The sequence below is a fragment of the Anomaloglossus baeobatrachus genome, chromosome 11, assembly GCF_048569485.1.
Source record: "Anomaloglossus baeobatrachus isolate aAnoBae1 chromosome 11, aAnoBae1.hap1, whole genome shotgun sequence".
Lineage (NCBI taxonomy): Eukaryota > Metazoa > Chordata > Amphibia > Anura > Aromobatidae > Anomaloglossus > Anomaloglossus baeobatrachus.
In genome coordinates, this window is record NC_134363.1 from 109750960 (window position 1) to 109823048 (window position 72089).

The following is a 72089-nucleotide window of genomic DNA, read 5'->3' on the forward strand; positions in this document are numbered from 1 at the left end:
TTTTGGATCTATACGGGCTCCATTGTCTCCTGCAGTATTTGCAGTGGCTATGGTGTAATTCAACTGACGATTCATCGGAGAAATCCACCTTCTGCCACTTTTCCAGCATCTATCTGTTTAGCAGGCTGTGGACATGGCAAATGCCACATGGTTTTTTAATTGCCTTTTGCTTAGTTCTGGCTTCTGGGCACTGATTTGACCATGGAGGCTATTTCGAGACAGAATCCTACAAACTGTCCTAGTTGACACAGGGACTTGAGGTGACCAGGCCTGTTGGAGCTCTGCTACAGTGGAAGAGGGGCTGGCTTTGGATTTTCTAACCAACAAACGCTCCTCCTCAACAGTTGTCTTGCGGGGTCTGCCAGACCTGGGCTTGTCAGAAACATCTCCAGTCTCTTCAAATCTTTTTTTAATTCTTTCTACTTGACGCTGAGACATATTAAAGGTGCCAGCCACCTCTGTGGTGGATCTAGTCTTCAGCCTCTTGATAATCAAGGCTTTGGTCACAGGGTGGATTTTTGGCATGTTGTCAGAGGTCAAGTTACAGTTAAAGTGAAGGTCTTGGGTGCTGGGTTTCTTTTTATACACACCCACTAATTAAGCAATCATTTAGTGAGCACAGGTGAGGATTGGGTGCATTATATGACAAGGCGACAAAACTTTTGTCTTGCCAAAATGTGACCTTTCTGTATTCATTAAATGGTCAATATTTCAGCTTTGCAGCAACTTTATTTTCCTAACCTAAACCAAATTTGGGAGGGTTTCAGCTTTCAAAAGAGTAATTTATAAAACCAATGGATGAATTTAAAGTCAGGTGATAAGCAACAGAACTTCTTTCAGGGAGTGTAGGTGACCGATCTTCTGTGGCATATGCATCACATCCAGGCTACCTGAGGTAAATGATCTTACTGGCCCCTTCCTCCCCAATGCACGCCTCCTGACAAAGTGAGACAAAACGCACGATGGGGAAGCAGGAACCCAGCTGATACCACATTTTACTGTAAGTTACTTACTTTCGTCATTTGATCTGCTTTTTTGCTGATACCACATTTTACTTAATTTGCCCGCAAACCTTGCTTGTAACCGTTTTCATGAATTTTTGTTAAATATTTTAACCTATGAATTAATAAACGTTTGAGCTTTTTAATTACTTGTGTGATTAAATCTTTTAGTAGATTTTGTGTACTAGTATATCTATGAGTTTAGCTCGCTAGTATAAATCTGGTGCTTTTTGAATAACTTTGCTACATACATTATTAGTGTGCCTATCCTTGTCCCTGCTTTGTTAGCCGTTCCCACATTCTTTAGAAAAAGAAATTTAGAAACAGAAGTTTTTGTTAGGAAATTAGAAGAGTTAAAAGGTTGTCAGCAATTTCTAATTTTTCTAACAAAATTGACTAAACCAAAATACCCCAAATTGATGTCATTTTAAAAACTGCACTCCTCAAAGTGCATAAAACCACATTGAATATGCTTATTAAGCCTTTAGGTGTTTCACAGGGATTAAAGAATGTAGAAGGCAAAAATGAAAATTTTACTTTTTCGCCCCAAAATATTCATTTACCACCTAATTTTCCATTTCCACAAAAGTAACAAGAGAAAATGAACCAATTTGCTTGACAATTTTTCCTGAGCACACTGATACCTGATAGTATGCTTGAAAACTACTGTTTGGCTGTATGGCAGGGCTCAGAAGGGAAAGAGCGCCATTTTACTTTTGGAGCATGAACTTGGCCTAAATATGGACGCCATGTAGCGTTTGCATAGCGCCTGATGTTATAAACTGTGGAAATCCCCAACAAGTGACCCCATTTTGGAAACCACACTACTCACAGAATTTATCTAGAGGTGTGGTGAGCACTTTTATTCCCCAGATGCTTCACAGAATTTTCTAACATTGAGTAGTTAATTCAAGAATTCATATTTTTTCCTCATAAATGTTGCTTAAGCGCATATTTTTTTATTTTCACAAAGGTAACATGAGAAAATGCACCAGAGAAATTGTTGTGCAATTTTTCCTCAGTATGCTGACACCCCATACTGATTGGGCGCACAGCAGGGGTTGGAAGAGAAGAAGCGCCATTTTGACTGCAATAGATTGTGGTCGCCATATCACATTTGGAGAGCCCCTGCCATCCCAAAACAGCAGAAACCAACACAAGTGACCCAATTTTGCGGACTATATCTCTCAAGGAATTTATTTGGAGGTGTGATAAACACCTTGAACCCCCAGGTGAGTCACAAAATTTTATAACATTGAACCATGAAAATGATAAAATATATTTTTTCTCACAAACATGTTTCTTTTGCCCCAAGTTTTTTTTAATATTCACAAGGGTAAAAGGAGAAAATGGACCATACAATTTGTTGTGCAATTTCTTCTGATTACGCAAGTACCCCATATGTGGTGGAAAACCACTCTGCGTGCACACCACGGCTCAGAAGAGAAGGAGCATCATTTGACTTTTTGTGCACAAAATTGGCTGGAATAAATTGTGGATGCCATGTCACATTTGAAGAGCCTCTGGCATGCCAAAACAACACAAAACTCCACAAGTGGTGCCTTTTTTGGAAACTACCCCGCTCCCCTCAAGAAATTTATTTAAAGATGTGGTGAGCAGCTTAAACCCACAGGTGCTTCTCAGAATTTTACAATTTTCTAATAATGTGCAGTGAAAATGAAAAAATACATTTTTCCCCACAAACATGTTTCTTTTGCCCCAAAGTTTTAATTTTCAAAAGGCTAAAAGGACAAAATGGACCAAACAATTAGGCAAGCAATTTCTCCTGATTACGCCAATACAGTGGAATAGTACTGTTTTGGCACACAGCAGGGCTCGGAAGGAAAGTTGCACCATTTGACTTTTGGTGCCCAAAATTAGCCAGGGAACCACATTTCTAGGCATTGGTACTTATTAGTGCCTGCTGAAAATTAGCCAATGAACCACATTTCTAGGTATTGGTACTTATTAGTGCCTGCTCAAAATTTGCCAGTGATCTATCTAAATAGGTCTTGGCACTTTTTAGTGCCTGCTTAAAATTAGCCAGTGAACCACTTTTATAGGTATTGATTCTTATTAGTGCCTCCTGAAAATCTGCCAGTGAACTATCTAAATAGGTCTTGGCACTTTTTAATGCGTGCTCAAAATTACCCAGTAATCCACATTTCTAGGTATTGGTACTTATTAGTGCCTCCTCAAAATTAGCCAGTGAACCACATTTCTAGGTATTGGTACTTATTAGTAAGTTGTGATCCTGCACCCGTAGTCCAGTCTTCAGTGAAAATTAAGGCATTCTTTATTTACAAAACATGTTAAAAACATACATATTTAAAATCAAACTGCCTTACACGTTTCAGGTCATAAAGACCCTTACTCATAGGTCTTTATGACCTGAAACTCGTAAGGCAGTTTGATTTTAAACATGTATGTTTTTAACTTGTTTTGTAAATAAAGAATGTCATCATTTTTACTAAGGACTGGACTACGGGTTGTGGATTACAACTTACTTTTACTCGGATTACCTTCTGCAAGGGTGAACTGCCCCTTTCCTTCATCCCTACACCCTAGGTGGTTTGGATCACTTGGCTATGGGAGGCTGAAATTTACTCTCATTTACTTGTTACTTATTAGTACCTGCTCAAAATTTGCCAGTGAACTAGCTAAATAGGTAGCTAGTGAACCACACTTCTAGTTATTGGCATTTTTAGTGCCTGCTCAAAATTAGCTAGTAAACCACATTTCTAGGTATTGGTACTTATTAATGCCTGCTGAAAATTAGCCAGTGAACCACATTTCTAAGTATTGGTACATTTTAGTGCCTCCCCAACATTGCCATCTTAGGCAAGAAATAAAGATTTTTTTTTTTCTTTTGTGTTAGGTTTCTAACAGGTGTGGGAAATATCTGTTTCAAAGGGGAAGGGTACATCAACCATGCATGGCAAATCACAACAAGGTTGAGGTAGATGGGTGAATAGGCAGAGGTGTACGTGTGGGACATTCTAATGTTAGTCAAAGCTCTAGTGAGGAAACACTGTCTCATTCTATTCCAAGAGAAATGAGAACAATTTCTGTTACTGAACAGCTTACGCCACTAGATTTCATTGGCAGCTGCACATCGCTTCAATTTTGAAATGAGGGTGAGAAAAAGCATGTGCTAGAGTGGCTAGCAAGTGCTGTATTAAGTGGCCTCTCCTCCTCTTCCTGCATCTCAACATTACACACAGTTCATTCTTCAGAGGTTCCACACCAATTACACTTGTTTCCCCCCGCATAACAAATCTCCAACCACCAAACTGACTGTGGGAAACCACACATTGGCGAGTCTGCAGAGCTGTTCACACATTCTATCCCATGGACATCAGAGATTTGCTCCAAAAATTCCCAGACTCAAGAGGAGGAAAGCATCTTCATCGATGCCCAAAGTCTTTGTGAGTTGGATCCTGGCCCGGATGAATTCAACTGACGTCAACCCTCGGGGTTGGAGGTAATGATGATGAGACTGAGATACCTGAAGCGCATGCGTACTGTTCTGTGATGTCAGGTCAGAAAGAGGAGGAGTTTGACAACATAGAGAATGACAATGAAGTTGTAGCTCCCACTTGGTGTAAACCTAAAGGTACGCAGCAAGTAGCTCAGCAGATGATGATGAGGAAGATGGAGGTTACATTTGCGATTCTTGGTAAAACATGTAGTAATGCAACCCTGAGAAGCACTGTATACTCAGCCACAGCTCTGGCTGGCCAGCAGCGGTCGTGGGTCTGCAGTTCGCAGGAAGGATTGCCTAGCCTGGGCCTTTTTGAGACCGCAAAGGATGATCCAACTTTCATTATCTGCCAACGCTGTAAACAATGACTCAGTAGAGGCAAAAATTAAAATAACTTGACTACTACATGCATGAATCAGCACATGTGCAACCAATATTCATTACTGTGGGAATCTTACTGCACTAAAATGCGGACTATGGGGCCTACCCAACTACCGGCCGCCAAATCAGCCACGTCTGCTGCTTCTTCCTCCTCCTGCGTCACCCTCAAAACTATTCTCACGCTGGTCTCCACTGCAGAACCTTCTCTTGTGTACCCGCTACAGTTGGGGTGAGTGAGAGTCTGTCAGCTGGGATGGAAGTGACCATGCCTGAGGTTTTTGACTTATACGAGACACCAAGCACACCACATGTTTCTCAATCTACCGTTACATCTCCGCCTACATCTCCCTCACAGTCCACCGGTTGGTCATGTACACTCTACTCAACCCTCTCTCAGCACAGTAGCCAGCCCTCGGTCCTGCAGTTTTGGTCACATAAAAGATCATTTCCTCCCACACATGCCAAAGCAAAGAGCTTGAACGTCACCATATCTAAACGGTTGGCCACGGAAATGCTGTCTTTCTGTCACTTCCTGAGCGCAAAATGCCGCAACATGGGACTTCCTGTTCCTGTGCTGGCTGAAGAGGGGTGAAAGTGAGGAGCTCTGCAGTACCCTGACCGAAAATCACCCCTCACACAGCAAATACAGAGAATCCCCCACATAGATAGGGCACTGGAACAGTTGATCAGCTTACTGGCCAAGCGATGGAGCGGTATGTCCTCCGGAGCGGCATGGGAGCGCAGAGAGAGATAACAGAGCCGGCGGTGTGGGAAATTTCAAAGATGGCAGAGGGCTGTCGGCGGTTAGGCGTGCAAGCAGCTCCTGATGCACACCGCAGTAGACAGGTGATAAGGGAAGCTGCAGTGAGAGATCCCACTCTGCATGACAAAGAGGTGAGCTGCACCGATGTAATGGAGGGCCAAAAAGGAGGCATGGGAGATGAAGGAGACCTGGAGCACGGCACAGCACAAATCCTGGGGCAGAAAGAACCACATGATAAAAATGCAGATCCACGCATGGAAAGGAGTGTAGAGACAGAATAGGAGGCTGCAGACCATGACAATCACGGTGCTGCAGCTCCTGACACACTGCCTATGCAGGACTGTGAAAACGAAAGTAAAAGTGGAGAGAGTGAAGCACATGGAGTAGCACATGGCATACAAAAACAAACAAGAGTTTCTTCAACTGGACCTGTAGTAATAAATTATAAAGACATGGCCCAGGAGGTTGCAAAATATTTAAAAGCAGAAATAGCCCCGATCATAGCCTCAGCAATTCAAGATTCCCTGAAAGGGTTAAAAGATGAGGTTGGGCAGCAAGGTGCCAGACTGGATGAAGCAGAATGCCGTGTGAGCAGACTGGAGGATGAGGTTGAGCAAAGGAGTAGGGATGTGGATGTCTTTGAAAAAAATGTGCACATCCTGCTGGATTGGATAGAAGACCTGGAAAATAGATCCCGCAGGAACAATTTGCAGTTAGTGGGTCTCCCAGAAACAATACAGCAAAGGCAGCTGCAAAGAATCTTTGAGGATGACCTTCCGTCCGCCCTGGGTCTGGAACCTAAGAGAAGAGTGGAAAGAGCACATAGAGTGGGACCGCCAAGAAAAAACGCAGATAAAGCTGGGCCCCAGAAGCCGAGACAAGCTATTGAAAAATACCTAGACTTTAATGATAAAGAGGACAATAAGAGCCTTTCGGAAGCGTAAACAACCCCTGATGTTCCAGGATTACAAAATTGTCCTTTTTAATGACTTCTCAGTGGAGGTTACTAAGCGACGCAGAATGTTCAGTGCGAGCTGCACCAAATTATATAGGAACCAGGTGCAATTTCAACTGATCTACCCGGCCATTTTGAAAATATGGTGCACGTATGGCACAACAAAAAACTTCCAGGACCCTAAAGCTGCGGAGCTCTACATAGACTCTCTCTTAGAGAAGGAAAGTGTGAAACGACAGGCAAAAAGATCATTGCCAGACCAATCCAGAGGGAAAGAACAAGCTTTGGAGGATGGAGACTGACCAAGCCTTAACAGTTTATCGCCAAAGACGCAAATGCAAAGACCTCCTAAGATATTCCATAAGGGTGACACCAGACAAAAAGAGAGCAAGCAGGTGGAGAAGTCCAAACCAATGAGATGAGATCGCCTAACATGGACTTGGTGGATAGAAGCGGTGGAGAAGAAAAACGCAAGGACACGTGAGAGGAGGTTCACATTTTTGGACTTTTTGATAGGAGGGAGGAGGAGAGAAGAGTGGTGGAGGGATTTCCCTCCCCTTTTTTTTTTTTTTGTCTCTCCTTCGCCTTGCCTAACCACGTTACACAAGGTCAGGGGGTGAGTGTAGAGAGGTGGGATGCAAAGCCAGAAAAAAGGGAGTACTAAGACACATTGGTATTTGTTTGCAATGTTAAGGTTTGTGATATTATTGATAGTTGTAGTAGCATTTGGGGTATATTTTCAATGGGAGGGGTTAAAAGGGGGAATCACACAGCAGCACAAATATAGACAAATAAGAAACCGCAGGGGACGTTCACCCACCAAAGGGAATACCAGATGCATAAGTAGCCCAGAAATACCAATCACATAATATGAAGGTCATCTCATGGAATGATAAAGGGTTGAAAGCGCCAGGAAAGAGTATGATGGTATTAAGACATCTCAAAAAGTTAAAGGCAGACATAGCGCTACTACAGGAAACGCACTTGAGGAAGGAGGACTTTTTCAGGATGAAGAAAATGTGGGTGGGAGAGGTAGTGGGGTCACTATCAGAAGGGAGGAAAGCAGGGGTACTCATATTGATGCACAAAAATTTAGCATACAAGGTGAAGGGAGTGGAGCGGGACTCGGAGGGCAGGTGGATGGCGCTCACATTAGAGGGGGTGGAGGGCACACTGACAATTCATAATGTATATGAACCAAACACTGAACAGAGGCCCTTCTATGCTAAATTGAGGGTAAGATTGCTCCAGGGAGAAGGACAAAAGACAGTTGTGGGAGGAGACTTTAATTCAGTGTCTTCACTGGTAGAGGATAGAAAAGAAACAAAAGATGGCCATACAGAGCGTAGGAACAGACCAAAACCTCTGTCGAAGCTGGTGGCAGATCTAAATCTGGTAGACGTATGGAAAAAAGAGTTCCCGAGCGAAAGAGAGTATTCTTTCTATTCGAACCCGCATCAAACATGGTCTAGAATTGACTATCTGTTGACGAGTAGTGATTTGATGGATAGATGCAGGGGGGCCAAGATAGAAGACATGGTAATATCTGACCACGCGCCGATATCATTAGACTTAGCTGACCATTATCCTAGGGGTACTGACTTTATTTGGAGGTTCCCCTCCTTCTTGCTTAGGGATCAGCAGTTTGTAACAGTAATGCAGGGGTGGTGGAGTGACTTTGAAAACCACAATGCATCAGAGGAAAAGATGAAGCCGCAGCTATATTGGGAGGCTGGAAAGGTGGTAATGAGAGGGCACTTGATGTCACGAGTGTTTGGGCTTAAAAAGCAAGTGAATGCAAAGTTTAATACCACAAGTGCCCAATTACGTGCTGCATATACAGAATTCTTGAGTGATGCTTCAATAAAAAATAGAGAAAAATGGAAACAAGCCAAAAAGAACTTTGATATGTGGGCAGAAAAATGAGAACTCATGAGGAAAACACAACTAGACATAGATTTGCAGCGCTTTGGGGATAAGGCAGGTAAACTTTTAGCTAATTTAGCTAAGAGGCAGCAAACTAGGGGCACTATCCTAAAGCTAAAAATGAAAGATGGGAATATTGTTACTGACCCAGTAGAGATAATTAGTGAATTACAAAGCTTTTATTCAAAACTTTACACACAAGAGGAGGCTGGGGAGCGAGACGGTAATGCCTTTCTTGAGAGAATAAATCTTCCTAGACTAACAGCGGACCAACTGAGTGATTTAAATAGACTTGTCACAGAAGGAGAGGTCCAGGTGGCCATTAAGTCTTTGCCGTCGGCGAAATCTCCGGGTCCGGACGGGTATACAGGGGACTTTTATAAAGCCATGGCCCAGCAGATAACCCCAATACTAACAAAATGGTATAATGATTTATTACAGGGTGGTAATCTAATAGAGGGGTCAAGTCTAGCACATATTAACCTCATACCGAAAGACGGGAAAAATCCAGAAAACCCAGCATCATATAGGCCAATTTCCCTCATCAACCAAGATATAAAAATAATTTCCAAAATTATGGCAAATAGACTAGCAGAAGTCCTGCAGGCAATAGTAGCTCCGGCGCAGGTTGGTTTCATTAAAGGAAGAAGCGCAGTTACAAATATCAGGCGGACGCTGTTGGCGATCGACGCCGTAGGCAAGGATGTGGAGGAGAGAGGGAAGCCGGCGCTGGTGACTCTGGATGCGGAGAAGGCGTTCGACAATGTGCAGTGGGTCTGGATGGAAAAAGTATTGGACAAGGTGGGCTTGGAAGGTCAGTTCAGAGCCTATATAAGAGCGATTTACACCAACCCGCTGGCGAGAGTGCAAATACCGGGCCACTTGTCGAGCGTTTTCTCGTGGCAAAAGGGGACACGCCAAGGGTGCCCATTATCTCCTCTACTCTTTGACCTTGCGTTGGAACCATTGGCACGGTTACTAGAACAACATGGACCATACAAAGGAATTAAGATAAGTAGCAAAATTCTAAAAGCTGCATACTTTGCAGATGACATTATACTTTTTATGGCCAAAGTGGAGAGAGACTTGCCGAGGGTACTAGACTTGTTGGATGAGTTTGGTACTTTTTCTGGGTTTGTGTTAAATAAAGCGAAGTGCGAGGTACTTTATCTTAGGGAAAGAGATGAACAGGAAAATAGTAGTGAAAAAGTGTGCGATATCCCCTTAGCCAAAAAAAGCATAAAATACTCGGATATAAAAATGGGGCGGAAAATAGATTGGGTGTATAATTTGAATTTCCCCCCCGGTAATAACTAAAATAATCACAGAGCTGGAGTGATGGCAGAACCTACCTCTTAGTCTCCTGGGGAGGATACACCTATTGAAGATGATGAGAATCTCAAAACTACTATATCCCTTACAAACCATCCCAATGTTGCTAAAGCATAACGACATACGGAAAATAGAAGTAGCAATTAGAAAATTCATATGGAAAGGTCGTCGCCCCCGAATAAAACTGTAAACCCTTATGATGGCCAAGGAGGAGGGAGGCACAAATTTACCAAATATACGGGGATACAATCTAGTTTGTATGGCCAGACATATAGTGGATTGGTTGAATGATAGTAATTGGCATTCGGATGTGGAATTGGAAAAAGCGTATACTCACCCGTGGAACATAGTAGCACTCTTACATACACCACCTCCTTCCCACTAAAATCAAGCAAACAGTGATCTTCCGAGATACAATTGCAGCATGGAAAGAAATAAGGAGGAAGTTAAAACTATCATGGCGAATTTCCAAGCATTTGCCATTATGGGGGAACCCCACCTTCACGACTTTGAGGGAAAACAGCTTGTTACAGGAGTGGAGGGAAAAAGGGATACAAAAGGTGGCACATTTGCTTCATAAGGAAGAAAACAATTGGATGAGGCAAAAGGAGATAGACTAGTTTCACACTTGAGCTGGATGGCTTCCGTAGCATTGCGTTGTGTTACGGATGCAACGGATGCGTTGCATATAGTGGCACAACCGATGCTACGGATCGTACAAAACAACGGAAAGCTTTTTTTTTTATTTATTTATTTTTTTTTTTCTCCTTTACAGTTTTACCGGCAGCAGACTATTGTGAACGATCAGCTGATCGCTCTCAATAGCCGGCGGCCGGTTGCTCAGCTGAGCGCTGTCACTTGCTAGCGGCCGGGCATGCCGGTGGGCGGGCGCTCAGCTGAGCGCTCTCACTTGCCGGCGACCGGGCATGGGGCGGGCGGGTGGGCGCTCAGCTGAGCGCTGTCACTTGCCAGCGGCCGGGCATGCCGGTGGGCGGGCGCTCAGTTGACCACTGTCACTTGCCCGGCGGCCGGGCATGCCGGCGGGCGAGCGCTCAGCTGAGCGCTGTCACTTGCCGGCGGCCGGGCATGCCGGCGGGTGGGCGCTCAGCTGAGCGCTCTCACTTGCCGGCGACCGGGCATGCCGGCGGGCAGGTGGGCGCTCAGCTGAGCGCTGTCACTTGCCGGCGGCCGGGCATGCTGGCGGGCGCTCAGCTGAACGTTCGGCCACCGCGAGACAAAATAAAGTTTGTGATTTAAAAAAAAAAAAAAAAAAAAGAGCATGCGCAGTGAAATCCTGAGGATTTCGCTGCTCAAAACAACGTTACATGCTGCGTTCCTCCCGCTGGGCGGAAGCAACGGAGCGTCGCCCAGCGGAAGCAGCGCAGGTCCTTTTGGCACAATCTGTCATCCATACAAGTCTATGGAAAACACCGGAATCCGTTAACGGATTCTGCTGTTTTCCAAAAGGGCGGATTGTAACAGAAGGAAAACAACGCAAGTGTGAAAGTACCCATAGTAGATAAATTTGGGCTCAGGGCACACCAGGCGTTACAATACGGGCAAATAAAGGGTTTGGTAATGTCCCTACTGGTGCTAGGTCGTGGAAGAAATGCGTAATAATGTCATGGATGACTTTCTTCTTCCCATGGGAGAAAAAACAACCATAACAGCATTATATAGACGGTTCAAAGAGATTTTTATCCAGAAAGAGCCAGGTCAAATTTTTAAAAGTTGGGTGCAGCAATTGGGAGGGACAGGTATGGAGATAGGACAACAAATTTTAGATGGATGGAGAATCTTGAGGAAAAGTGTACTGAGCGAGGTGTGGAGGGATACGCAGTTCCGAATTATGCACAGGGGAATCATAGCATTCAACATCCCGGCGTCAGCTGCAATGAGGGAACGCAAAATACACTGCCCAAAATGTAAGCTCATGACCAGCTGAGGGAGGATTCTCCGGTCGTGATGTCTGTGTAACCAAACCCCCTTATCCTCTAAGAATAAACACACGGACTGCATGCGACTTGGTTCAAAATGGTCACAGCAGCCTTTTATTGCCTATTGTTTAACAAACTAGCACCTTAGGGACGCCGTCCAACGGGCGACCCAAAACAACCACATAACAGTAACAATAGACAATAACATTTACAATACCCCCCGGGGTAGGCCCAGTCCACTAACTACTACTCCCCCTGTCCCCGGCCGCAACACACCGACCCAGAGACGAGGTGCCAATCACCCACGGATTGACCCCCACACTTTGGCAGAACCCCGTGCCTGCCACATCCCGGAAACCGAGAGCCACCATACCAAGACAATGACTCCCGGTCCAGCCACCAATCACTTCCAAACCTCTGGACCAGACCTACCCCCACCGCCACAGGACAGGCCACGTGACACCTTACGTGGCCTGGACCCGCCACACACCAAAAGCACGCTCCACACCATCCTGCAGACCCAACGCCCATAAATCCAGACCAACCTCGTTGAGGTGCACACCATCACCCCTCCGAAATCGCCAATCTGCCGGCTCCAAATCCCTGTGCCTTACCACAATCCCACCATTCCTGGTCACAAACCTAGCCACCACACTATTCACCTGGGCCCTGGCCTTATTAACCTTCTCCACCGACCGAGCCCCTCTCCATGCCAACCTGGTCACTATGTCGGACCATACGACCAGCAAACCAGGATACCGCTTCCACAACTGCAGTAAGTCAATCTTTATATCTCGGATCAAATCCCGCGACGCCCTGGCACCAAGATCATTACCCTCCACATGCAATACCAGCACATCCGGGGGCCGCTCAACTTTACAATGGAAACGAAATTCCGGGACCACCCTGCCCCACTCCATGCCCCGAACTCCGATCCATCGAACAGTCGCCTGCGCCCGATCCAAACCCAGCTGTCGACCATTCGGGCGGACCTCAGCCCGACGGGCACCCCAAAATACGAAGGAGTGCCCCAAGATCCAGATCAGGCACTTCCCTATAACAAATGAAACAAAACGAAAATATCAAAACCAATAACAGCACAACCACCAACACAGCTAGGAACACCCCTTTCCTCAAACCTTCCGCACGTAACCAAAGTACCATAATGCTACAACAACTGCGGTCTCACATACCGCCGAAAACAAGAAGATTCCCATCTACCAATACGCTTCACCACCTCATCTCCAAGCCCCCAACGAGCTGCCTCCGTCGCTGCACCAATTCGGAATGAATGCAACCGGAATTCCTCCAGGCGCTCCCCCGCGTTACGTAGACTTAGCCGCAGCACCGCCACAAACTGGAACCTTGACAAAAACGACCCATTCAAATGCCGCAACAACGGGCCAGGTAAGCCTCCCCTCACGGCCATAAATCTCTTGACTAAACGCACAGGGCACAATTCCTCTCCTGGAACCGCATATAACACCACCAATCTACCACGGCCCAGCTGATCCATTTTTGACCGGCGAATCCGGCACTCCACCTGACTACCGCTCACTCGCACGTCCTCAAGCATCAAACCACCACCCGTCACCCTGGACGGGCTCACCAGCTCGCCTATCCGAAAAGCCCCATAAAAAGCGAGACCGAAAGCCGTTGTGAACAGAACCGTCTCGTACACAGACTCACAAATGCCGCTCAGGCCCCCCACCATCCGTCTCAACAAACCGAACGATACAGGACGCCTCTTGTCCCTCTCCTGTACGCCGCGGCGAAAACCCCGCAAAGCCTGACGAACCCGAAAATCCTGGGAGACATCACGCTCCCCTCTCATTTTTAACCAAAACGCCACTGCCGACACCCGATGTGCCACAGCCGATGCCGATCGCCCGGCTGAAAAATCCATACTCACCAATGACAACAAAGCCACCAAGTAATCCACGCTCTCCCCACCAAACATCAGACACAACAACTCCTCCCATTCAGCCCACACCTTAGCATACCGGCACCAAGTCACCTCGGTCACCGAGTTCCGAATCAAGTCTGAGATCACCGCCTCACCAGATGCCACAAATCCTCGGGACACTCCACTCCAACTTCGTCCGCCCACGGCAACAGCGCCCGAAACCTGCTGAACTGAAAACGAGACAAAGCATCAGCCACCTCGTTGTCAACACCCGGAACGTGCCTTGCCACTACCTGCACATTCAGCTGCAGACATCTCAACACTAAATGCCGCAAATACACCACCACCGGCTCCGACTTAGCAGACAAGTTGTTAATCGCGTGCACCACCGCCTGGTTATCACAATGAAAACACACTTTCCTTCTGGCAAAGTGCGACCCCCAGAGCTCCACTGCCACTACAATGGGGAATAGCTCTAACAGAGCCAAATTCCTAACCAAGCCGCTCTCCCGCCACGCCTGTGGCCACTGCCCGACACACCAATGACCTCTGAAGACAGCCCCAAACCCGGCCGACCCCGCCGCATCCGTAAACAGCTGCAACGCCCCGTTAGACGCCACCCTCTCCATCACCAGCGTCCGGCCGTTAAAATGCTGCAAAAATTGATCCCATACTTCCAAATCGTCCCTGATCGCCTTTGTGATCCGCACAAAATGCGCCGGCAACCTTACCCCGGCCGTCGCCAAACGCCTCGCAAACACTCTCCCCATCGGCACAATTCTGCAAGCAAAATTCAATTTTCCAAGCAAGGACTGCACTGCCTTAAGCCGCACCTTCTTCGCCGCTTTCACCCCCGTCACTGCGGTCCTCAAATCACGGACCTTCTCCGCCGGCAACCTACATTCCATAGCAATGGAGTCAATTTCAATTTCCAGAAAACACATCACCGGCGCCGGGCCTTCCGTCTTATCCGGCGCCAAAGGAATCCCGAAGCTGGCCGCAACTTTTTGCAACGCAAATAGCAAACCCGCACAAACCATCGAACCCGCCGGCCCGACACACAGGAAATCGTCCAAGTAATGAATGATGGACGTAAGCCCGGACACGTCCCGAACCACCCACTCAACAAACGAACTAAATGCCTCAAAGTACGAACACGAAATGGAACAGCCCATTGGCAAACAACGATCAACATAATAACTGCCATCCCACCAGCAACCCAACAAATGCTGACTATCTGGATGAACCGGTAACAACCGAAACGCCGCTTCCACATCCGCCTTTGCCATCAATGCACCCCGCCCCGCCGCCCTAACCAGGTCCAACGCCTTATCGAACGACACATAATATACCGCCGACAACTCCGGTGCAATGCCATCATTCACCGAGAACCCTTCCGGGTAAGACAAATGATGAATCAGCCGAAATTTATTCCGCTCTTTCTTTGGTACCACCCCCAACGGCGAAACCACCAAATTCCCGCACGGCGGGGTGACATAAGGACCGCCCATCCTGCCCAAAGCCACCTCCTTTTCCAGCTTCTCATCCACCACCTCCGGATGATCCCGAGCGGAACGCAAATTACGATACGGCGGGCCCGACGCATTAACAACCGACGGGATATGAAAACCATCGGAAAAACCAGAACATAACAACGCCGCAGCCTCCTCGTCCAGATACCTATTTAAAAACGGAACCATCACTTCTACCTTCACCGGCGTCATCCCTCTTACCAGCCCCATCACCAGCCTTTCCTTTTCCTTTTTTAAAACATTTGGACAAGCTATGTCCCCCCCCACATCCGGAGCATTCATGCTTAAAACGGCACGCCGCTCCAAACCTACACTGCCCTTCATTGTACTGCCAACACAAACCTTTTTTGAAACTTGCCGGGGACCCGGCCCCCGAACACCCGGCGCCCCCCCGAAAGGGCTGAGCCGGTGCCGACATCAGTCGCATCCATAAGGAAATATCCTTATGGTCCCAACGCATATCTGGCCGCAATGCCTTCCGCTGCCTAAATTGCTCGTCGTAACGCAGCCACGCCAGCCCGCCATAAACTCGATAAGCCTCCCCTATCGCATCCATGTAGCCGAACAAAGCCGAACAATGCTCCGACTCCTTCTCCCCGACCACGCTCGCCAAAATCGCAAATGCCTGTAGCCAGTTGGCAAAAGTCCGAGGAATAAGCCTATAATGGCGCTTTTCCTCCTCGTCCTTCTCCTTTTTGGAGTCACTCGGCTTAACCCTATCCAGATTAAATTTCTCCAGGGGAAGCAGAGAAAATATCTCTACATATTCCCCTTTCCAAATTTTCTCCCGCACCTCCTTCTTTAAATGGGCCCCCAGCGGGCCTTCAAAACAAACATAAACTTCGCTTTTAGCCCTATCATCTAAGCGCACCACCTCATCCTCCTTCTCCTTTTCCTTCTCCTTTTCTCCCCCCGTCTCACTCCCCCCTTCGCCCCCCCCTTTACTCGCACCCGCTCCGTCACCCCCCGTCACCGACGAGGCCCCTAAACCGGCTGCACCCACCCACGCCGCCACCAGCGCCTGGACCCCCTCCCCCACCGCTCCCGAAGCCGCCGCCAGCCCCTGCAACAGCCCCAACAATTGACTCCACACAGCTAATCCAGCGGGCGCTGCCGTAGCCGCAGCCGCCGCCCCCCCCCCGAAGCCCCCCGCCAGCGCAGCCCCTGCCGCCTCCACGGCCGTCTCACCCGACCGCCGCTCAGCGTCCCCCGAGACCGCCGCCTCGCCGTCCTCCGTCTGTCGTCCATCCGACTCCTCCGAAACGAAAGCCTCTTCCTCCTCCTCGCCGCTGGCCTCATCTTCCATCCGACATCCGGGGGGCGCCGCCACAGCACCCCCCCACCACGGCTACCAGACAGGGCCGCCGCGTGGGCAGAGTCATCCCCGCTCCATCTCTTGCCCCGGGGTGACAACCCAGGAGACCGTCCTGTCCCCCGCGCCGGCACCCCGGGCCTCGATCTCTTGCGCCCGCCCCCCTGCCGACTGCAGGGGGCCTCTGGGCGCGGACGAACAGACGCCCGGCTCCGGGTCTCAGCCGTCGTCGCCTCTGGCCCTCCTGGGCTATTGCAGGCCTCCGTCCGCCGAGTCCTCCCGCTCCCACGGGAGACTGCCACATCCGGGGGCTGCACAGCAGTACTGAGTGACCCGGCGGTCGCCGCAGGGCTCCCGCCATCACTCCTTCTCTCAGCCGCACCGGGGTCAGGCACCGCAGACCTCCCCCCGGCGCTGGACCTACCGCCACGTGCAGCCCCGCGGTACCCCCGCCGACTGCAGGGGGATCTGCTTGCCTCTCTCCTGCGCCGAGCGCGCTCCCGGCCTGGAGCCGCTGCACTCCCAGTAAATCCAGCCCGGAGGCCGGGACCGGAAGTAGGCCCCGTGCTGGCCGCTCCCACCTCCCGACCGCCGCGGCTGGAGCGAAGATTCCTCCCGCCGGCCTCTGCAGCAGCCAGACGCTGCTGCTGCGCTGCACTCTGCGGAGGGTCCCCGGAGGGGCTCTTACATCTCCTCCTCGCCCCCCCCGCGCCCGGGGAATACCTGCGGGGGGGCCGCGACTGGCGCCCGCCGCTGCTGGGGGGACGAGGGGCAAGCGCCGACGGGTTAACCCTGGCAGCCCTGATGTGGGACTGCACTGCCAGGGGCCCGTGCGCTGCAACCGCTGCCTGGATCAAACGCTGCAGGTCCTGGAGGTCCGCCATGGAGGTGATTGTTCGGCGTCCGGAAAAAGAAGAGGAGGTAACTCTTTACTCTCCCAGACTAACCCTTTCCCTGCTCCTCCTCTTCCTCCCAGGCTAAGACCATCCCCCAATGCCATATTAGGCATACACACAACTGTCCCTGTTAACCCCATCACTCCCTACCTCCCCCTTGGTCATGTCGCCCCTCCCCCCCAAGTGGGTCCGTGGCTTTCTGAGATGCAGATCTTTTCCATGGTCTTTGGGACTGCCCAACAGTAAGAGCTTTATGGGAACACATAAGAAATATGGCGGAGAGGTTGTGGAAGAAAAACATACCTCTGAGTCCACTGAGATACCTATTCCACTGTGAGTCAGGCGAGGGTGAGAAATCTATGGAGGGAGGGGGGGCTAGTCCGATTTTGTTTCACTCTATATGCCTAATGTTTAAACGATTAATCCTAAAGCACTGGCTAGATGACCAGCTACCTGAATTTGGCAAGATTATCGGGCAGCTTAAAACCTTACTCAATCTAGACTGGCGGGAGGCAGAACGAACTAAGGAGCAAGGAATTAAAACATTTATAACAAAATGGAGAGCATTTTTGCTGCGCTATCACACTGAAACAGAAATAATTAACTACATGACACCATTTAGATCAACGACATGGTATTTACTGGAGGACATAAGTGGCTGTTTGGGAAAATTGAAAGTACCCATAGATAATTAGAAGGAAGAAGAACCTATGCTGTTAGACAGAAAGAATTGGAGTTGGTATTTCCGGGGTGGAGTGGACCACCTCTATAAAGTCAGAAAAGAAGCTAGCTGCGGGGGTTGGGGGGAAGGCTAGGGAAGTTCAAGGTTCTTGATTTATAGTTTAAAGAGAGATAACGCAAAAGAACACAATGTTATTATGACCCAATTGTGATTAATAGCAACCTATAAAGAATCCAGGAATCGTACTTTATATTTATCAAATCAAGTTTTATTTATACAAAGTGCTCGTGCAAAATTCATATAAAAATTTCATCATATATAGGATAACATTTTTGGAATGTAGGGAGGGATGTCAAGCCGCACTTATAAGGAGTGGCACAGTATTACAATAGCTGCATCTGCCCGTATCGTAACGGCCAGTATAAATGGATATATCATATATTGACAGGAGTGGACCAAAGGGGATATATTCTACAGTTGCACAGTATAGAATACCAGTGTTGTAAGTTTTATACTGGTGTGAAATTATGAACACCCTATGTAAAACTGGGTAAATTACCAAACGCTGTGTAGACTGATTGGAGGACACTATAATAAGCATGCCTTAGTAGTTTGTGGTAGCAGGCATGTGACCATAGCGTTGCCTCCATCTATCTGCTTAGCCCCATAGTTCAGTCCAAATACCTGTTGTCATTTTGTATCCAATATGCGTCCACAGCAGCACCGTAACTTGCACCTACTCCAACCTCGACGCGCGTTTCACCGCACTGCCGGTTTCATCAGGAGGTATGTGCAGTCTATAGCATATCCCCTTTATGAAGGGTCCATGATTGAGTTCAGGTGCACGTCTCCGGTCGGGTGTATGGACGCATGCGCCTGCGTGATGCGCATCCTGGGCGCCAGTCGCCTATCGAGCACGTCACGCGCCACGTGACCGCAACTCTGCAGTCAGCGGCCACGTGACACGGAGCGGGCATGGAGACCGGATGTGTATTCCGGTCTCCATGCCAACCCACTCTGTCGGCGAGTCACGCGCAGGAACTGCACAGCGCACACAGACGCTGCGTCCCCCAGCGTCAGACGGCAGCCAAGCTCAATCATGTAAGAAAGTTATATTAATTAGTCTTAAAACTCAAACTTGAGCATATATCTGAAAACATTCACATATAGATATATGGATAATCATAATGTGTTACCAGCATACAGTTATATAATGACACTGACATAGTGTCTCCCATATCTTATTGTATATATGCAAGCATACACATTGTACTTAGTGTTGAATCACTACGTCCATCAGCAGTTCACATATTCTCCAGCTTTTCAGTATTCGGTTCTATTCATCCATGTGGCTAACATTATAGCCTTGGACTTTTTTATCATCAAAGAGAGGGAGAGGGTCCATAGAATTCAACAGAGTGGATGTTTTCTGTAGCGTATGATATTGCTATATGCTAGAGACAGAGGCATAGAAAAAAGAACAGGAAATTATATTAAAATCTTATATAATGAAATGTAGTGTATTAAAATTCGCGCTACACATGCAAAAAGGACCTGAAGCTCAAGGATTCGTTTAGCCCTCTTGGGGCCATGGTGTCAAGTACTACAATCCATTTTGTTTCTTTTTTTAAAAGTTCATTTTTGTAGTTTCCCCCTCTGGCTCCCAGGCTGACATGGTCGATACCTTTTACTTTAAGACTGGTGGGGTTGCACTTATGGTAAAGGAAAAAGTGTTTTGGTATTGTTTTTAGCTCACTGATATCCTTACACCCCTTAGCGTTGATAATATCGCGAATGTGCTCCAGAGTTCTCACTCTTAGCTGTCTGGTGGTCATACCGATATATATCATGTTGCATGAACAGCTAGCATGATATATCACCATCTCAGTCCTACATGTGATATTAAATGTAATGGAGTAGTTTTTTGTTCCCCCACTGTTCTCAAATGTTGTACATCTCTGCACATATTTACATGCGGAGCAAGTCCCGCATTTGTAACAGCCCCATTTGGGTCCTTTTTGACTGAATGGATTATTATTCAAAGGGACATAGTGACTACGGGTTAGTAGATCTTTGAGATTTTTGGATCTGCGCCAAGTCATTGACGGATATGAAGTCAGATGTCTGGCTAGATCTTTGTCTGCCAGCAATATCTGCCAATGTCTCTGAAAAATGGTTTTAATTTCATGCCATCTATTATTAAACGCTGTGATAAATCTCACAGGTTGTAGATCTTTACTGTTATTTCTGTTTTTAGTTGTTAAAAGAGACTCACGATTACTTTTGGCTGCTCTAATATATCCTGATCTTATATTTTTTGGTTTATAGCCTCTCTCAGCTAAGTTGTCACTCAGGAGTCTAGCTTGATTTTCAAACTTTCCCGCACTGGAGCAGATTCTCCGCATACGTAGAAATTGCCCTGTTGGTACTGCTTTAATGGTCTGGGGGTGGTGGGAAGAGGACGCGTGCAAAAGTGTATTTGTAGCCGTAGATTTTTTAAACACATCCGTGCTCAACTGACCATCTTCATTTCTCATGATCAGAACGTCCAGGAACTCCACCTTCCAATAGTCATATTTTGATGTTAATTTAATATTTAGATCATTTCTATTCAAATTTTGCAGGAATATCTCCAGGGATGCCTCAGACCCCTGCCATACAAATAGGACATCGTCGATGTACCTGTACCATGAGACCACTGCATCAAACCCCTCTACGGACTGGACAACATCCCGCTCCCACAACCCCAGGAAGAGGTTGGCATATGAGGGCGCACAAGTCGCCCCCATTGCCACTCCCTGGAGCTGTAGGTAATAGCGGTCCTTAAAAACGAAGTAGTTATGAGTTAGAACAAAGTCCAATAACTCCATAACGAATTGAATTAGTTCTCTGTCCATATTGGTCATCCGCAGAAAGGTCCTGCATGCAGTGGTCCCATGGTCATGAGAAATAGATGTATATAGCGCCTCTACATCGCATGTGACCAGAATCATATCTGGTTCTAGCTGAATACTGTCGAGGCGCTTGAGTATGTCTGTAGTGTCTCTAATATGTGAAGGCAGGGTTCCGACGCATTCCTGGAGATAAAAGTCAACAAATCTGCATATTTTCTCATTTAAGCCTCCAATCCCAGATATTATTGGGCGTCCTGGGGGATTATTTTTATCTTTATGGACTTTTGGTGTTATATAGAAGGTTGGAGTTCTTGGAGATTCTGTCATGAGCCCGTCCCTCATTTTGGCTGAGATGATTCCCCTATCAAAGCCTGTTTCAATGATCTCATCTAGTATCTTTTTATATGATGTAGTAGGATTACTATCCAATTTCTTATAACACACTGATGATCTTAGCTGGCGTAGAGCTTCACGCTCATACATATCTGTAGGCCAAATCACAAGGTTACCCCCTTTATCTGCTGGTTTTATTACTATATTCTTCATATTTTTTAATTCTTTAATAGCTTCTCTTTCCTTAAATGTCAAGTTATAGTTTGTCACTTTTTCAGGAATAGAGGATAGATCTTTTCTTACCAGCTCAACAAAGATGTCCACATTTGGACTCAGTCCATGGGGGGGAAACACTTGTGATCGGCTGTGCAGATATGTGGGAAAACGTGCTCGAGTGTGGTCATCAGGTTCTTGTTGTTCATCAAGTAGACTTTCCAAATCTGAGAGGGCTTGCTGTTCCCTAAACGTGGAGAAATGTTTATCATCATTAGAGGAGAAAAATTTCTTAAATCTCAGCTTCCTAGCAAATAATTCTAGGTCTTTTACAAGCGTAAAGTGGTCACATTTGGCTGTGGGGGCAAATGTTAGCCCTTTTTCCAAGACATTAATTTGATTTGTTGTAAGTTTTATATTTGACAAATTGATTACCTTTAGTTTATCTTGGGTTTGTGTCCCCACTTTTTCTGGTTCCTTAGTACCCTTCCGGAACTTCCTGAGGCTATGGCATCGAGTAGGGGGCCATGTTCCGAAACTTCTCCCCTCCCTTGCCGCCTGGCTAAAAAATGCTCGCCACATGTTTCTTCAGAGATACTTGATGTTATCGATGAAGATCGTGAATTTCGTCCAGTTTTATTCTTGTTTCTCTGATTATTATTGTACCACCTATAGACCTTGTGGTTACGGTAGTCTAATTGATCTCGCTGATATTTTTTAATCTTTCTCTCTTGTACCTCTTTCTCACACTTATTAATCTCAAGATCTATTTCTTTATCAAATTTAGAATGTTCATCAGTGGTAAGTTTTTCTTCAATTTGTATTTTATAATTATCAATCTCTTTCTCCACTGCTTCAATAGATTTTTTATCTAACCCAATTAATAACTCAATCAGTGTACTTGAGCATTTGGTTAGTGCTTCCTCCCATCTTTCTATGAAAAGGGAATCCGTAATTTCTGTAGTGGGGAAAACTTGTATTCTCAACCCGCGTGGAATAATATTTTTCTGAAGGTAATTTTCTAATGACACCTTGTTCCACCATAGGCGGGTACGCTTTTTAAGCGAATCTTTTACCTTGAGCTTCAGGTCCCTAATATTACATGTATCCTGTTCTACGGCACCTCCTTCACCAAAAAGAGATCCTATCTGGTTAATCCATGTTTTATCACGCTTTTTATAATCCATAAAATTGTGATTAATGTCTATCTCATGTTTATGTTATGATATGTAAAAAAAAATAATTATTGGTTAAAAAAATAAATTAAAAAAAATGCTGCAACATGGACAGCAGGGATGTATTAAACTCATGTCGCTTCCAGTGCATTAGAGATGCGCTGTGGACCGCACTGTGGAATGCATGCAAGTCAACACTTAGTGGTTTTAGTACATACACTCCCCCCCAAATCCATGTCTAAATACAATAATAAATAAATACAATATGGCTCAAGTACCGAAACAGCCATATCTTAGAAATCCTAGGTGCATGTAACTGTGATAAATATTTATTTCTATGTCTGGGAAAACAGGCTATGTCATAAGGCCATTTTTCACTCTTCTTAATAAGTCCAAAACAGACACATGCGCACTCAGGGACATGGATATACAATATAAATGGTTTAGACTTCATATTCTAATTTAATTAAAGGGAACCTGTCACCAGATTTCGCCCTTGTAAACTAAAGCTAGCACCTTAAGCAGCGCCTGTGCTGTGTGCTATAGAGGTGCACGTTACCCTCTGACCCCCCTGTACACCCCAACAATACCTTTATAAAATCTCCCGCCCTGTATGTAAATTGTCTGGTCTGATGGGCGTCCTAATCTGCACCTCCTGCCCCTGCCTCTACTATTCTCCTGGATTTAGAGGATACATGAAAGACAAGTAATTGATACTCTCCAGTTTGTGACCTCAGCAGTCAGAAATGTATGATGGATATTATTGTTATTCCATAAATGTTAGTAATATGCTATTAGATGCAAAGAAACATTCAATTTGGAATCGGATTTTTTTTTTTAATAAGCATTGTATGAAAGAATAAATAGATGTTCTTGGAGGGGCCTTTGTCTTCTGCCGTTGGTACAAGTCCTTCCACACAGGTACAGCTTTGATGGTGGACTTGCTGTACGGTCTTCAGGGCGCTAGATGTAGCAGTTTTATTCTATGAAAAGTCTCTGGAGCCACAGCAGCAGCATCCAAACATGGTGCGAGCAGCCCTGGATAATCCACGCCGGCAGGATGATATGAACCGGCGGAAGATGGAACCTATGAGTAGAGATATAAAATAACATAAGTAATGAGACTCTATATTAGAGGATACTTGTCTGGAGTCATTGGGGCCGGACAGTAGAGGGATCTTCTCATACACAGATATGGGATCATTGTCAGCCATCATACATGTGACAATCCCACCACTGACACACAACATCTGCTCCACATGACGTCTTCTCACTGACGTCACACCACATGGAGCCTATTGTCACACTCACCTCTTCTAGTTTCCACCTCTTCTACTTTCTCAGATTTTTGTTTTTTTCGGAGTTGTAATATAGACTTTTTGCTCTTCTTAACTTGATATTCTGTTAAGAAAGTAAGAAAAACATATTAATTATGACCTCCTAATACATTAGTTTTGTATCTTTATAGAGCAGAACTGTTTAATTCTTATTGGTACTTTGCACGTTGCGACATCGCTACTTGCGATATCGTCGGGGTCAAATCGAAAGTGACGCACATCCGGCGCCGTTAATGATGTCACAACGTGTAAAGCTTAGATGCTCTGATAAACGATCGCAAAAGCGTCGAAAATCGGTGATCTGTGTAGCGTCGGTCCTTTTCATAATGTCGCACCAATAGGAGATACAATGTTGTTCCTCGTTCCTGTGGCACCACACATCGCTGTGTGTGAAGCCGCAGGAGCGAAGAACATCTCCGTGACATCGCTGTGACGCCACACGACCCGCCCCCTTAGTAAGGGGGCGGGTCGCCGGCCAGAGCGACGTCGCAGGGCAGGTAAGTTCATGTGAAGCTGCCGTAGCGATAATGTTCGCTACGGCAACTATCACAAGATATCGCATGTGCGACGGGGGCGGGTACTATCGCGCTCGGCATCGCTAGCCGATGCTAGCGATGTCGCAACGTGCAAAGTGCCCCATACACCCTATAGTCCTGTTATTCTAGGATTTCATCAGAGCAGAATATGTCATATGTACATGATATCACCTGAGGGTCTGAGCATTAGATTGCCCTGTGACCTGATTAGTATGAGCTGGTAAGCTTTCTGTGTGCCGACATGTGGTGTCTCCCAAGGAGCAATGTTCCTTATTAATATACAAATAGCCCTTCAGAGAGGAAGAGAACTAGAACTTTAGCAGCACCGACTGGAAGTGGCAATCCTAAAAGTCATTATTGACCCTTTAATGGTTATCCATATTCAGGCTTTTGCGATGTTTTCTGAGAGCACCATGATTTAGAGGAAGACACTCTGATTCTGACATGTGTCACTTACTGGAATGTGGTTTGCTGTTTCAATACTATCAGTGTTTTATCAAGTGGAAATTATCACTAAAGAACAATTGCCTCATGTCTATTAGTCCAGCTGCAGCCCCAGCACTGATTAGCAGCTCTCTGTCACTATACAATGTACACAGGGAGCTGTGGTGGGGTCAGGGTAATACAAACTCAACAACTGAGCTCACCTAAATCTTCAGTAAGGAAAACTGTGACTATCATACTGTCTGATTCCAGTAAATTAAGTGGTACATAGATGTAATCAGGGTCTCTGTCCCTACCTCATGCTGCTGTTAGATTACATAGCAAAAACCTGCTGACAGAATCCCTTTAATGAGCTTTTCCACATTAATTGAGATAAAAGCCAAACCAGACGCTCAATCTGCAGAAATGTGACTCGGGGTATTTTTTAAAGCAAGAGCTATGATTTGGATGGATGAGCGGCCTCTGATGGGGATCTGGGTGGAAAGTCTCTCCTTGTGGGGAGCGACATGCCTAATATATCAAGAAGGAAAGTGAAAAATATCCCAGATCTTGAGGATAAAATCATCCAATTTATTCCAACATTAAAGTAAATCTCCATCATTAGAACAAGTATACAGACTGAATACAAACCAACAGGTGCATGGACGTCTCGCAATAAATATTATGTTGGTTGCACAAGAAAGATTACAATTAGGAGATGTGAACATCTCAGTGATATTTTAAAGAACAGCACAAAGCGGCACATCTCATCTGCTGATTGCTTCATCACTGTGTAACGTGGCGCTAGTTGTGGGCGAGGGATTGCTATACGTTGAACTGCAGCTTACATCCTATACTTATTGAATGTAAGCTGGTTACATCCTCTAATATTTCCTGTGACATGCCAGTGTGAGGAGTCTTATATGCCAGAGGAGCAGTGCATGGCCTACAAGACTCATCACACTGGCATGTCACTCTCCACAAGGAGACAGGTTAACTCCTTACATCTCCTAAGAATATGACATTATTTGCAGCATGCCACAATGTTTCCATATAATCAATTAGATAAAACAGCATTGTAACTATATTGCCATAAAGAGGTTTGTATGGGCCCATATCAAGCCATAGGCAGAGAATTCACGATCGGTTGGCTCTATGTGGTTACTTTTAACAGACACCAAAAATGAGTGGGAATTTCTATACAATGAAGTGCTGGACCGTTCATCGATTGAATCCCACAATAAAGCAGTGCTCTTCTGCGCCTCCTTGTACACATTCACATTGCTCTTTAGGGTCATAGGTTATGACAAGATGTGGTATAGACCTGCACATACCTGACAGTTCAGAAGAGGATGAAGTGCTGTCTCCAGCGGTGAAATGCTGATTGTTTCCTTCAGTTCCATGAGAAGGTTCTTTCTGTCTGTTTGGTAGAAGAAAAACATATAAATTATAAGTTAAAACAATAAAAAAGAGAAACACCAGTCTGTATGAGCAATTATAACAATATGGAGTGGATACCCTGCCGAGGAAGCTCCTCTAATAAAACACAAGCATGGAGAACCACTAAATATCCCCTTCATGACCTTTCACGTACTGGTAACTCATAGGTGGCGTCCCTGCCTTTGATGCGGCTTCCAGGCTGAATCTGCATCTGTTTAGCGGATCTGATCAGCCAACATGTGTTTCTACTTTACACGCTGCGATATCGCAAACCGATGCTGCGATGCCGTGCGTGATAGTCCCCGCCCCCGTCGCAGCTGCAATATCATGGTGATAGCTGCCATAGCGAACATTATCGCTACGGCAGCTTCACATGCACTCACCTGCCCTGCGACGTCGCTCTGGCCGGCAAACCGCCTCCTTATTAAGGGGGCAGGTCGTGCGGCGTCATAGCGATGTCACACGGCAGGCGGCCAATAGAAGCGGAGGGGCGGAGATGAGCGGGACATAACATCCTGCCCACCTCCTCCCTTCCGCATAGCCGGCGTGAGCCGCAGGACGCAGTTAGGAGATGTTCCTCGCTCCTGCGGCTTCATACACAGCGATGTGTGCTGCCGCAGGAACGAGGAACAACATCGTAACATCGGTATTTCCCAATTCATGGAAATGACCAAGGCTACACCAATGATCGTTAATCGTATCATAAAGGATTTACACACTACGATATCGCCTGCGACGCCGGATGTGCGTCACTTTCAATTTGACCCCACCGACATCGCACCTGCGATGTCGTAGTGTGCAAAGTGCAAAGTGCACCTAACAGTTACGGGCAGATCAGAGATGATCTTCATGAGAATGCCAGCTGTGAGCTGACGTTCATAGGAAGTCAGTATTTTTGCTGTACAGAGCGGTTACTAGTCAATCACCAGATTCATGAGCTTCAAGGACCCCCACCCCTATCAATGTTTATTCTATGTATATATGTTAAATAAAGGCTGCTGTGGCCATTTCATTCCAACTTGGTTGTCTATATTTATTTTCTAGCCGCTAGGTGTAAGGGGGTAGGTGGAAATGGTATGTTTGGGGGGTCACCGGGAGTCGATTATACCACAGTCATGTCCGATCTATCAAAATCTAAAATAATATAAATCTAATCAATGAATAGCGTAAAGAAAAAAAAGTCAAAACGCCAGAATTACGGTTTGTTGGCTGCCCCAACATTGCAATTAAATGCAATAAAAGGTGACCAAAACATTGCATGTACCCTATAATGGTATTTGTAAAAATGTCAGCTCTGGGCAAAAAAAATAAGCCCCGACACAGCCTCAGATCTCGAAAAGTAAGAAAGTTACAGGTCTTGGAAAATGGCGACAAAAGCACCTTTTCTTTTTTTTTTAACAAATTTCTGATTTCACCAACTTGAATATGAAACTAATTCCGTGTTTGGTATCTACAAACTCGTACTGACCTGGGGAATCATACTGCCAGGTCAGATGTACCATATAGTGAGCAAGGTAAATTAAATAAACCATTGTGGAATTGCTCTTTTTTTGTTCCCATTTTCCAGTACAATGTTTGGAAAAATTAATGATTTATTTCAAAAGTACAACTCGTTACATCAAAAAGCAAGCCCTCCTATGGCTATGTCGATGGAAAAATAAAAAGTTATGTTTTTTGGAAGGAGGGGATGAAAAAACGAAAAATGGAAAATTGACGAGTGGAGAAGGGATTATTATGGCCCACAGTGACTGGAAATAAAAGACTGGTCATCAGCAAAATCACACGGCAGAGCCACAGTGATCAGCAATCATAGGGTGGTGCTGCTGGGGTTAGTGTTGTGTTACTTGTGTCTTGTATTTGGTGTTCACTATGTCAGAACCAAACCCCAAAATAATAATCTACTCACATTTCTGAAGGTTTTTCTTTGTTATCTTTGAAACAGGACTCTGGAGGCACCTCGGGATCCTCATTCCTCATCACCCTAGTATGGGTGGCACAAAGCTAAAACACAGAGAAAGATAAAATGTAAGAAACATATAAATATATATTAGTTGTTCGAATTATAAGACACACCTAGGTGTTAGAGGCAGAAAAGAGGGAAAGAGATTTTAAACCAAAAATTTGGTCATGACACATTGTTGTGTAGGGACCTGCTGTTGACATTGTTATGGGGGTAATGTCGTCCAATACTGTACTAATGTCCCCCATCCGGGGCCCCTTCCAGGTATATATACTCCCCATCTTGGTATATGTATCCCTAATCCTGGCATATATGTCCCCAATCATGGGCCCATCCTGGTATATATGCCTCCCTTCCTGGTATATATGTCCCCCATGCTGATATATATGTTTCTCATTCTGATATATGCTGTATGTACCCCATCCTGGTATATGTGTCCCTAATCCTGGTATATATGTTACCATCCTAGTATATATATCCCCCATCTTGGTATATATGTCCCCCATGCTTGGGCCCATCCTGGTATATATGTCTCCCTTCCTGGTATATATGTCCCCCATCCTGATATATATGTTCCTCATTCTGATATATACTGTATGTCCCCCATCCTGGTATATGTGTCCCTAATCCTGGTATATATGTCACCATCCTAGTATATATATATATCCCCCATCTTGGTCTATATGTCCCCCATGCTTGGCTTATGCTGAAATATTTGTCACTCATCCTAGTATATATGATCCCCATCTCCACCCCAACCTGATATATATTTCAAAACCAAAGAATTGGAACAAATCCCCATGTGCACAACAATAAATATACAGCAAAATATTTTCTTTGCGTGTAAAATTATCAATTTATATTATACAGAAATAGAGTATATACAACACGAAAAATAAGGTGACCACGGGTAGTGATAGATAAAGATACCATGGATAAACACCATACATGTTATATAACAGTGATGGCGAACCTATGGCACGCGTGCCACCAGGGGCACGCAGAGCCCATTCTGCTGGCACGCGTGCTGTCGCCTGATCCTGCCGCTTTGATCTGCTGGTGCAGTCGCGCCGGCAGATCAAAGCTGTGTTGGAGCGGAGGAGACATTTCTCCTCGCTCTGACATTCCTCCTCCCCCAGGCTGCAGGTGTGTTGCCTAGGAGACGGAGGAGCGTCATTGAGCGGCGCCGGGGTAATGACGTCTTCTGGCCGCGTGGGAACTGAGGACCCAGCGGCGCGCAGCGGGGGGAGCGTGTCCAGGAAGGTGAGTTGTATGTTGTGGGGTTTTTTTTATAACTCGTGTGCGGCTGTGCCAAGGTGGCAATGGGGTGGCCAGTGCCAGCGCCAGCATGGGGTGGGGGAGAACACACATGGCAGCATGAGGTGGGGGACAAACACACATGCCAGCATGGGGCGGGGGAGAAACACACATGCCAGCATGAGGGGGGAAGAACACATATGCCAGCATGGGGTGGGGGGGATACACATGCTAGCATGGGGTGGGGGAGAAACACACATGCCAGCATGGGGTGGGGGAGAAACACACATGCCAGCATGGGGGGGGACACACATGCCAGCATGGGGGGGAAACATGCATGCCAGCATAGGTGGTGGCATGCATGCCAGCATGGGGGGAAATATACATGCCAGGATGGGGAACAATGCATGCCAGGATGGGGAACAATGCATGCCAGGATGGGGAACAATGCATGTCAGGATGGGGAAAGCATACATGCCAGGATGGGGAACAATGCATGCCAGGATGGGGAAAGCATACATGCCAAGATGGAGGAAACATGCATGGCAGGATGGGGAAAACATGCATGGCAGGATGGGGAAACATGCATGCCAAGATGGAGGAAACATGCATGCCAGGATGGGGAAAACATGCATGCCAGGATAGGGAAAACATGCATGGCAGGATGGGGAAACATGCATGCCAGGATGGAGGAAACATGCATGGCAGGATGGGGAAACATGCATGCCAGGATGGAGGAAACATGCATGCCAGGATGGAGGAAACATGCATGCCAGGATGGGGAAACATGCATGCCAAGATGGAGGAAACATGCATGCCAGGATGGGGAAACATGCATGCCAGGATGGGGAATCATGCATGCCAGGATGGAGGAAACATGCATGGCAGGATGGGGAAACATGCATGCCAGGATGGAGGAAACATGCATGCCAGGATGGAGGAAACATGCATGGCAGGATGGGGAAACATGCATGCCAGGATGGGGAAACATGCATGGCAGGATGGGGGAAACATACATGCCAGGATGGAGGAAACATGCATTGCAGGATGGGGAAAACATGCATGACATGATGGGCAAAACATACATGCCAGGATGGAGGAAACATGCATGGCAGGATGGGGAAAACATGCATGGCAGGATGGGGAAAACATGCATGACAGGATGGGCAAAACATGCATGCCAGGATGGAGGAAACATGCATGCCAGGATGGAGGAAACATGCCACGATAGGGTACATTTACCAGGATGGGGGTACATGCTAGGAAGGGGGACATTTACCTGGATGGGGGTACATTTACCTGGATGGGGTAAATTAACCAGGATTGGGAACATTTACCAGGATGGAGGACATTTACCAGGAATGGGGTACATACCGGGGATGGGGAAACATTTACAAGGATGGGCAATATCTCAGGATGGGGTACATTTACCAGCATGGGGGAACATGCCAGAATGGGGGACATTTACCAGAATGGAGGACATTTACCAGGATGAGGTATATTTACCAGGATGGGGCCATGATGGGGACAAATATACCAGAATGTAGGAAATATATATCAGGATGGGGGACATGTTTACCAAGACGTGGCCCAGGAAGGGGGACATAACTACACAATGAAGGGAGAGGGGAGCAACTCGTACGTCTTTATGGGATTTCAGGATGTTCAGACTTTGAAATGTAGATGTGGATTACAGGGTGACATCTGATTGCATTCTAGGCTAAACTCTGTCTAATATGCTGCAATTTTTTCCAGAAAGATCAATCCAACTGCTGTGTCTGGAAAGGGCTCAGCTGCAATGTGTGGTAAGCGTGCAGGAGCGTGATGCCCCCTGCTGAAGAGAAGACGGCAAAGGGAAGGTTACAATCAATTATTTACATGATAGGATTGGTTGGCACTTCAGAAACAAAATTGAGTTTAGGGCTACAGTTTGGGCACTCGGCCTGTAAAAGGTTCGCCATGACTGTTATATAACATGCAGTACAGAATTGTACAATCAGCAGCACATAATGAGTGGCAATAGAAACTTGTGTTATTGATACCCGGTGGATATGATTAAATGCAACATTTACACCAAAATACTATTGTCATCTGGACCAAATATCCTAGGTATATAACAATGCTGATCAATATGATTCCAATTAATACAACCCACCCAAAAAAACCAGAGCTCAGCAAACAAGCACTAAAGTGCAAAGATTGCTAAAAAAGATCAGATGTGGACAAATAGTAATGCTGAGCTGCTGCACACAAATGTCCCCCCCCCCCCCCCCGTGCAACCAGTGGGCTGGTATGTAAACCCCTGCTGCCAGAGCAAGAAGAGGAAAATCTGAATATAAACAATGAGTACAATACTGGAAATCCGTGCACCAACAGATATTATCCCCCCAACTCTGTACTGCATGATATAACATGTATGGGGTTCATCCATGGTCTCCTTATCTATGACTACCCGTGGTCACCTTATTTTTCGTGTTTTGCATGTGCTGTGGATCATGCCTTTTTTCTCTATTCCTGTATCATACAAATTTATATTTTTAAATGCAAAGAAAATATTTAGCTGTATATTTATTATTGTGCACATGGGGATTTGACCAATTTGTTGACTTTTTTATGTTTATTATTAACCCTATATATATACATATATATATATATATATATATATATATATATATATATATATATATCCAGGCCTTTTTTGTTTTGGTTGATTCTGGTATATACAGTATATCCCTAATCCTGGTATAGCTGATCCACATCATGGGCCCCTCCTGGTATATATTGCACATTTTGGTATATATGTCCCTAATCCTGGTATATATATCCCTCATCATGGCCCACTCCTGGTATATATGCCTCCCATTATACCATAGACATAAAAAAACCTAATGATTCTACTTGTCTTCCATTAATTCTCCCACCATGTGGCGTCCTCTTCTGATGCTGGCAATTGACTTCAACGGCTAAGCGGGGCAAGCCATGACATCTCTGCCATGCACCCCAGTCACACGCAAGACATCAGCTGCCGGCTAATCCAAAATGAATATTCACGGCTTCCCATGCCCAGGATTACGGGCGTGGACATGGGGAGCAGTAAATATTCATTTTATTTAATAGTAGTCACACCTGTTTATCCCAGCCCCTGGTTCCCTACAGTGGCGACCCTGCTTCTACCTCCTGTGACCCACTCCACTGCTGCCACAATCCCCCCACTGTGAGCAATGCACATTGCACTATAGCATGCACCCCCCACTTGCCTCCCAATTTTTGGGAGAAAAAGTGTGTCTTATAGTTCGAAAAATACAGTATATTTTTTTTCAATACATATATTTTAACTATTTTTAATGATAGATTTTATAGATTGAAGAGCTGTCATACTTACATTCACAAACCTCTGAGTAGATGATACAAAGTTGTGGCTTTCTGGCCACTCATTGTCCTCGTCACTTGTGTCCTCCTCATCAGAGTCTGTATGTTTGTATCTTATGGAGTGAACTACAAAGTACAAGAATTATGACAGATTATTAATATAATCCACTGTCACAGACAGTCATCATGTTATCACTAATAATGATGGGGACTGATTGTCACATAACATGAAAGACAAGACAAACAACAGCTTTCTCCAGATGATGTCTCACTCTACTTACTCTTAAAATGACTCGTGTCCAAATCTGACTGAAGTTGAGGAACATACTGCGGCCTCTCACTTAGAAGGTTGGCAAAATCTAAGTTACACAGGAACGGATGACCCTTGATCTCATTTGCTCCTCCTGGAATAGGAAGACAAGAAAAAAGGTGATATAAACATTGTTAGAGAAGCTGCTCCATATCTAGACAATTTACATAAATCTGAACTGCAGAAGTAGCAGAGCCGAAGTGAAGGAAATATAATGAAAGTCAAAGCATGAAGAATAGGAATAGGAGAAGAAGGAAAAGTAGAGAATCTGAATGCTGATCCACATGGACAGGATCTTTTGTAACAACTTATTTGGATCCAGGGGCGTAAAGATCGCGGTCGCAGGGGTCGCCACTGCAACCAGGCCCTGGGCTTCAAAGGGCCCGTTCTGGAGCTCAGCACTTGGCTCAGCTGGATGTCAAACCCGAGTACCCCATCCAGCTGACATGTATTGCAGCACTGAGCCCCGTCTGGACCCTGTGCTGCAAACTGTGGCGGAACATGGTCACTGTAGCCAACTCTGGGGTACCACATGTATGGCTACTTAAAAAATGCATATGCACTTCTCTCTCCGCCCATAATCCCGTCCACTTCTTTCCACTGAAGCTGGTGCTGAGAGGTGTGCGGGCTTATGGGCGGGAGAGCAGTAATAGCAGCACTGTGATTACCGGCCGTCAGCTTTGTGTATCTGCTGGGTGATTTTCTGCTGCTATTAAAGAGAGCGATTTCACTGTTCTGTGCCCACCTGGAAGTCAGTAGATCCCCCGCTGGGCCCTGGCTCTGACAGCCTCTCTAGTACACAGAACAGAGCTGTATGTTCCATGTAAGTGCCGCCCCTCCCGTCCATCAGAAGAGGGAACAAAGCTGATCTTTGCCTACTCCACAGCAAAGCCAGCCCCGCACACACGAGTAATCCCCGCCCACTGGCACGGAACTGCCAGTGTGCAGTGTGTGCTGCAGAAATATGAGAGACAGAGACAGACACACACAGGGAAACAGACAGACAGGGAAAGAGAGGAAAAGAGACAGACAGGGTAAGAGACAGACAAAAACAGGTAAAGAGACAGACAAAGAGACAGACACAGGGATAGAGACAGAGGGAAAGAGGGAAAGAGACAGAGAGGAAAAGAGGGAAAGAGACAGACAGGTAAAGAGAGGGAAAGAGACAGACAGGGAAAGAGACAGACAGGGAAAGTGACAGAGATAGACACACAGGGAAAGAGATAGATAGACAGACAGGGAAAGAGATTGAGACAGACGGAGAAAGAGACAGAGACAGTCAGAGGCAGACAGGGAAAGAGACAGACAGACAAAGAGATAGAGAGAGAGACAGAGAGATATATACGGACAGGGAGACAGACAGAGAATGGGAGAGAAACAGAGAGACAGTAAGGCTATGTGCGCACGTTGCGTATTTGCATGCAGTGATGCTGCGATCTGCACCGCAGCGTAACTGCATGCATCCTGCGTCCCCTGCATATTCTATGAAGATTATGCAGGAGCCGTGCGCACGTGGCGTATTAGGCGGGCTTTGCACACTACGACATCGCAGGCCGATGCTGCGATGCCGAGTGCGATAGTGCCCGCCCCCGTCGCAGCAGCGATATATGGTGATAGCTGGCGTAGCGAAAGTTATCGCTACGCCAGCTTCACACACACACTCACCTGCCGTGCGACGTCCCTGTGGCCGGCGACCCGCCTCCTTGTTAAGGGGGCGGGTCGTGCGGCGTCACTGCAACGTCACACGGCAGGCGGCCAATCAGAGCGGAGGGGCGGAGATGAGCAGGATGTAAACATCCTGCCCACCTCCTTCCTTCCGCATATCCTACGGAAGCCGCAGTGAGCCGGTAGGAGACGTTCCTCGCTCCTGCGACTTCACACACAGCGATGTGTGCTGCCGCAGGAGCGAGGAACAACATCGGACCATTGCGTCAGCGTAATCATGGATTACGCCGACGCTGTACCGATGATACGATTACGACGCTTTTGCGCTCGTTAATCATATCATCCAGCCTTTACACACTGCGATGTCGCATGCGATGCCGGAAGTGCATCATTTTCAATTTGACCCCACCGACATCGCACCTGCGATGTCGCAGTGTGCAAAGTGCCCCTTAGAGCGCAGCGCTTCGGCTGCTGCCCGAAGCACGCGTTCTAAGAAGTGACATGTCCCTTCTTTAATGCGCTCTGCCTGCAGCTCCTGCTCTGTCTATGGAAGGGGCTGCACTCAGAGAGCATGGAATCGGCTTTTTTTTTTTCATTACAGACTCTTTCTGCAGCGATTTGAAGCGCACGTGTGCTGTTCAAATCACTGCAGAAATGTCTGCAGGGACAGTACGCAACGTGCGCACATAGCCTTACTATCCCGGGCAGCGCCGTCGCAGCTACAGACACAAAAATTTGCACACTCACACGTATGGACCCCGAGAGCGTGATAGGCTATGTTGTGAGGCGAAATTTTAACCCCGCGCGTTCTAATTTACCAATCAATTTTGCCCCTATCTACATAATGGGGAAAAAGTGAAACAAAAAGTGGATCCACACCGTCGCATTTACAATCACGAAATTTTGCACAGACACCTTATGTGACCCAGGGAACGTCGTAGACTATGTTTTGACAGAAAAATTTAACCCCGCGCTTTACAGTTACTCTCCAAAAAACATGCCTCTATTAAAGTAAAGTAAATGGAGCCTGGAACTACAGGTTATTAGTAGGAGCTGTGATTGGTTGCTATAGGAACAAAAGACATTCATAGTATAAGAAGCTTATATGTGAGGTAATAAGATGTCAGTGGGGAGATGGATAGAGAGAGAGAGACAGAGACAGACAGAGAGATAGAGACAGAAAGGGAAAGAGACAGAGAGATAGAGACAGACAGGGAAAGAGACAGACAGGGAAAGAGACAGACATAGACAGACCTGGAAAGAGACAGACCTGGAAAGAGACAGACCTGGAAAGAGACAGATGGGGAAAGAGACAGACAGACATGCAGACAGGGACAGAGACAGGCAGACAGGGAAGCAGGAGACAGCCAGAGAGACAGACAAAGATAGATGGGGAAAGACACAGACCTTGATATAGACAGACGGGGAAAGAGACAGAGAAATAGAGACAGACAAGGAAAGAGACAGACAGAGACAGGCAGACAGGAAAAGAGACAGACAGGAAAAAACACAGACAAAGAGACGGAGAGACAGACAGACGGGGAAAGAGACAGACCTGGGAAAGAGACAGACCTGGAAAGAGACAGATGGGGAAATAAACAGAGAGATAGAGACATACAAAGAAAGAGACGGACAGAGACAGGCAGATTGGGAAAGAGACAGACGGGGAAAGAGACAGACGGGGAAATAGACAGACCTGGAAAGAGACAGACCTGGAAAGAGACAGACGGAGCACATTACTTGGCCTTTAGTTAAATGTGTGTGGAATATCTATGGTGTTGAAATATATGTTGTGAAATGCTTCTATTAGCTCAGTTTTTCCCTTTTAATAATTACTTTTCTATCTATTTGTGTTGTGGTTTTTGTGTGCACAATACATTTTTGTTAATACATTCTATTTTGTTAACAGCAGTTATTAACCCGGGCAAAGCCGGGTATTACAGCTAGTATAGCATAAATATATAACAAATATAGTGTGCATATCTGCAATTTGTGTGAATAAGTGACTGTGTATATATAAACATTTTAGTGATACAATTCAGATATTAAAAAGCATAAATAATACTAAAAGCACCAAAAAACACTTAAAAATGGCAAAACTCGTGCACCATTAAAAAAACAACTACCAATTTTATATGCAAAATGAATAAATCTATAATGTTATTTTTAGCAGAAATATGTAGAGAAGAAAAGGTGAATGGGGCCATATACAAGGACGGGAACATATATACGAAGATGGGGGACAAAGATACAAGCAGGGGATGGTAAAACTGGATGCTGAGGGAATAAGGCTCTTTCCCTCAGGACCCAGCTTCTGCATGCTTTGCTACACATTTGTCCCTGAACCCCACTTTCCCATGCTCTACTAAACATCTTTCCCTCAACACCCAGCTTTCCCATGTTCTATAACACATCTTTCCCTCAGCATGCAGCTTTCCCATGCTCTGCTATACATTTTTCCTTCAGTACACAGCTTTCCCATGCTTTGATATCAAGGGCAAGCTGGGTGATGAGGTAAAGATGTACAGCAGAGCATCGGAAAGCTGGATGCTGAGGTAAAGATTCATAGCATAACACCGGAAAGCTGGGTGCTGAGGGAAAGATGTATAGCAGAACATGGGAAAGGTGGGTGCTGAAGGAAAGATGGAAATCAGAGCATGGGAAAACTGGGTGCTGAGGAAAATATGTATAGAAGACCATGGGAGTGCAGGGTGCTTAGGGAAAGATCCGAGTGTCAGCATAATTATCCTGTACTCCGAGCTGGGGGGAGGTGAGAGGAGACGGGGGGGGGGGGCAGGTTCAAATTTTGCATCTGGGCCCATTGAACTCTAGTTTACGCCACTGTTTGGATCCCTAGATGAAGTAGGGGTGATACGTGTGTCAGAGTCTGAGGTGGAGGCTGATGTGGTGACACAGTCTATTATTATTCTCTTGGGTATGTTTGATTATAATGTATCATTATTTTTTCCCTATTGTTTATATTTTTTGTGCTTTATATTGTACCACATCTCTATATATCTCACTTTCAGGATTGCATTGTAATTACCTTTGTGGATATATGTGTGTGCCTACACAAGCCTGTTATCATTATTCCTTGGTTGTATTCTCCATCTGGTGGCTTTCCTTGATAATGTAAGCTTATGTTCATTATTTAGTGTCACTCATCGGCCTTCCCTTGCTTTCATTGTTTCTTGTTATTATTATTATTAGCGTTAGCACACACGGCGAGAAAAACGAAACGAGTGGAATGTGATAAAAAAAATCATTAGCCCTAATAGGACAGAGAAAACAATCACAGCATGCTGCGGGTGCAATCCGATTCATTTTTACTCACACCCATACAAGTCTATTTTTATTGTGTAGTTGTGTACTAAGTAAAATATTTATTGCAGTATATATACTGTTTATGCATTTTGTCTGATGATTGCTTAAATTGGAGCAATACTTATATGATAAATTATTGTTAATAATATTGAATACATACTTGTGCCAAGTCTTTGCGATGGACGTTTTTTCAGCAGCAAAGTGATGATGTTCTGAGCATCAATGTGAGGAGGGGAATTGTACAATTTCCAATTTATATTATCTGTTAAAAAAAGAAATAAATACAAATATTATAGAATAAAATCTCCTAATTTACTATAATATAAAAACCTTTGCATAACACAAGTAACTAGACCAAAGAACTGGTCTAAGCAACTGAACCAAACAAGGACATCACATACAATTCTGTTTACTTTACTTACCACTGAGAATACGGTCAAAGATCTCGGCTCTAGTCTCTCCTTGAAATGGAACAAATCCTAAAAGAAATTTATGTAGGATGATTCCTACTGACCACCAGTCCACCGGTCTTCCATAGCCCGTCCTAAGTAGGACTTCTGGGGCTAAGTAATAAGGAGTGCCAAGCATCTGGAAACCAACAGAAGAATGAGAAGATGATCAATGAATATAATTGTGATATCAGTGGAAAGTTTTCTAGATGAGAAAATATCAAAGAAGCAGAAATAGAAGAGATCTTTAAAGAAAAAGATCCTGAAAAGTATATATCTCACCTCTCTATCTCTGAACTCTTTAGTGATGTTCATTGTTGGAGCCTTGTAGATGTTTGATGTTGGTCTCATGAGCCCAATTTTTGAAAGCCCAAAATCTGTGACTTTAATATGTCCAGTGGCTGTTATGAGAAGACTGTGAAAGATAAGACGGTGTTAGCCCCAAGTAATAACCCATAGAGTATTAAACAATCTCTAACTGCCTTCCCTTTCTACAGGGGTCACTTACTTCTCCGGCTTCAGGTCTCTGTGCACCACGCCGTAGCTATGCAGATATTCCACAGCCAGGATCGTTTCCGCAATGTACATACGGGCCAATGGGACCTTGAAAGGACCCATAGTCTTCAATAGGCTGGCACAATCTCCTCCTATAAAAGAATAAATACATGACAGGTGAGAGAAAGAAAGAAAGAAAGAAACAAAGAAAGAGAAAGCGTAAGAAAGAAAGAAAAGGCAGAAAAGGAATGAAAGAAGGGAAGGGAAGGAAGGAAGGAAGGGATATACTATACAATGTAGAGCATATATTATATGCTGTATAGAGACCCTATGCAAAAAATACAGGAGCTCCTAATCTACAAGCTTTTTATTTATTTCTCCATGGAGGTGTTCACCTATGCAAACTGGTAAAATATAGTGAAATCCTCCTTTTATCCATAGTGGAAATTACAGACTTTGCTCAGTGAGGACACACATGGGAACAGTCACACAGATAAATATTTTTCAGGCATTTTGGCAATATATAACTCATAGTAAATGCAGTGTGGACATGTAATCGACGTCCATGTAGACACATTCTGACTATGGAAAAGGTGCTAGGAATTCATCAGACATGGGCTGGATATAAATATAATGCGTGTCCTACCTGCTACATACTCCGTGACCATACACAGATGGGATTTAGTTGTAAAGGAGCAGAACATGGAGACCACAAAGGGACAATCAACAAATGCAAGGATGTCCCTCTCCAGAAAGGCCCATTCAAATTTTTCTGGCTTATTCAGCTTCTGCTTGTCCAGTTTCTTCATCGCGAATTTCTGGTTGGTGTCTTTATGATGCACTAAGTGGACGGCCCTGGAGAAGAGGAAAAGCCACGATTTATAATGAATCCTTATTATAGCCTACTTATAGACCTCATACACCGATATTCTGTACTAATGGTTAATAGGTTAATACTAGATGAGAAGTCACTAGAAATCAATGAAGAAATACGTAAGATAATACTACATAAATGATCATCTATGGAAGGTTCTCATCCACGGCACATCCTAACTGACTATATAGTGACAGTGATGCGGGTAATGTACATTATGCCAACATAAAACTCACCCAAATGCTCCACTGCTGATCAGTTTGGATGATTTAAAGTCGCTTTTACACGGCTTTCTCTCCGGGGCCAATGATTCAATCAAGACCTAGAAAAGAATAAGAAATTACATTTTTTAGACATCAAATGAGGACAGGATAAAAGCAGATGTAGAGGACAGGATAAAAGCAGATGTAGAGGACATGATACAAGCAGATGTAGAGAACGAGATACAAGCAGATATAGAGGACATGATGCAAGCAGATGTAGAGGACATATTACAAGCAGATATAGAGGACATGGTACAAGCAGATATAGAGGACGTGATACAAGCAGATTTAAAGGATATGGTACAAGCAGATATAGAGGACATGATACAAGAAGATATAGAGAACATGATACAAGCAGATGTAGAGGACATGATACAAGCAGATATAGTGGACATGATACAAGCAGATGTAGAGGACGGGATAAAAGCAGATATAGGGGATAGGATAAAAGCAGATATAGAGGACGGGATACAAGCAGATATAGAGGACATGATACAAGCAGATGTAGAGGACGGGATAAAAGCAGATATAGGGGACAGGATAAAAGCAGATATAGAGGACGTGATACAAGCAGATGTAGAGGACGGGATAAAAGCAGATATAGGGGACAGGATACAAGCAGATATAGAGGACGTGATACAAGCAGATGTAGAGGACGGGATAAAAGCAGATATAGGGGACAGGATAAAAGCAGATATAGAGGACGTGATACAAGCAGATGTAGAGGACGTGATACAAGCAGATGTAGAGGATGGGATACAAGCAGATGTAGAGGACGGGATACAAGCAGATATAGGGGACAGGATAAATGAAGATGTAGAGGATGTGATAAAAGCAGATGTAAAGGATGGGATAAAAGCAAATATAGGGGACAGGATAAAAGCAGATATAGAGGATGTGATACAAGCAGATGTAGAGGACGTTATACAAGCAGATGTAGAGGATGAGATAAAAACAGATATAAGGGACAGGATAAATGCAGATATAGAGAACGTGAAAGAAGCAGATGTAGAGGACGTGATACAAGCAGATGTAGAGGATGGGATACAAGCAGATGTAGAGGACGGGATAAAAGCAGATATAAGGGACATGGTACAAGCAGATGTAGAGGACGGGATAAAAGCAGATGTAGAGGACGAGATACAAGCAGATGTAGAGGATGGGATAAAAGCAGATATAGGGGACAGGATAAAAGAAGATGTAGAGGACGTGATAAAAGCAGATGTAGAGGATGTGATAGAAGCAGATGTAGAGGATGGGATAAAAGCAGATATAGGGGACAGGATAAAAGCAGATATAGAGGACGTGATAAAAGCAGATGTAGAGCACGTGATACAAGCAGATGTAGAGGATGTGATACAAGCAGATGTAGAGGATGGGATACAAGCAGATGTAGAGGATGGGATACAAGCAGATGTAGAGGACGAAATAAAAGCAGATGTAGAGGACGAGATACAAGCAGATATAGGAGACAGGATAAAAGAAGATGTAGAGGACGTGATAAAAGCAGATGTAGAGGATGTGATACAAGCAGATGTAGAGGATGGGATGCAAGCAGATGTAGAGGACGTGACACTCAGGACTCTCCACAGACAATGTTATATTACAGAGGAATATCCTCCATACACATATATCATTGTACAGCAGGGGGTATATGGACATCACACAGAGGAGACAGCAATACATCTGCTATCATCACACAATGGGTCTGACCTACATTAAAGCGGGCTTTACACACTTTGGTATCGGTCCCGATATCGCTAGTGTGGGTACCCGCCCCCATCTGTTGCGCGACACGGGCAAATCGCTGCCCGTGCCGCACAACATCGCCCAGACCCGTCACACATACTTACCTGCCTGGCAACGTCGCTGTGACCGCCGAACCGCCTCCTTTCTAAGGGGGCGGTCCGTGCAGCGTCACAGCGACGTCACTGAGCGGCCGCCCAATAGCAGCGGAGGGGCGGAGCTGAGCGGGACGTAACATCCCGCCCACCTCCTTCCTTCCGCATAGCGGCCGGGAGGCAGGTAAGGAGAGCTTCCTCGTTCCTGCGGCGTCACACGGAGCGATGTGTGCTGCCGCAGGAACGAGGAACAACCTCATTACTGCTGCAGTAACGATTTTTGAGAACGGACCCCCATGTGACCGATGAGCGATTTTGCACGTTTTTGCAACTATGCAAAATCGCTCATCGGTGTCACACGCAACAGCATCGCTAATGCAGCCAGATGTGCGTCACCAATTCCGTGACCCAAACGAGTTCGCATTAGCGATATCGTAGCGTGTAAAGCCCCCTTAAGAATAGGGATGTCCCATCGTCTTATGGGGTATAATATTGGATGTAATTCACACCCTGTTATCTAATTATATACAGAGGTCTCCCTCTGATACTTACACTGGCAGATTCATTGCTCTTTGGTGTCTCAGTTATTCCATGATCAATATTTGCAGACTCAACTATGTCTATAATAGGTGTCTCAGTTATTCCATGATCAATATTTGAAGACTCAACTATGTTTATAATAGGTGTCTCAGTTATTCCATGATCAATATTTGCAGACTCAACTATGTCTATAATAGGTGTCTCAGTTATTCCATGATCAATATTTGCAGACTCAACTATGTTTATAATAGGTGTCTCAGTTATTCCATGATCAATATTTGCAGACTCAACTATGTTTATAATAGGTGTCTCAGTTATTCCATGATCAATATTTGCAGACTCAACTATGTCTAAAATAATGGAGAGACATCATGTATTAGATTACAGCAATACTTAATAAATAACATAGCAATATAAAAAATCCACAAGATTACATCTCTGGAAACGGTCTTAATTCTGGGTATATAGATATTCTCTTCATACTGTATATACAGTATATTTGGCCTGTCCATACACAGCAGTGACCAGCCTTATATACAGGAGGAAGAGTAAGGCCTCATAATCAGTTTTCTTGACTTATGAGAAAAATGGGGTAAGTTTTGTCAGTGTTTTTCATCAGTTTGGTCACAGTTAGAGATGAGTGAAGCCGAACAGTAAAGTTTGGGGTTTATACTGAACACGGACATTACAAAAAAATCAGTGGTGGAGTTCAGAGTTCGGAGGCTTTATGTACGCTGACCACTCTCGCGAGCATCGCTGTGCTCGGGTACACTCAGTGCTTAGCCCAGTGCGAGCCGCTTGTAGTGTTTGTTCGGCTCACACTGGGGGTAACAAGAGCGTGATCGGATGTAGTGTGCACCAAACAAAAAAACAATGAAGACCCCGACCTCCCTCCAGGAAGTGATGTGTGTATGGCTGCCTGTATGTGGACACCCAATCAGTGACTTCCAATGAGGTTTCAGGTCAAGTCCGGGTCCAGAATTGAACTTTATCTAAATCCCGGCTCAACCTGCCGAACCGAACTTCCACGGATCCGCTCATCTCTACTCAGAGTTCAGTCACTTTTTCTTAACTGTTGAGAAAACAATGACAGTTTCTCCACCTTTTCCTCTATCAGTCAGTGAAAACAGAAAGCACATGGATGGCTTCCAGAAACTGCCAGATTTTCCACTGACCCATAGACTTGCATTGCCAATTTTTATCTGACACTTGGATCAATATAGACCACGTCTCCACTATTTTGCATGGACCACGCAATCCAAGAGAAATCTGACATGTGAACAGTCCCATAGACTGTCAGGTACGGGTGCTATCCGTGATAAGATCAGATAGTACTCGGATGTGGAAAACTGACGTGGTAATGAGGCCTGATTCTTCATATTCTCTGGTGTATTCATAATATTTAGATGTAAGAATATTAGTTGGTCGTCTTACCTTCTATGATGTCACTGTTTAGGTTCCGCTGACTGGTATTTGGGCCCAGGATAGATGTGTCTTCTCCGTTTTCAGAGTCACCTTCTGGTTCCTGATGGATAAATGTACAATTAATATAACATTTCACAAATGCTAAATTACCACATACATAAAACAGACGCCAGAGGCAAACAGGGATACACACAGACAGACGGAAAGAGACAGACAGGGAAAGAGATAGAGACACAGAGGCATACAAACAGAAGCAGACAGAGAGACAGACGGGGCAGACAAAGAGACAGACAGAAGAAGACAGACAGAGACAAACAGGGAAAGAGACAGACAAATACAGAGACAGATAAAGAAAGAGACAGACACACAGAGTCAGACAGACACAGAGATAGAGAGAGACAGACAGAGAGTGATAGAGACAGAGAGACAGAGACAGACACAGACAAACACAGATAGACAGACAGAGTCACACAGGGAAAGAGACAGACAGATAGACAGATAGACAGACAGACAAAGAAATACAGAGACAGACAGGGAAAGAGATACACAGACAGAGAGATGGGGAGAAAGACAGAGAGAAGGTTACTATTTCGGGCAATGCCGGGTACTACAGCTAGTAACTTCTATTATCAGAACTGCAGCATTTACATAAGGAAGATTGTGAGGATTAACCGACATAAAGGCCAAAATAAAAACCCCGCACCATTGAGTACAGACAGTGTCATCATTGTTGATGGAGCCGCAGAAACAGGCTGCCCGGAGCGGACAGTGATGCCTCCAAAATCCTATATCTGACATTCTGCTATAGGGCTAGTAATCTGGAAAAGATCAGACAACAAGGACATGTGATAGAAAAGATGATGGATTCTTACCGGGCGTTCCAGTACGCGTTCCAGTACATACAGGACGTTTTGGGCCAGTTGTTTAAAAAAGGCCAATTCTCCACTGTGGGATTTTTCTTCAGCCTGTTGTACCAAAGTCATGATGTTCATCTGTAAATGCTCAAGATATTTTGAGCTTATACCACCTCGGTGGTATTTAGTTAGGCAGCCTTTCACTAGCTCCATTACCAGCCGGTAAGTAAAGCTGAGGACGCCATCAGGCAGGGGTAGCACATAGTCAGGGGTATAGAAGGTAACAATCCCCTGGAGCAGTGCCAACACCTGTAGTTTGTCGGGAGAAATTCCAGACATTTCAATCAAATCCAAGCGCAGTCAGTAAACACTAGCTATATAGCCAATCACCACTGACAAGTGTGATACCTGGGCTTAAACCACTGGTATAAATAGTGTTGGTGAATTGTGATGTCATCATGGAATCCGGAGTCCTGTGATGTCATAATGGAATCCTGTGATGTAATATTAAAGGGGCAACTCACCATAAAATGAAGTTGCCTAGCAACACTTAAGGTGGCAACACCATAGTTTGAGAATCAGTACCAGATACAGGCATGAAGGAAAAAGCCATGGCTGCTTCTGATCATTATGATTTAAATGGGTCAGATAAGGACAGGACTTCGTACCTACATTCTTAGATTCTAGATGCAAATTGTTCTTCACATGTATCCATATTTGCATTTTTCTGGATATTCTGACTTCTTATTTCATTGATGCATTTTCATAACCAGAAAGAAACACTTGATTCCCATCTAACATACCAATTGAGCTCCAATGTGAGCTCCTGATAGTAAACACTCTCATATCTGTAAATAGCTCCCAAATCAGTGAAAGTGGAAAGACTAAAGGTCCAGTCACACTAAGCAACTTACCAGCGATCCCAACAACGATAGGGATCGCTGGTAAGTTGCTAGGAGGTTGCTGGTGAGCTGTCACACTGCGACGCTCCAGCGATCCCACCAGCAACCTGACCTGGCAGGGATCGCTGGAGCGTGGCTACACGAGTTGCTGGTGAGCTCACCAGCAACCAGTGACCAGCCCCCAGTCTCCTAGTTACAGCACACATCAGGTTAATTAACCCGATGTGTGCTGCAGCTAAATGTGCACAGAGCAGGGAGCAGCGCACACTGAGCGCTGGCTCCTTGCTCTCCTAGTTACAGCACACATCGGGTTAATTGCCTGATGTGTGCTGCAGCTAAATGTGCACAGAGCAGGGAGCAGCGCACACTGCTTAGTGCTGGCTCCCTGCTCTCCTAGTTACAGCACACATCGGGTTAATTACCTGATGTGTGCTGCAGCTACATGTGCACAGAGCAGGAGCCGGCAGCACAGGCAGTGAGAGCGGAGGAGGCTGGTATCAAAGGTAAATATCGGGTAACCAAGGACAGGGCTTCTTGGTTACCCGATGTTTACATTAGTTACCAGCCTCAGCAGAAGCTGGCTCCCTGCTCACTGCACATTAGTTGTTGCTGTCTCGCTGTCACACACAGCGATCTGTGCTTCACAGCAGGACAGCAACAACTAAAAAATTGCCCAGGACATTCAGCAACAACCAACGACCTCACAGCAGGGGCCAGGTTGTTGCTGGATGTCACACACAGCAACATCGCTAGCAACGTCACAAAAGTTGTTCGTTACCAGCGATGTTGCTAGCGATGTTGCTTAGTGTGACGGGGCCTTAAGATGACAAGTGAATGAAACCATGAGGCCATGTTCCCATGTAGTGTAAATACTGAATTTTTCCTTTCAGTTTTCTCTGCAGAAAATCTGATACATTTAACAGTTTACTCAAAGTGGGTGGGGTTTTAAAAAAGCTCATAACTATTCAGCTTTTATAGATGCTTTTATTGGTGCATTTTACCTTGTAGACATCTATATTGAAGCTAAAATAGTGCATGTAAAACGCTGTGTCCAATCTGCACCAAAAATGCATGAAAAAAAATGTAAAATGCAGCACAAATGTCATACTCAGAACTGATTGCTGTGGCTCGTTTTAGTCCAGACATCTGCAGAAAATAATACAGCTGCAAAAAAGCTCAGTTTTTATACATGGGAACATGGCCTTAACTAGGATGTTTCTGTCATTTTGTCTATGTTGGAATAGTTCTAACTTCAATTTAAAAGTTTCTGAGATTCATTGTATGGCCATTGAGGACCAAGAAAATGCAGACTTGTGATTTCCAAGATACCCCACTCAAGTAATGAAGATATTTCTACTGTCCATGAATATAGGCGTATGCCAGGCATAAATTTAGGTACTTCTTACATGATAGTAATGGCAGAATACATAACTGCATAGTAAGTAAAGACACTCCCAGCATCCACCAAGCTTACAGAGATCATTATATGTTTAAAGTGGCACTCATGGGGCATTATTACAGGTTAAAGGGACATAATACTTGTCTTCTTTAGACACTGACAACACACACTACAATGTTAGTGTACGCTATTGCACTATGGAAAGGAAAATCATGCATTGGTTGAACTTTAAACTCAAATGAGAGAACCACAGACTGGAGATTTGAGCAGCAAAGCGCACTTTCTTGTAGAGCTTTTCAGTAGAGATGAGAGGACCCTTTGAAATTTGAATTCACCAACTTTTCTGAATTTCTCCCCAAAATTGAATTTGCCGAGAATAAATTTGCACAAATGTCAATACAGGAAAGCTGGTAATTGCACAGAAAATACACGTTTTGGAGAGGAGAGAGAGAGAGAGAGATAGAACCCAGCTGACCATAAGAGCTTACACTCTACGGCATAATGATCTGGTCCCACTGACCATAAAAGATTACACTTTATAGAAAATAGATCAGATCCCACTGAACATGAGAGATTACACCCTACAGAAGAAAGAGAGGACCATCCTGATCATAAGAGTTGACACTTTACAGTAGAGAGATCAGACCCCACTGACCATGAGAGATTGCACTTTACAGAAGAGAAATGAATCCACTGACCAAAAAACTTACACTCTGCAGGAAAGAGGTCAGATCTCATTGACCATGAGAGATTAGATTCTACAGAAAAAAGTGAGAAGACTCTGCAGCCCATTACACTCTATAGAAGAGAAGAGAGAGAGAGAGGACTCCACTGACCATAGGAGCTTTCACTCTACAGGAAAGCGGTCAGACCCCACGCACCATAAGGGCTTACACTCTACAGAAGAGAGAGAGCGAACCCACTGGCCATGAGAGATTACACTCTCTAGAAGAAAGTGAGAGGACCCTAAGAACTGACAATTTACAGGAGAGCGAGAGAACTTTACTGTCCATAAGCGCTTACATTCAGCAGGCAAAAGATAGAGAGAAAGATAGAGGATATGGCTAACCATAGGAGCTTACACTCTAAAAGTGAGAGAGAGAGGACCCCACTTACTATAAGAAATTACACTCTACAGAAAAGTGAGACTTATCTAGTGACTCTGGAGACTGAAAACAACTCTACCATACTGTACGCCACTGATTTCTGATGGCTCAGATGCTGAGCACTACTGTACAAGTAATGATATCCATCTGTAAGATATGATCGTGGCAGAGCATTGTGGGGAGCCCGTGCGCAATGCAATATTACATTAGCCTGGTGTCTGATGCTTCAGCAGTGTAAGAAATGGCGCGAGCAAATTATTTTTGCAAACTGTAAGTTGAATGTCAAAATGTTCGATTTTGTATGAAATACAGGAAATTTGACTGGAATTGGATCCTCTGTGGAGCGATCCCCTCATCTCTATATCGAAGCAAATACAACACTATAAAGATCCGCCTGTTTCCTAAATAATTAGAATTGGTGCAGTATAATTCTTGTTTCTCTCTTGTAAATGGATTTATTGAAAAGCAAAGTCCACGGTGTTTTTTATAAGGTTGAGTCTTCAGGATACTGACATGTCAAATCCAAACATATACAAAAAGAGCATTTCTTCTAAACTTGTGACCAGAATAGTCTATGGGCACTTCAGCTTTCCAGCGTGGCGATTTTCTTACTGTATAAGCCTGTGCGCAATTACACTGTCATAATGGAAATTACACCTTACAATCTGTGGTCTCTACAGCAGTAAAGGATGAGGGATAACATCCAAAGACGTCAGGGGCAATGAAGGGATTTACCGTATAGCGACATCCCATCTGGTTTAGGACAGTGAAAGGATTAACTTTGGGAAGAAGTTAAAGTTTCAATAACAGAAAAACATTTATTGCATTGTCTAAAAAAATTGTTTAAACCTTTTTAGGGCGCAGCCAGGAGTGCATCTTACCATGAAAGAGAGCAATGTACTTGTACGCTCCATTAAAAACATGAAAAATGCGTTAGTTAAAAATAATAAACAGCTCATATGTAGCGTGGAGCAAAACGGTAGTCGTGGGCGAGGTCTGCGTCCTCTGCGCCCCAGCACACTACATAAAACAGATAATTACGGTAATTTACCACATTAGTAAACCAAAAAAGAGTGAGGGAATAGTGTTCATGTGTACGAAAATTGAGAAACTTGTTCAGTGACAAAAAATAATGTGAAATCGTGTGTAGAAATAAACACATTAATAATGAACCAACTGTGTATATAAATTGAACACATAACAAAAAAATGAATGTATGCATATAAATGCACAATTGAAATGTAAAAGTAAAACAAAAAAATAATGAATTAAACAGAATAAAAAGTATATATATATATACACAATAGATGAAATGAATTGTGAAAAACAGGTAAAAAGTAAAAAACAAACAATAAAAAATAATAAAAAATAGACCACATGGTAAAATTGCTAGGTTAGACACTGTTTTGCAAATAGCATAAAGAAAAACTAAAGAAATAAGTGTTCCAGAACTATATAAAATTATCAGAAATGAAAAAAAAAAACATGCACAAATATAAAATATATAGCATATACAGGTACAGACATGATTACAGAAGAAAAGAGGCAGGCATGGTCAAAAGAAAAATATAAATATTACAAATATCAGAAGGAGTGGTAATAGACAGAAGAGAAAAATATTAGGAATAAAAAGGAATATAAGATTATTATAGTAAGTGACCAACCATTAAAATGTTGAAATATAAATTGTTGATATATAAATTAACATTAATAAAATGCTAAAGAATTTTTTTTTTTTATATAACTGTTTATTTGCAAAGATTTTCCATTTTAGAACATAAAAGTGCAAAATTACATTTCAAAAGTTTTCAACAAGAATTGACTAGACTTTTAGACGGGGAGACTCAGTGAAAGATAGGATAGGGAAGAGCATGGTGGGGTGTTTGACACATTTTGCATATAATACGTCTGATCGGCATATCGAGGCATGTACACTTTTGTTTTTTCTCTGGCGGTTAAGTACGATTGTTCACAAAAAGATCCCAAGGCGACCATATCCTTTGATATTTTTCCAGTTGGTGGTTGATGCATGCGGAGAGGTACTCCATCCACTTTGTCTCTTGAATTCTCAACTCCAGATCCTGGAGAGTAGGAGTAAGGGTCTTTTTCCAAAACGACGATATTAGTCATTTCGCTGCGGTCCAAATGTGAAGGAGCAGTCTGGCCGAGTCCCTCGAAACCCCCACAGGTGGAACATTAAGTAGATAATTGAACGGGTCCAGAGCGACCTCATATCCCAGAACTCCACGGATCAACCTCCCCACCTCTCTCCAAAACGGAGCAAGGACTTCGCAGTCCCAAAAAATGTGGGTGAGGGACCCCCTATCGTTCGCACACCACCAGCATTGGTCCGGTGTGTTGGGGAAGAGCCTATTCAGGACCTCTGGGGTATGATACCAATACATTAGTATTTTGTGTTGGTTCTCTTTTTGTGCAGTGTATATGGAGGTCTTTGCTACTCGCTCCCAGATGGACTGCCACATTTGTCTCGGTATCACTCTTCCTAAATACGTCTCCCATTTCGTCATGTATGAATGCTGTATTTCTAAGTTTGATGTAAGCATATCATATAGACGTGAAATCAGCCCCCTAGTCGATGAGCCCTGCCTGCAGAGGCCCTCAAATGGAGTGAGCTTGGGAAATGTAGTAGATTTTATCATTGATATGGCCAGATGCCGTATCTGAGCATAGGTGTAGAAAGCTTCTTTAGGGAGTTTAAATCTTTCTCGTAAAGTTGCATAGGGTAACATTGTGTTAGTGCAGGGATCGATTATGTCCACAAAACGAAAAAGCCGCGCCTGAACCCATGGAGTCGTCACCCGATTGTCTGTACTGTTCTGCAAAGCTGGAGTGTATAAAAATGGCGTCAGTGGAGATTCGATTGGAGCTAGTGAGAAGACTTTTCTAGCCATTCGCCAAACTTGTCTTGTGAAAGCCATGGGCCCCAAAAGACTTGCATCTAAGGCGTCTGAAGAGTTTCCATGCAGTAAGGCACCCAGATGGATTGAGGTTAGCCAGCCCTGCTCTACCTCTCTCCATCTATCCACCGAGGTCAAATTGGTCCAGGCAGGGATACGTCTCAGGTGTGTGGCAATGTAATATTTCAATATTTCAGGGAAGGCTAGGCCACCCATCTTTCTAGGAGTCAAGAGAACTGTCTGAGCGATTTGGTGGCGTTTATAAGCCCAGGCATAATTATTTAACCATTTCTGGACTCGTCGGATCGCCAATATTGGGATCGGTATGGGAAGTGTCTCTATTAAATATAAGAGTCTTGGAAGGATCGTCATTTTAACGGAGGCCATTCTCCCAAAAAACTATAAGTGGAGCTTGTCCCAATTGGCTAGTGTTTTTTTGAGATCTTCAAAAAAAGAAGGGAAGTTTTGCGAGTAGAGCGTTTTGTATGTGTCTGTTAGGTATATCTCTAGGTATTTTAAATGTTCTTTTTTCCAGGTGTATGTAAATGCCGATTGTAGTGTTGCGATGGTCGATGGCTTTAGGTTTAGTGGCAGAGCCTCTGTTTTTGTATCATTAATTTTGTATCCTGACAAATTACCGTATTCAGTTAGAATTGAGTGCAGATTGGGCAGGGAAATCAGGGGATTTCGTATTGTTAAAAGGACGTCGTCTGCAAAGAGCGACAATTTGTACTCACGCCCACCTACCTGGATTCCTTGAATATCTGGGCTCTCCCTAATCTGTGCAGCTAGGGGTTCTATGCATAATACGAATAATAAGGGGGACAGGGGGCACCCCTGTCTAGAGCCGTTATAGATGGGGAAAGTAGATGGTGACGCATGGGGAAGCTTCACCGAGGCTTCAGGGTTCGTATATAAGCCCCGAATAGCCTGTAGAAAAGGTCCCCCGATACCAAATATTTTAAGTGTGGCAAATAGGAAAGGCCAGCCTAGCCTATCAAAGGCCTTTTCCGCATCGAGACTGAGGAGCGGGCCCTCCCCCCTCTGGTGGTTTAATACAACTATAAGACTTATCGTTCGTCTGGTGTTGTCTCCTGCTTGTCTATTCAAAAGAAACCCCACTTGATCCCCATAAATCAGCCTCGGGAGGAACACTGACAATCTAGTGGCCAGAATTTTTGCGAATATTTTTAAGTCTGCATTCAGCAACGATATTGGGCGGTAGCTTGCACAGTCCGAGGGATCTTTTCCTGGCTACGGAATCACTGTTATGTGGGATTTCAGCATCGAGGTAGGGATTGGGTTACCATTAACGAATGAATTGAATAGAGTCTGCATGTGAGGAATGAGTGTGTCATGGAATACTTTATAGTACAATTACGAGAAACCGTCCGGTCCCAGAGCCCTTCCATTTGGGAGTTCTTTAACTGTGGAAGTCAATTCCTCAACGGAGATTGGGCTATTGAGTGTATTAAGGGCATCCGCATCTAGTGATGGAAGTGACCGAGCGGCCAAGTATTCATTGAGTAGATGATTTCTTGTTTCTACATCTGATGGAAGGGCTGAGGGAAGTGAGTATAATTTAGCATAGTAATCCCTGAAGGCATTTGCGTGTCCCTGGGGGTCATACATCAGGTGTCCTCATAGGGAGGAGGAGATAATCCAGCATCGTGTATCCCTAATAGTCAAGGGTGTGGATTGTGCTTTTCGATCCCTGAGTTGTGCTGCAAGAAGGGAGTGGGCTTTATTACCTTTCTCGTAATACCGCTGTTTAGTAAATGTCAACATTTTTTCCACCTTCCCAATCGCCAAATCTTTCAGCTTACCCCTCACGGACACAATAGATTTTAGTTTGGAAATGGAGGGTCTAGCAAGCATGTCCCGCTCTAATTTTGCAAGCTGGCTGGTGAGCTCCCTATGTTGTTCGCCTGCGTCTCTTTTCAGATGGGATGCCAATGAGAGGCAACTACCCGTCATAACAGATTTATGTGCCTCCCATAGAATAGACTGGGAGGAGACAGATCCTCCATTCAGTTGAAAATAGTCTTCTAAATGACCTCGTAACTTAGATTGGTGTATGGGGACCTTTAGGAGATGATCGTTGAGTCTCCAATGGCATACCCTCCTGGTCAAGGCAGAGTCACAGATGTCAAGTAAGACGGGAGCGTGGTCCGACCAAGTAATCTGGCCAATCTCAGAGTTTCCAGTGAGACGAAATGCTGGAAGATTGCTCAGAAAGGTGTCAATGCGTGTATGTGTGGAGTGGGGATGTGAATAAAATGTGTATTGTCGGGAGGTGGGATTGGTCACTCGCCACAAGTCAAAAAGTGCATATTTATGAATCAGGGCACGAAAAGCTTTTGACTGTCTGATTAGGTGTATTCCTGGCTGCTGACTACTCATCGAGTTTCTATCCCTGATTTCTGAGAACAGTATATTAAAATCACCTCCAATAAACAGTGTTGAAGGGAGCTCTCGTGTAATCTTATTTAGGACCTTTTCAAGGAAGGGTATTGGGCCCGTGTTTGGTGCGTATACATTGCATAGAACAATTGGGGCTCCTTTCAGCTGTCCGGTAAAATAATGTAGCGACCTTTGGGATCTTTAATAGTCTTAGTGATTTGAATCGGGCACCCATTGGCTATGAGAATGGCTACTCCTGCTCTCTTTTTATCGCAAGGAGCTGTGTATGCTGTAGGGAATTTCCCCCTTGCAAAGTGGAATGAACCTGTATCATCGTGATGGGTTTCTTGTATAAACGCCACATCTGCCTTTGAGGTCTTTAACTCCTGTAGGGCCAATCGCCGCTTAACATTGGAGTTAAGCCCCTTGACATTTATGGTTATTATACGAATCATGGTTGTGTGTGTAAATGGTTAATTGAGAATGATCTTTAATCTTACCCCGCTTCAGCAGATGGATTATCCTTACCCCTGCATAGTAGTTTTCAGCCAGACTGCTCCTTGGCGCCATAGATATATCGGAATGCATCATGTAAATCAAACAAGAGGGGCAGTGAGCCCCATAGGGGTGAACTGAACAGGCCCATCACGATCGGGAGGGTGCAGGGTAGTAAGGGGTTAAGTGTTTTGGTTAGGATGGGGGATGTATATGGGGGCATAGGATTGGTAGAAAGAACTGCAGGGGGGATTGGAGGAGAGCAGGGAAGGGGTGGGGGTGTTGTAGGAGGTATAAAAGGGGGTGTGCATAAGGCTGCTTTCACACCTCCGGTTTCTGCAATGCGGCACACTCCGGCACTTTGCAGGAAATCGCAACCGTTTTTTTTTGCTGCCGGTTGCGATTTTCCTGCATAGACTTTAATTAGTGCCGCATTGTGCCGCATGGCCTTGCGTTCCATCCGGTTTTTGCCGCATGCGGCAGATTTAGCCGATGCGGCTGCCGGATGGAACGTTGCCTGGCACGTTTTTTCGTGCGGCAAAAAAAACCGCATCGCGCCGCATTCGGCCGATGCGGCGCATTTTTCAATGCATGCCTATGGCGGCCGGATGCGGCGTGATGCGGCAATAACCGCATCCGGCCGCCGCATGCGGTTTTTGCCACTGTGCATGCTCAGTAGCATGCCGCAAGCGGCAAAAACCGGACTGGCCGCAAAGGAAAAAAGTATGCAAAGGATGCGGTGTTTTCACCGCATCCGTTGCATAGCTTGCACAGCCGGATTGAGCCGCAGAGCTCAAGCCGGATGTGTGAAAGCAGCCTAAGTTACCTCCCTTCTGTCGCTGTTAATTTTGTGCCTCCAGGACGTCCGTGCTGCCTCCACTGCTATGGCTGACCTGGCCGCTTTACTCGAGATGGTGCATGGGGCATCGGAGGTCCTTGGCATGGACGCGCTGCAGGAGCAGCTGGCGGTGGTCTGTGGTGCTGGAGCGGTTATGCCTGCTGCTCCTGCGCCTGGGCCTATGCTACGTGCTTGGCGGGCGCGGCCGCAGGAGCGCTACTCCCCCAGCGAGAGGGGGAGTCGGAGATCCAGGAGCCCCTTCAAGGACCCTCTGGGGCAGCGGAGCCCCGCATCTGACTTTGTGGAGCTGCCGGCCGCCGGGAGGAATCCTCGCCGGAGATCCCGCGGGTCGGAGGTGGGCGGGGCCTCGACGAGGCCTACTTCCGGTCCGCGGCCTGCAAGGCCCCGGACCAGAGCAGCGGCAGCAGCAGCCCCCGGTGATGTGCGGGCCAGAGGTGGAGCCCAGAGTTCCGGACCAGCGGAGGAGACTCCCTGCAGGCAGCAGGGGAGGACCACAGAACGGGCGGCTAGCAAGGATCAGAGCGGCAGCCAGAAACGAGCGGGGGAGGGGTACGGTGGCCCGCAGGGCCGGATGCGATCCAGGAATACGGTCCCCCCCAGCGAGGATCGGGCTGGGGGGTGTTCCCAGCGCGCGTCAGGAACAGGACGGCCTTCCTGCAGTCGGCAGGGAGGGAGCCCACTGAGAAGAGAGGATGCAGCGGCGGCACAGCAGTCACGCATGAAAATGGCGGGGATGGACGGCGGCAAGGCGCCACGTCGCGCCAAAAGAATTAGGTCCAGCAGGAGATGCCCAGAGGAGCAGGATGCGGTGACCGTGGGGGTTGACGGCCGCCAGGTGCGGGCTGTCCCCTCGCTGGTCCCCCCTGTGGACTTCGGCAGCACTTCAGACTCCGGTGAGGAAGAAGAATTGATGGCGGCGGCGGGTCGGACGGAGCGACAGCAGGAAGATCGTGCTACGGCTGTCCCGGATTCGGTGCAACGGCAGCCTGGTGAGAGGACGACAGATAGATTTAATGCTGTTGGTAGTGCGGGCGGGGGCAGGGGTTACTCCGCGGGGAGCGTTATGCAGGGGGCGAGTACGGTCGGTCAGTCGGGCTTACCGGGCCCGGAGTTTTGGGGGCAGCTTTTGGGGGTGTTGCAGGGGTTGTCGGAGTGGGCCTGGTTCACCGGTGGGGGTGTGGGTGGGCCCCTCGGGGGCGATGCCGACAGGGGCGCTGGTGCGCGAGGTTGCGTCGCAGGAAACTACCTCGGCGGTAGGTGCAGAACAGGCAGCCGGCGGGGCGGCTGAAGTGGGTGCAAGTAAGGATGCAGAAAAAGAGAAAGAAAAAGAGGATGAGGTTGTGCGGTTGGACGATAGAGCACGGAGTGAAATTTATGTGTGTTTTGAAAGTCCGTTAGGGGTACATTTAAAAAAGGAGGTGAGGGAAAAGATATGGAAAGGGGAGTATGTGGAAATTTTTTCCCTGCTTCCCTTGGAGAAGTTTAATTTGGACAAAGTGAAGTCCAGTGATTCAAAAAAGGAGAAGGAGGACGAAGAGAAACGAAGGTATAGGTTGATCCCGAGGACTTTTACTCTGGCTACAGGCCTTTGCGATCTTAGCCAGCGTGATTGGGGAAAAGGAGCCGGAGCATTGTTCCGACCTATTTGGATATATGGACGCGATAGGGGAGGCGTATAGAGTGTACGGAGGTTTAGGGTGGTTAAGATATGACGAGCAGTTCCGGCAACGGAAGGCTCTGCGGCCTGGTGTCCGGTGGGATCACAAGGATATTTCCTTGTGGATGCGGCTAATGACTGCTCAGGCTCAGCCCTTTCGAGGGGGTGCCGGGAGCCCGGGTGCAAGCGGCGGGTCCCCGGCTGGCCTGAAAAAAGGGGCTTGTTGGCAATATAATGAGGGACAGTGTAAGTTCGGGGCCTCGTGTCGGTTCAAACACGAGTGTTCCGGATGTGGGGGTTCCCATTCCTTGGCCAGGTGCTTCAAAAAAGGTAAAGGAAAGGCAGGGGAGGGGTCTGGAAAAAGGGAGGACGCCAGTGAGGGTAGAGGCGATGCTTCCCTATTTAAATAGATATCCGGATGTCCGGGCGGCAGAGCTGTTGGCGAGTGGTTTTACTGAGGGTTTTCGGATTCCGTTTGAATCTGAGGCGCCGGTGTCTCGCCCTGGGAACTTGAGGTCCGCAAAAGAACATCCGGAGGTGGTGAAGGAAAAGCTGCAAAAGGAGGTGGAATTGGGGAGGATGGCGGGCCCATTCCAGGACCCGCCATTCTCCAACTTAAGGATTTCCCCCCTGGGGGTGGTACCTAAGAAGGAACCGAACAAATTTCGGCTCATTCATCATTTATCCTATCCAGCAGGGTTGTCAGTGAATGATGGGATATCACCCGAATTGTCGGTGGTCTGTTATGTATCATTGGACAAGGCATTGGAGCTGGTCCGGGTAGCAGGGCGGAGGGCCCTGATGGCAAAGGCGGATGTGGAAGCAGCTTTTCGTTTACTCCCGGTGCATCCTGAGAGCCTTCATCTCTTGGGGTGTATGTGGGATGGTGATTACTATGTGGATCGCTGCCTTCCGATGGGATGTTCCATTTTGTGTGCTTATTTTGAGGCATTCAGTTCTTTTGTGGAATGGGTAGTCAGGGATGTGGCAGGAGTCCATTCAGTGATTCACTATCTGGATGATTTCTTTTGCGTGGGTCCGGCGGGTTCTGCGGTTTGCTCCTTGTTGTTGTTCATGTTAGAGCGGGTTGCGCCGAGCCTGGGGATTCCGTTGGCAAAAGAAAAAACGGAAGGCCGGTGACGACTCTGTGTTTCTTAGGCATCGAAATTGATACAATGGCAATGGAATGCCGGTTGCCGGAGGAGAAGCTTCTGGATATGAAGGTGTCGGTGCGGGTTTTGTCCCGGGCTAAGAAGGTGCAGTTGTGGGATTTGCAGTCAGTGCTCGGGAAATTGAATTTCGCTTGTCGCATTATGCCGATGGGGCGGATATTTAACAGGAGACTGGCGAGCGCAACCGCGGGGGTGAAAGCTCCGAATCACTTTGTCAGAGTGACCAAAGTGATGAAGGGGGATTTGTTGGTCTGGGAGGGGTTTTTGGACCGGTATAACGGGCGGACTCTTTGGATGAGCGAGGCATTGTCCAATAGCCAGCTGGAATTGTTTACGGACGCGGCTGGTGTGACGGGTTTTGGAGCAATTTTTCAGACACGCTGGTGCGTGGGAAAGTGGCCACGGCTTTGGGTGGAAAAAGGTTTGGTAAAGAACTTGGCGCTGCTGGAACTGTTTCCCATTATTGTGGCGGTGGAGTTGTGGGGTCCCATATTTGCAGGAAAAAGGGTTTGCATGCATTGTGACAACATTCTATCAATGCACTGTCGGCAAAGTCTCCGCCGGTAGTGGGATATTTAAGGCATCTGGTATTGTGTTGCTTGGAGTTCAACATTTGCGTGGTGGCTCGGCACGTGCCCGGGGTGCAAAACGAGGTGGCTGATGCGCTATCTCGGTTTCAGTTTTACAGGTTCAGGAGGCTGGTGCCAGGAGCGGACGCGGATGGAGAACTCTGCCCGGAATAGCTGTGGGATTTGGCATCGGTGTAGCGTTTGAGGGAATTAGGAGATCGGTGGCCGAGGCTACTTGGTGCCGATATCAGTCGGTTTGGAAGGAATGGGAGGAGTTGGAAAGTGGGGACTTCATGGAGCCTGGTTACACTGGTCGAGCGTTGGGGGTCCTGACGTTGATTAGTGGGGATTTTTCAGTAGGTCGGTCTGTTGCGGTGATTAGTTACAAGTTGGCGGCTCTGGCCTTCTTGTTTAAAATGCAAGGGGTTCGGGATGCGACTAAGGATTTCCTGGTGCGGCAGGCGATGAGGGGTTTTCGAAAGGGGGCGCAGTCGTGTGACACGAGGCGGCCGGTGTCGTTGCTATTGTTGGTTCATTTAGTGGGGTGTTTGGGTGATGTATGTTCTCGGTAGCTTTTGTATTGGCGTTTTTTGGGGCCTTTCACATTGGAGAGTTGGTCAGCCCGACTAAGCATGCGATAGGTGGTTTGTTGATGGAGGATGTAATGCTTGGGGAGGATAGAGTAGAATGTCGGCTACGTTTTTCAAAAACGGACCAGAGGGGACGGGGGTGCCTGGTAGTGTTGTTTGAATTGCCAGGGCACCAGTTATGCCCAGTGGTACAGGTGACGGAGTTTTTAAAGGTGCGAGGTGGTTACCCTGGCGTTTTCCTTAGGCATAGGGATGGATCTGCTTTATCGCGATTCCAATTCATTGCAGTGCTGAAGACGGCTTTAGCACGGGTGGGGGAGGAGCCAAGTGAATACGGATCTCACTCCTTCCGGATTGGGGCAGCAACGGAGGCCGCTAGGTGGGGGTTGAGTGAGGATTGGATCCGACGGATTGGGTGGTGGGAATCTTCCAGGTTTCGCTCGTACATTAGACCTCACCTGGTCAGGTGATGGTTTTCGTAAGTGGGGATTCCTTGTTTGCGATATGATTCTGGTGTGCAATGTTTTCTTATTTCTGTTGTGGTTTTTATTCGTGGTCTTTATATTTTGTAGGTCCATGCCTTGTGTGGATCCTCGGGCACTCCTATGTGTATTGGGGAGCGTTGCGGGCGGATGTTCGTCGCGACGGTCGGCAGCTCGGAGTGGCCGTGACGGAAGCCCGAGTAAAGTGGCTGGGAATTCAGGGCATGACCTGGGGTAGAGTGCGCCCTGAAGTGGCTTATTATAGCCGCATTGATCGCGACCCTGATGTGTTGATTTTGCATGTGGGAGGGAATGATTTGGGAGTGAGGTCACCGAGAGACGTAAAAAGGGATATAAAGCTGGATTTGTTACATTTGTGGAGGGCGTTCCCGGGCATTGTAATTGTCTGGTCGGATATCATAGCCCGGACGCAGTGGCGTTTTGGGAGGTCAGCGGACCGTATTAACAGGGCCCGGAGCAAATTGAACCGGGCAATTGGCAAGTTTGTGTCGCGAAACGGTGGTTTGGTGGTACGGCATAGAGAACTGGAGGAGTCCACCGAGCAGTATTTAAGGCGAGATGGGGTCCATCTCACGGACGTGGGGTTAGATTTGTGGATGTTGGGATTGAGGGATGGTCTGGAGCAAGCGCTGGGGGTGTGGAGGGCCCGGGCCAAGTAAGGTGTCCTTTGGCCGGTCTGTGGCGGGGTGATAGGTCCGTCAGAGAGGTTAGGAGTACCGACAGTCGGTTTGTTGGTACGAAGTCGCTCAAGGGGAGTGGCTTCGGATTGGATTGGAACTTGTGGGCGGAGGTCCTGCAGGTTCTGGGTGGGGGTAATTAACGATGGAACGTTATTACCCCTCACCTCGGGCCGGTTGGTCACGGCCGAGGTGGTCCTCTGGGCCGGTTGGAGGTTACGGCCGGGGGGTTGAGAATGATGGTTGCCCTCTCGGACGGATCTATCGGTGGTTTGGTTATAAGGTTATATATGTATAAGGTTATGTTTAACAATGGGTGGCATGTTGAGCCACGAGTTTTGGTATACATATATACGGTTAAATAAAGCTGTGGCCATTCCTGCAATAAAGTCATGGTTATCGTCTTTATTTAAGTAAATATGGTACGGGGGGAGTTTAGCATTGTAACCTGCTTATCCCTTATAGATGCGTCAAGAGGGGCAGTGAGCCCCATAGGGGTGAACAGGCCCATGACGATCATGAGGGTGCAGGGTAGTAAGGGGTTAAGTGTTTTGGTTAGGATGGGGGATGTATATGGGGCATAGGATTGGTAGAAAGAACTGCAGGGGGGATTGGAGGAGAGCAGGGAAGGGGTGGGGGTGTTGTAGGAGGTATAAAAGGGGGTGTGCATAAGTTACCTCCCTTCTGTCGCTGTTAATTTTGTGCCCCACCCGCCCGCCCTTATAAAAAAAAAAAAAAGAAAAAATGAAAAATATATAAATAAATAAAGAAAAGGGTGATGGTTCTTTATCAAAAAAAAAAATGGACGATTTTGTTTTGTTGTCACAGCGGGGTGATAGGTCCGTCAGAGAGGTTGGGAGTACCGACAGTCGGTTTGTTGGTACGAAGTCACTCAAGGGGAGTGACTTCGGATTGGATTGGAACTTGTGGGCGGAGGTCCTGCAGGTTCTGGGTGGGGTAATTAACGATGGAACGTTATTACCCCTCACCTCGGGCCAGTTGGTCACGGCCGAGGTGGTCCTCTGGGCCGGTTGGAGGTTATGGCCGGGGGGTTAAGAATGATGGTTGTCCTCTCAGACGGATCTATCGGTGGTTTGGTTATAAGGGTATATATGTATAAGGTTATGTTTAACAATGGGTGGCATGTTGAGCCACGAGTTTTGGTATACATATATACGGTTAAATAAAGCTGTGGCCATTCCTGCAATAAAGTCGTGGTTATCGTCTTTATTTAAGTAAATATGGTACGGGGGGAGTTTAGCATTGTAACCTGCTTATCACTTATAGATGCGTCAAAGATAATACATGTTAGGAAAACACATTAGGAAAGGTGGGGAAATAACAGTTAAGGCCGCTTTACACACTGCGATATCGGTATCGATATCGCTAGCGTGGGTACCCGCCCCCATCTGTTGTGCGACACGGGCAAATCGCTGCCCGTGCCGCACAACATCGCCCAGACCCGTCACACATACTTACCTCCCCGGCGACGTCGCTGTGACCGGCGAACCGCCTCCTTTCTAAGGGGGCGGTTCGTTCAGCGTCACAGCGACGTCACAGCTGCGTCACTGAACCGCCGCCCAATAGAAGCGGAGGGGCGGAGATGAGTGGGACGTAATATCCCGCCCACCTCCTTCCTTCAGCATAGCGGCCGGGAGGCAGGTAAGGAGAGGTTCCTCGTTCCTGCGGTGTCACACGGAGCGATGTGCGATGCCGCAGGAACAAGGAACAACTTCGTTACTGCTGCAGTAACGATTTTTGAGAATGGACCCCCATGTCAACGATGAATGATTTTGCACGTTTTTGCAACTATGCAAAATCGCTCATAGGTGTCACACGCAACAGCATCGCTAATGCGACCGGATGTGCGTCACCAATTCAGTGACCCCAACGAGTTCGCATTAGCGATGTCATAGCGTGTTAAGCCCCCTTTAGGATCATCATACACAGGTATGTCAACAATAATATTTCGGAATCGGTGTTCCCGGTCTTCAAAAACCGATGAAGGACCGTGGTCGAGTGTCTGCAACTAGCGTATAGATAAATAGATAACAATAGAATTAGCCTCCACTAGAGCCGTATTTGCTCAAGGAGTTGGATTCACTCTTAGGGGTCTGCGAACTCAGAAGAAAAACAGAGCTTCCGCTTTAAATCCAACACCTCTGTAAAGATATATATATATATTAAAAAGGAAATACAACTGGCTTTATGCACGTCTGCTTCCCGTGGTCGTCTTTTGCAGGTAGTGTTCAATGCGGCCAAATAGGATTACTCCATATTTTCAATGTGGCTGTGCCCTATTTCTTATCTCCTGTAGGCCGGTCCTCCATCCTTTGCTCTGGTAGAATTCGGAGATGTAGGTGAGCGCTGTCTTTTAGAAGTGACTTGGTGCCAAATCACCGTAGGGGATGGCTTTGGGGGAGTCAGCTCCCTAATGGACAATTTCGGTACAGGAATCTCCAAAATTTCGCAGAAACGAGGAAGGTCAGATGCTTCTTTGATGGTGGCTGTGCGACCATTCTTTCTGGCTGAGAGACTAAAGGGGAAGCCCCACCTGTAGAGAATCTGGTTTTCCCTTAGGACGTCTAGGAGAGGCTTGAACATCCTCCTATTTTGCAGGGTAATCCAGGAGAGGTCTGGTAAAAGTTGGAGATGATGTCCTTCATGCTCTATGGTACGCAGTTTCCGTGCTTGTAGCATGATTTCTTCCTTGAGCTTATAATCAGTGACACAGCAGATGATGTCTCTAGGTGTTTGAGACGCATTTTTTGGCCGAAGGGTTCTGTATGCTCTGTCTAAGCTTATTCTGTGAGATTTCGGAGCTTTCAGAATTTTGTTGAATATGGTTTGTAGGACCATAAATAAATTTTCCTCTCCACTGTGCTCAGGAATACCCCAGACTCTAATGTTATGACGTCGCCCCCTATTGTCTAGATCTTCCAGGTGACGTTGATATTCACAGAGGGTGTCATGTTGTGCTGCTACTGTAGATTGCAGGCTAGCTACATAATTTCTTGTGTCATCATGGTCACTCTCTAGAGTTTCCACTCTTTGGGCCACATGTTGATTATCCTGTCTGACAGCTGAAATTTCTGTTCTGCACACCTCCTTGATTTCCTGTATCATGGATTGCAAATCCTCTTTTGTAGATAATTGTGCCATGTACAACCTCCAGTCCCTGATAGATATACCTTGAGAGTCATCATCTGGCAAAAGAGGGGTATCTGGGGTGTTGGAGAAAAGAGTGACTGGTTGTGCAAATCTGGACATGGAGAGGGTAGCAAATAGGCTGAAATCTTCTGCAGGTCTCTGTGTCTGTGAGGAGTCACTGTGTTGTTCCTTGTTTTTTGTATCTTGGATTGTCATGGAGTCAGCTTCCTGCCTTAGCTGTTGTAATGCCTGGCTCCCTGCTGGGACTTGTACGCCTTCTCCCTCCATGTGTCCTTCCCCCTCCCTCTGTTCTGCTGTGTGTTGCTGGAAGCTGCGTTTTCCTTTGCCCTCCTCCTCCCCCTGTCTGCCCAGAGTCTTCTGCTCGTTCAGGGGTGTTATACAGCAGTTATGTCCCAGGTTCCCCTCCTGCTGTGGGAGTCTGGCATCACTCTCCAGAGTTTCCCGCCGAGCCGCCGCCGCCATGTTACCTGTGTGTGCTTTCCCAGCACCAGGATATAGGAATGCATCCAGGGGGCCTGGTGATGAAACAGGCTGTGAGGAGGGCACCGATCTGTTCAGTGGCTTCTGCTGGGGCTGTCTAACTGTGGTGCCCTGGACAAGCCAGGACGTCACAGGTACTGCAACAACACACCTCACACCCCGGTTAGGAACATCTAAGTCAGACACAAATCCTTGTTGCCTCCCTCCAGAGGCTGATGTCCACACCAGGTGGGGCGTAGCCAGGCGGTTGGCTCCTCCCACCGAGGAGTTCACAGTCCTTGAGGCGGGAAAGGAAGTCAGAACAGTGAGGGACAGTGAAAGTGGAAGAGGGAAGTAGTAGTGGAGGAGAAAGAGCAGACTGACTATGTCCGGGTACGTGGCCCGGACACGTGAGAGCAAGGTTGGCAGACGGTGGTGACCGTCTGCAGGAGAGGCCGATTGACGCACAACTGTAAGGACCGGGGATGGGCGGTGGCCCTCCGGTACCGGATCGGGGTGCGAAGAGAAGCCAGCACCATCCGGCAGGGCCTACGGACCCCGACCAGGCTAGGAGTCGCCGTTAAACTGGTCAAATCCATCAGCGACGGGAACCTCCGGGGTTTCCCAGCAGTAAAGACCCGACTGAAGGCAACCGTCCAAACTGTGAGGGAGATAAAGCTACCGCCAGAGCTAGAGCTCCCAGGGCCAGAGCCTGCGGGCAAAAAGGGGCTCCCTTAGCCAACCTACCGCTGGGGAGCGGGTTACCGGTGGGAAGCCATCGGGGCCGAGAACATAACAGCAGTGCAGGGAGAGACAGTTACCGCCAACCTACCGGGAGTGACCATCGCATCCGTCTGTGGGACTCGTCAATCCAGCCGTTTGTTTTACCAGAGACTCCGTGTGCGTTACTGGCTGAGTAAGTACCACCGTGCCGTTTGGGACTGCGCTGCCCCGCGACCCTGCACCTGGCCAAGCCCCGCAATCCACCAAACAGACAACAACTCCGGGCCCTGGGACTACCAAAATCCCCCTACCCACGGAGGGGAGAGAAACATCCCAGCTGCTCCCTGTCATCGCTCCCGGGAACCCCGTACAGAGCAGCGGTGGTGCCCCAGCCTCACCACACACCGTGGGTGGCGTCACAAACCGACATCCCAAACACCAACAAACCACCCCTTTCACTCACGGGTGAGGAGCGCCGCTCGAGTCCCCGGATCCGGCCCACCGCTCGAGCCACCGAGCAGCAGCAGCGGCGGACTCGAGCGTGGTGAGCAGCAGCGCCCCGCCGCCCATGACAACTTGGCGTCACGAACAGGATCTTACCGCTCTGCCGTCTGGTAGAGGTGCGCCTTGTGTCCTGCCGGAGGTGTCCGGCTGAAAAATTGCAGAATCCGCCATCTTGGGCACGAAAAGTTCCCCGCTCGAGCGTCTTCCCGAGCAGTGGAGGCGCGAAAGCCGAAGCTGCATCCTTGAAGAGGAGGTGCCAGAAAGAGACCAAGAGGGGATGCGAATGGAGGAATGGCGGCATCTTGGGGCTGGAGTGCGGGGGCGCCCACCACCGGAGCGTCTAAGCTCTGGAGAAGCAGAGGGGGAGTAGCCTTTGAAGACGGCGGCCCGGGTGAGCTCCCCGTCGGGACCGCTGTGTGGCTGGAGCGAGAGCTGGGTCGGTTCTGTATGAAGGTCAGGGCGCAGAGCCTACAGCAGCTTTTGGATTGGAGAGCGGAGGTGCGCAGAATGGTCGCCGTGGTGGAGGCCCGTGAGCAAGGAGCTACGGCGGCCGTGGCGCGTCGTGACCAGGCCACCCAAGTTCCCGAACCAGCCCCGATTGAGTGGGAGCCAGGTACCTGCCCTGTTGCAAGGGGTCCGGAGAGGGTGCAGTTGATGGAAGAGGAGATCCCGAGCACGCTGCCCCCGCCACCATTCCCAACGGCAATCAGCGGTTCTGGACTGCCCGGTCAATGGAAGGAGAACCTGATGTACCGACCGGTCCTGAACTGGGCCGACCCTCCGCGGTGGTAGCCGCCCCAGGGTCAGCAGTTCCCCGTCGCAAGTTGTCCCCGTTGGGACCACCAGCACCGTTGTGATTGTTGAATGTATAAGTATGTAACCGAATGATAAGGAAGATAAGGAAGATAATCAACCGAACTGTGACCAGATTAGCACCGTGATTCAACTGGCCGTTGACAGCAACTAGTCCCCGTTGGGACCCCTTGTACTGTGCATAAGGAACTGCTGACGGACAAGCCCGAGAACTTGCAGGGCAACCACAAACTTGTGGCGTGTAAATAAAAATGTTGGCTTTTTACCGTGACCACCTCCGGAGAGGCTGATTTGGGAGGATGGGCCTGGAGGAAATGGATGGCCCAGGCCCGCCACTACCGTAACCGGTGGCAATCCTCGGGGGTCAGGGGTCCCCATGGACGCGGGTCCCCTGAAAGAGACCGTACCCGCTCGGGCAATTTGGTTCTGGACTGGGGCAAGGGGTGCTGCCCATTTTCTTAGGGGCAGTATCAGTGCCAAGTTGTTTGGGCGGGGGGAGAGCGGAAGCCGTACCGTTAATAAAAGTGTTGGTAATGTTAAAGCACTGTGCCTCCTGTTATGGGAAGTTTATAAAATGTTTGTGATTTTACATGTTTTACCGTTTTTCTACCTTTTTCAGTTGTGAAAATAAAACCGGTGATGGACGAGCAGCCCACGGACGGTCTGCGTTTAACCAAGGGGGAATGTGGCGCCCTGGACAAGCCAGGACATCACAGGTACTGCAACAACACACCCCACACCCCGGTTAGGAACATCTAAGTCAGACACAAATCCTTGTTGCCTCCCCCAGAGGCTGATGTCCACACCAGGTGGGGCGGAGCCAGGTGGTTGGCTCCTCCCACCGAGGAGTTCACAGTCCTGGAGGCGGAAAAGGAAGTCAGAACAGTGAGGGACAGTGAAAGTGGAAGAGGGAAGTAGTAGTGGAGGAGAAAGAGCAGACTGACTGTGTCTGGATACGTGGCCCGGGCACCTGAGAGCAAGGTTGGCAGACGGTGGTGACCGTCTGCAGGAGAGGCCGATTGACGCACAACCGTAAGAACCGGGGACAGGCGGTGGTCTGCCGGTAGCGGATCGGGGAGCGAAGAGAAGCCACAACCATCCTGCAGGGCCTACGGACCGCGACCAGGCTAGGAGTCGCCGTTAAACTGGTCAAATTCGTCAGCGACGGGAACCTCCGGGGTTTCCCAGCAGTAAAGACCCGACTGAAGGCAACCGTCCAAACCGTGAGGGAGATAAAGCTACCGCCAGAGCTAGAGCTCCCAGGGCCAGAGCCTGCGGGCAAAAAGGGGCTCCCTTAGCCAACCTACCGCTGGGGAGCGGGTTACCGGTGGGAAGCCATCGGGGCCGAGAACATAACAGCAGTGCAGGGAGAGACAGTTACCGCCAACCTACCGGGAGTGACCGTCGCAGCCGTCTGTGGGACTCGTCCATCCAGCCGTTTGTTTTACCAGAGACTCCGTGTGCGTTACTGGCTGAGTAAGTACCACCGTGCCGTCTGGCACTGCGCTGCCCCGCGACCCTGCACCTGGCCAAGCCCCGCAATCCACCAAACAGACAACAACTCCGGGCCCCGGGACTACCAAAATCCCCCTACCCACGGAGGGGAGAGAAACATCCCAGCTGCTCCCTGTCATCGCTCCCGGGATCCCCGTACAGAGCAGCGGTGGTGCCCCAACCTCACCACACACCGTGGGAGGCGTCATAAACCGACATCCCAAACACCAACAAACCACCCCTTTCACTCACGGGCGAGGAGCGCCGCTCTAGTCCCCGGATCCGGCCCACCGCTCGAGCCACCAAGCAGCAGCGCCGGACCCGAGCGTGGTGAGCAGCAGCGCCCCGCCGCCCGCGACATCACCATCTCTGGAATGTCGGCAGTGAGATTGTAAGTATTTATGACCGCAAATGTAGCTGTGACCACAGGGAGAGCTCAGCCAGGCGTCTCACTCCATGAACTTCCGGTCCCCCCAATGCTAAAGAAATTTTAAAATCATATAAAGGTTTATAAAACACTTCAGTGATAATATTCATGCCCTTGGGGCTCAAAGTATCCAATTTAAAAATCCAGTAGACTTCCTTTCTATTGAGAGCTTCAATTCTGTTAGGGGTATTAGTTGGGATATGATCAATAGGGCTATTCTTTAATGATCTTTATTGTGAACATAAGCAATAGGGTGTGAAAGGCCCCCCTGTTTTTGGAAACCCTTTATGATATTGGATCTATGAGAATTTAATATCTTATGTAATGGTTGTGTAGTGCGCCCTGCATATTGTTTAGAGCAGGCACATTCAATGAGTCATATGACATAACTAGAAGAACAATTCAGATGGTATTTGATGTCAAAAGATTCTCCCATAGAGGTGGAGGAAAAAGATTTACTTCCATGCTGGATGGACTGACAGCATAGGCAACTGGCCCTATGGCACTTGAAAATACCCTTGATCTGGTTGCTAAACGTTTGATTTGTGTTATTTGAGAGTCTAAAGCGACCGGGGTTAGTATGTTTCTAATGGTAGGTGCCTGACGAAAAGTGAGCCCAGGATTTTTGAGTAGTAATTTCCCATGAATGGGGTCCCCTAAGAGTATGAACCAAGATTCTAGTAATATCACCTTGATGTCTCTATAAAATTTGTTATAAGTGGTGATGAAGTTAAATTCATGTTTAGCCAAAGTCTTTTTTTGGTCTTGTTTAGATAAAAGGGCTGATTGGTTAAGTTTGTCAGTTTGTGAAAGGGAAATCGATTTTTTTTGGATATTTTGGGCTGAAAATCTCTCATTTAAAATATTAGCTTGCAAAAAAAATCTGAATCATTAGAGCAATTTTTCAAAATTCTCTTAAGTTGATTTGCAGGAATGTTAATGAACCATTTATTATAATGGGCACTAGAAAAATGTATACAACCCCTGGCAAAAATTATAGAATCACCTGGCTCTGAGGATGTTCATTCAGTTTACTTTTGTTTCAAAAAAGCAGATCACAGACATGGCACAAAACTAAAGTCATTTCAAATGGCAACTTTCTGGCTTTACGAAACACTAAAAAAAATCATGAAAACATAATGTACTAGCCAGTAACGGTTACTTTTCAAGAACAAACAGGGGGAAAAATTATGAAATCACTCAATTATGAGGAAAAATTATGGAATTACCCTGTAAATTTTCATTCCCAAAACTAACACCTGCATCAAATAAGATCTGCTAGTTAGTCTGCATCTAAAAAGGAGTGATCACACTTTGGAGAGCTGTTGCACCAAGTGGACTGACATGAATCATGGCTTCAACATGAGAGATGTCAATTGAAACAAAGGAGAGGATTATCAAACTCTTAAAAGAGGGTAAATCATCACGCAATGTTGCAAAAGATGTTTGTTGTTCACAGTCAGCTGTGTCTAAAATCTGGACCAAATACAAACAACATGGGAAGGTTGTTAAAGGCAAATATACTGGTAGACCAAGGAAGACATCAAAGCATCAAGAAAGGAAACTTAAAGCAATATGTCTCCAAAACAGGAAATGCACAACAAAACAAATGAGGAATGAATGGGAGGAAACTGGAGTCAATGTCTGTGACCAAACTGTAAGAAACCGCCTAAAGGAAATGGGATTTACATACAGAAAAGCTAAGCAATAAAAAAATGACTGCCTGAAGAGAACATGTAAATTTCCACAGTCATTGAAGATATGGGGCTTCATGTCAGGTAAAGGCACTGGGGAGATGGCTGTCATTACATCTTCAATAAATGCCCAAATTTACATTGAAATTTTGGACACGTTTCTTATCCCATCAATTGCAAGGATGTTTGGGGATGATGAAATCATTTATCAAGATGATAATGCATCCTGCCATAGAGCAAAAACTGTGAAACATTCCTTGAAAGAAGACACATAAGGTCAATGACATGTCCTGCAAATAGTCCGGATCTCAATCCAATTAAAAATCTTTGGTGGAAGTTGAGGAAAATGGTCCATGACAAGGCTCCAACCTGCAAAGCTGATCTGGCAACAGCAATCAGAGAAGGTTGGAGCCAGATTGATGAAGTGTACTGTTTGTCACTCATTAAGTCCATGCCTCAGAGACTGCAAGCTGTTATAAAAGCCAGAGGTGGTGCAACAAAATACTAGTGATGTATTGAAGTGTTCTTTTGTTTGTTTTTCATGACTCCACACATTTTTCCTCATAATTGAGTGATTCCATATTTTTTTCAGCCTGTTTGGTCTTGAAAACTAACTGTTACTGGCTAGCACATTATGTTTTCATGACTTTTGTTAGTGTTTCTTAAAGCCAGAAAGTTGACATTTGAAATGACTTTAGTTTTGTGTCATGTCTGGGATCTGCTTTTTTGAATAAAAAAAAACAACTGAATGAACATCCTCAGAGCCAGGTGATTCCATCATTTTTTCCAGGGGTTGTATAACTGTTAATGTCGATTTGTTAAAGAAAGTCTTGATTGCCAGCCACAAAAATCATTAAATGCAAAAAATCTATGGTAGTAGGATTTTTGTGAGGGGTAAAAACAATCCCCAGTTATTCTGATCAACAACATTTAGGAAAAGTCCCATATCATTTTTTGAATATCCCAAATGATAAAAATATTATCTATGTATCTTTTATACATAACTACCCCATTCTTAAAGGGGTTGTCATAACAACACAATTTTTCAAATATGCCCATAAAGAAATTTGCATATGAACATGCGACTTTAGATCCCATCGCAGTGCCTTTAGTTTGATGGTAAAATTCTCCTATTAATATAAAGTAGTTGTTATAAAGTATAAATGACAGACCTTCTAGGATGAATTGTTGTTGTAGTGTGTGTAATCTGCTGTCATATAAAATAAATTTTTGTATACAATAAAGCCCAATTTCATGTGTAATGTTGGTGTATAGTGAGGAAACATACAACATAATGAAATAATAAGGGTGCCACTTTATATTTTAGTTACCAGAGAAAAGGTTTTGGTACCGTGTTAGCCAGTTGAAAAATGATTGATTGTTCCCAGTGAGAGGAACAAAATTATAATCTTGTTGTGATACCTTTTAGGTCTCTTCATCAGGCATTGTATGACAACATATCTGAAGAACCACAAATATATACACAAACAGAGCAGAGGGGTGGCATAATAAAAGGACATTTAAATGAACAAACACTGAGCTTAGAGAGTGAATCCTTAATTAGCTTGATTAGTGGTGTGAAAGTTTTATTGAATCCATGTAGGATCAGAGGCCTGTGCCCTGAGTCTCTGGAACAGACTCCTCAGATTTTGTAGTAGGTCATAAATCCTACTGACAGGTGGAGTCATGTGTCCACAGAGTTAAACATTGTAATAAATTTGTATTCCCAGACCCTTCCATGGTTCTGTGATCTAAAGTTGTCTTTTAATATGACAACTTTCATGTGGTTTATGTTGTGTCCTGAAGCACAAAAATGTTTGGCCACAGGTAAATGGGTGTTTTTGTCTGTAATTGTGTGTGAGGAGTCTGTTCCAGAGACTGCTAGGGCACTAGACCTCTGATCCTACATGGATATTGGGACAATAAAGCTCTCAAACCACTAATCAAAGCTAATTAAGGATTCACTCTCTAAGCTCAGTGTTTGTTTATTTAAATGTCTTTTATTATGCCAACCCTCAGCTCTGTTTGTGTATATATTTGTGTTTCTTCAGATATTTTGTCATACCATGCCTGATGAAGAGACCTAAGGAGTCTCGAATGCTTTGTAACATAATTTTATTTTATTTTAGTTAGCCATTAAAAGTTATCACAATATTATAATTTTGTTTCTCTCACTGAGAACAATCAATCACTTTATATTTTGTAATTGAGAAATCAGATGTTTGGAATCCCTAAGGTAACTGTCTAAATGCAATACATGAAACTGTAAAATGTTGTCGATATACAGTATGTAGCTAGATTACTCATAAGAGAACCAATCCCTGAAATGATTGGCCTGCCAGGGAGTGAGGGTTTAGATTTCTATGAATTTTAGGAATATGGTAGAAAAATCATGTTGTAGGACATTTATTGATGAGAAAACGCTTTTCTGTGGATTTGATATTTTCCTTCTGAAAGGCATCATCTATAA

General features: G+C 46.2%; 1 protein-coding gene across 1 annotated transcript; it reads right to left on the bottom strand.

The window, feature by feature from the left end:
- Positions 1-23603: 23603 nt before the first annotated feature.
- Positions 23604-45213, bottom strand: LOC142255827 (microtubule-associated serine/threonine-protein kinase 3-like). Its single transcript, XM_075327273.1, has 15 exons — positions 45103-45213; positions 44240-44330; positions 42818-43155; positions 40398-40483; positions 39934-40142; positions 39301-39439; positions 39075-39207; positions 38766-38931; positions 38504-38605; positions 33326-33448; positions 33058-33170; positions 28365-28459; positions 26353-26438; positions 24034-24123; positions 23604-23809 (listed from the first exon to the last, which is right to left on the bottom strand). The coding sequence occupies exons 1-15, from the start codon at positions 45211-45213 to the stop codon at positions 23706-23708; spliced, it is 1986 nt and encodes a 661-aa protein (XP_075183388.1). The 3' UTR covers positions 23604-23705.
- Between the last annotated feature and the right edge of the window lie 26876 nt (positions 45214-72089).

Excerpts from the sequence above, each read along its gene's own strand:
- LOC142255827 (XM_075327273.1), bottom strand. The coding sequence starts at position 45,213 with ATGACTTTGGTACAACAGGCTGAAGAAAAATCCCACAGTGGAGAATTG. Across the intron at positions 39,440-39,933 it reads GGTCACGGAGTATGTAGCAG|GAGGAGATTGTGCCAGCCTA; the intron begins GTAGGACACGCA and ends ATTCTTTTATAG. Across the intron at positions 33,449-38,503 it reads ATCGCAAAGACTTGGCACAA|GAGGAGCAAATGAGATCAAG; the intron begins GTATGTATTCAA and ends TTCCTATTCCAG.